Here is a 72,089-nt window from a genome sequence, read left to right on the forward strand (position 1 = left end):
CTGCAGAAACATAGATAACAACAGCATTGTTACCAAAACGTGCACGGTACTAATAAATGCAAGATGTATTTAGTGGTAACTGCGACTCAATATAGACCATCTGTGTATCTGTTAACACCTGAATCTAAACACCTGTGTGTGTAAGTTTGAGCACGCTTATGTATATAAGGTTTCCCCATAAAAATATGCAATAGCGAGTGTGAGGAGCCACAGACCTGCCCCCCTGGACCCAAGACAGACACAGAGGAGAACTGAGCCACAGACATCCAAAGGCCCCCCAATGCACGGGAACCCTGGGAGGACCACTGCCGGGACTGTAATTTAAACACAGGCGTCTTGTTTCATACCCACTTTGAAAAATATATTCATAGTTTTTCTTATGAAAATGTGGTTACGTGAATCCAAAAACAAACAAAAAAATAGCACTTCTAGTTATTTTGGTTTGATTACGGCTCATTATCTCTCATATTTCAAGAGTAGACTGACTCATTCAGGCATCAAAACCACAATCAGTTAAAACAGAGTGTAATATAAAAAACAATAAAGAAATAAATTACACTTTATATGAAACTGGAGCTTTTTTGTCATTTTTTACAACCTTTTTTTGTTAAAAATACTTAACCAACAAAAAAACAAACTGATACGCTATGGTTAATTGCATAAGTATAAAACAGCTTTTTATGGGACCAATATAGAATATGGTTTTATCCACTTATCAAACAAATCTGTCAGAGGGGAAAATGTGAAAAATAAAAAAGCTTTAATAACCTGGATGCGTAATTGTGCAGTCATTTCAACTCATACATTGTAGAAACACCTTTTGATTTAGTTTCAGTCTTCACTGGAGTCAATCGGCATGCTACACCTTGACTTAGCAATGTTTGTCCACTCTACCTTGCAAAATATCTCAAGATATCAAACACATTGTTAGAACTTATCATGCCCAATGCCTTCCTTAGGTGACCCCACATATTTTGTGTCAGATTTTGTCTTGAATCGGTGTCATGGGAATCGAAAACCTTTACTTTCATCTCAGGAAAACACTCTTTGGTGATCTGGATGTAAACTTGGTCTCAGTCTAATGAAGAGAGATAAAATCCCTTTTGACCTTCATCCTTCTACCCTTACTTTCATCAATTTTTACAAAAGCTTAGTTCCATTTGAAGAAAGGCAACCTCAGACCATGATAATGCCACCACCGTATTTCACTGTTTATAACGTCGGTGATATCCAGTCTTGTTTTTAATCCACACTCGGCTTGTGGAAATGTGGCCAAAAGTTTCAGTGTTGTTCCTTAAGACCATACAATGTTTTCCCTCAAGATTTAGGGAGATTTTAGCTGAGCCTGGGCTCAGACCTCTGTCTTGCATCCTAGATTCTTAGTCCACATGTAATGTCTTGTCACATAGAAAATAACCAGTGCTAGCTTTTTCAGAGTCACTTAGTTTTTGTTACTGTGGCCTCATGTATAATGTTATTGTAAACTAACTGCAAACTATGGCTTTAGTTAAAGGATGCAAATGAGCAAAAGTCAGAAAAAGGCCTACCAATGCAGTAGAACTTATTTCAGGTCCATCAGATTCGTTTCATTGAATTCATGGCAGTTTTTTTAAGGCTCAAAAATATGGAACTTTAATATTTGTGAGTAAACAATGGAGATCCACTGTATTTACAAAATAATGATACACTATATTCCCAAAAGTATTTGTCTGTCTACTTTTACATGTACATGAACTTTGATGGCATCCTATACTTAATCTATAAGGTCCAATTTGCCAGCAATAGCTATTTTAACGATTCCATAAACATCTTCCTCAAGGTTTAGGAGCGTGTTCATAGTTAGATGAGCAAACCAGAATTTCAGCCTCTGCTCTAATTCATCCCAGAGTTGTTCAAGAAGGTTGAGGTCAGGACTCTGTGCAGGCCATTAAAAAATCTCCACACCAAACACCATAATTAATTGGTTTGGTGGTGTGACCCAATATTTTTGGCAATATATTGTATGAACCAGCAAAGATCTCAGAAAAATACAAATTCCTCATTGTTCACGCATTTGTGTTTTATTTTAGTTTTGTTTTTTACTGTTTCAGATTACACGAACCTTGCACTGTAAAAATAGAGACAGAAATAAGGACCTCACAAATTCAGGTAACTGTGTTGAAAGGCTTCTTGAGCTCTTTGTGAAAAGATCTTACACATCTGATGGATAAAAATCATCTTCAATAGACAGATAAGTATTTTATTCGAGTTTTATTAATTAGTTTTTTTCTGATCTTAATCTCAGTGTGCTAGAAAGAAGGGAGAATGAACATCCTAAATTGTTGTTTTTAGGCTCTTGATGTGTTATAACAATTCTTCAAGTATGAAGACACAAAACAGATGGTGAGCACAGTTTGTGTGAAAACTCTGACATATATTCCTCACCAACTTTAAACCAAACAGTAGGGGGTAGATGTACTCCATGTGCTTCTCTTATAATTCATCTAATCTCATCAGCTCATCAGCCTCCAGTGGAAACAAAAAGCCCGACAGCAGCAGTAGCGGTCAGACGTAGCTGTAGGTGAGCTCTGGCAGCTGATTATAATTGGTCCGCCTCTGCCATGTCCAAGCTTTCACATCCAATAAAAAAAGGAGAGACCAAGGAGGCAGTCAATGCTAGACGGCTGCTGATTCAGTGTAAGAGCCGCCGTGCTGTTGTACATGTTACTTATTTGCAGGGAGAAATATGTATGTAAAAATAAAATACAGAAGTTGCCCAGGTTGTAGCAGCAGCTTTTTGATTGAAACACATATGCCTCTCATTTATTGTTAGCTGGTCATGTCTTCCTTCTTGTCAAGAAATTGCTTTGAGTAGAATGAGAATTTGTGAGGAAAAGATTTATCATCAAAGTACATAAGGTTCCATTGAGAAAAAAGTCAGAAACGTAAGAAAAACATTTAACAAGGCCTTGAAAAAAATCTCTTTTGGTAACTATAACACATTTTCCTTCCAAGTTTCTCTGGATTGCTGAGTTTGTTTGTTCAGCAAAAGACACAATGTGCCACTTCTCTGCATTGGATCTGTAAGCTACAGCAACCCTCTACTGAAATATTAATGTATTCTTTAGGTTATAACCAGTTTAATACTGCTGAGACCTAATCAGATCAATTTATGATCCCAAATATTTCACATTGAGCAGCTGGTGAAAGAATTTGGTTTTCATATGTTTTCTTTACAGACATGTTTTGATGCTGATGTTGTTAACCTGTTTACCTCAAAACGTTTTTTAGGATTTTACATGTCAGACCAACACAAAGTAGTGAACATCTGGGAGGTTGAAGGAATAGGATACATTGTAATGTTTGTTTTTACCCCTGAAAATCTGTAATATTGTGTACATTTGTATTTAGCCCCCTTCACTGTGATGCCCTTAAATAAAATCCACTCATCCTATGTGTAGATGAATCTCCGTATTAATCCAGTTGTTCTGTGAAGGCCTCAGAGGTTTGTAAGAGAACACTGGTGAACGAACAGCTTCATGAAGACCAAGGAACACAGTAGACAGGTCAGGGATAAAGATGTGGAGATGTTTAATGCGGGGTTAAGTTATCTGAAAATCTAAAGGGTATATAATAACTGCAAACCTACCAAGATATGGCCATCTACGTAAACAGATTTGGCAAGAAGATCTTTATCAAAAGAAGCAGCCAGTAGGCCTATGGTAACTCTGGAGGAGCTGCAGAGATCCACCTGTCAGCCGAAAGAATTTGTTCAGCGCTACTAGTCATGCACTCCATAAAATTTGGCCTTGATGGAGAAACAGCAACAAGGAAGTTTAAAGTTTGCAACAAGCCATGTACGGTAAACAGCAAACAAAAAAGACACAGTGGGTTAACATTCTGCATTCCATGCAAGGAATTACATTTAGAGGGAAGCATATCAGCATTCCAGTTGAACACTCTTTTTAAAGAGTTTAAACCACTTCAAGAAGGCATGAACTTGCTTTAGTAAGACAAAGCATTGTTTTATTCATAAAATATGTTTTATTTATGTCCTTGTGCATCCATGGGTTTTCAAGTGTTCTTCAGGTGTTTGCTGAAGACCAAAAACATGCACGTTAGGTTAATTAGAGAGCATACATTCTTCTACGTATGTGTACAATTATTTGTTTAGTCTAGGAGGGTTTCCCTCTCAGGCACCCACCTACTGAAAGGCTTAGTATGGAAAATGAATGAATAATTGATTTTGGTTCAAATCCTGATAAACTAAAAATCTGTTACTAACGCTAACTGAAGAAAAATGCCTCATGAAACTGAATGTGAACATTTGATTGAATTTGTCAACCTACCTTCACCATGAAGACATTGCCTCTTTACAGCCATGGCAGTACTGTAATATCTGCAAACATGCACTTCTGTCTCATTAACTGACTCCTGGTACAATAAAACAGTGTCTGACGCTGCTGAAAAGGCTGAGCTTGACAAGACTCTGTAAGGAGGATTTAATATCCTAACTTGATTAAAATGCTGCAGGGTAGCTGAAAGCACCCTCTGCATGCACAAGTTTTGCCACTGATGGTGGTCAGTTTATTCTATAAACACCAGATGATTTTTGTCTAGTCGTACCAAGAGATGATTTTGAAAGCAAATAGTATTAGACATACTATCACATTTATTTTTTAATTATATAAAGGCAAGTTACAGCTAAGTGGTCTAAACAATAACAATTATGAAGCAGTTTTTTTTCTGTATTTTCACATTTTAAACAGTTGTTCAGTTTTGCATTAAAGATGTGCGTCCACATCATGCCGCCGATGTTTGCAGTCTTAGAACATTCACATATTCTCACCACACAACAAACTGTTCTGGCACAACAACGTTTTTATCTCTGTGGGTGAATTGAAAGTGTTTGAGGTTATTTCTCATTTCATTTCAGCCTACGTGAACTGCAAATCAATAACTGCCCCAGAGAAGCTCCCTCAGAAATCTCTCTCAGAAGCATAAATTAATACTTGCAACACAAAACAATAATTAGTAATTGTTTGCGATCCAAAGGCTTTACCTCAATTACTGTTAGAAAATTGCTGTAATATGGCCTCCTCTACAATTACAGCCATATAAGTGCCATTTAGAAATATTTTTAAACTGCTATTAGTCTTATAGGTTAGTAGTCAAGTAGGGTTAAAACAAATCATTTTCTTGTTGTCCGATTGACATATTTGTTTTACTTTTTATTGTTTTACTCCGTTAAAATCAAATGTTTTTGCCCACATCTGAACTCTGAGAGGCAGACCAGAAAGCAGGAGTTCTATGTATTGCTCCAGGCATTTTTAGTCCATTACTAATCTAAATGCACATGCAAACAAATGCACCCTCTCCAGCTGTTGGCTGTCGAAATCTTCATAAACTGCAGCACCATTTTTTCTACTGTGGTGATGAAAAAAGCATTATACATTTTGATAGTTTGAGCTGTTATTATTCTTACAGTTTATACCATGATAAAAGTTAGGCAAAACCCAACAATAAAAATTCAAGCATAGCCCACAATAATGCATTCATATTCACAATGGTATCATTTACCTCCATGAAGGGCATATTAAGCGAACTGACAGGTTTTGCTCAAGAATAACCCTGTATTTTGCACCATCCATCTCTCGCTCAACTCAAGGGAGATTTCCCAGTCCATGCTGCTGAAAAACATCCCCACAGCATGAAAGTGCCACCACCATGTTTCACTGTGGAGATGGTGTTATTGGGCTGATGTGATGTGTTGGGTGTGTGCCAGACATAGTGCTTTCCATGGTGGCTGAAGGGTTCAATTTTTATCTCAGACCAGAGCACCTTCCTCCAAACATTTGGAGAGTCGACCACCTGCCTTTTACAATCTACAAAACGTGCCTTCCTATGTTTAGCACTAAATACTGGCTATTTTCTGGTCACTCCTCCATAAAGCCCAGCTCTATGGAGTGTATGGCGTATTGTGGACAGAAACCCCAATGTCTGCTGTGGAACTCTACAACTCCTTCAGGGTTGTCTTTGGTTTCTGTGCTGCTTCTCTGATTAATGCCCTCCTTGCTCAGACTGTGAGTTTTGGTGGGCAGCCAACTCTTGACGGGTTTGTTGTGGCACCATGTGGTTTCCACTTGATGATGGATTTGATGGTGCTAACTTGTTCTACTCAACAACGTTGTCCCTGACCTGTTTGTAGAGCTCCTTGGTCTTTTGGACTTTTTAGGGGCTTCATAGCAAAGGGGGTGGATAAATCAGATTTTTTTAATATACATTTTTTTCATTCAACTTTACCAGCTTAGACTATTTAGTGCAGATCATCACATAAAATAGCATAAAAAACATTTAAATTACAGGTTGGAATGTAACAAAATAGGTAAAAACCAAAGGGGAGTGAATACTTGTATAAGGCACTGTAGTTTATACCTGCAATTTTCCCTACGTTTAATATTTGTTGTAGCCTGCTTGCCTGCTCAGATAGTGATCTCTCTTTGTATTCAGAAATCAGTTGTTAGTTTTCAATAAAACAAGAACAACAAATACATCTGCTGAAGTCGATATTATGACAAGGAAAGTCAAAGTTGCAGAGCAACCCTGATTATAATATAGTAAGATAAAGTATGTATTAAAGGCTGCCGGTATAAACACTATAAACTGTATAAACACTTTTAACAGTTTTCATCTCTTTTAACCAGTGGCACACAGTGCTGTAAAATATCTATTTTTAAACATTTTGTGTTTTAATACAGAAAATGGAGGAAAATATATGATTGGCTTATATTGCTAATAGCAATCATTACGTGATGTTATTCCCAGCTTAGACGTTTGAGACAAATATAACCTAGAAAGGAATCTCCAACTTTCCAAGTTGGAATTAAGACTTCAGGGGGTGTTCTTGTTGTATTTCTGAATGGAAACTCAAGTAATCCAAAAGAACACTGCATTAATGTGCATTAAATTAATAATTTGTTGAAGACGCAGATGAAAGTCCCACAACACAAAACCCTGCAAGTTGGAAAAATAAGACTGGAGGAAATTTAGATTTATATATTTAGGCTTTTATGGCCATTTAAAGAGTATTTAGTGCATGTACAACATCTACAAAGTTAATATACAGCAAATTGTGAATAAAAAATATTTTTCTCTTGATCTTAGGGGATACAATCTGCATGACCCATCACAATCTTCTCTGTTTTGTCCTGCCTTTCTTTCCGGATTTGTTTTAGTCATGTAACATTTCAATAATGGCTGTATTGTGGGTTTAGCTGGCAAGCTGCAAACAATTAAGCAGCTCCACAGGCGTGCAAATAAATCCTTTTTTAAAACAAAGCTCCAGATATAATTAAGTTAAATTTCTCAAAGCAACAAATCATTTGGGTTATAGATAAAACAAAACATTGATCATGGTCTTTTAATTGTGCTTCCAAAAGCTTTTAGAAATTTGGTAAATAAAACTTCAGCCCACAGATCTGATTCACACTATTGAAGAACACATTTTCAGAAACATAAAGCTTTAAGTCGTTTGTATTGTGAGAAGTAAGCGTCTTTAAAATGATAATTTTAGCAAAGAACAAACGGATTACTACACCACTTTTGGAAAATATTTAAAAAAAACTTGGAGATACTTCATGTCACAGCCCTGGATGTATGAGGCATCTGAAAATGTTGTTTTTCCCGGTAACTTCTCTCATCCCATTAATTAACAAAAGAAACAATAAGAATGGCTTTAAGATGAGATAGTGACTCAGGGTTTACTTAAACTTTGGGAACAGTTAACACAGACTTTGATCAGTTTAACAGACAATGCTCCACAACATTTCCTCCACACTGGGTGAACTCACCCAATAAGGCAGACACAAATCCATGACAGTCTGAGCAAGCTGAGACATGAAATTAATTCTCACCTGGATAAATGTATCTATAAATAGAAGGAATGTCTTCTTCCTGCTTTCGGACACTCCATGATAAATTTGTAAAGCTTTTATAAAACTACATTCTGTGAGTGGAGAGCACTTTGTAGCAAAAATAAACAGCTGATTCAGTCATTTTTATTTTGTTAAAGTTGAAATGTGAACTGATGATGGGGCTTTAAGGCATTTAAATTATAAACTTTTAAAAACATGGACCAAAAATCTGTCCATGTACAAATTAGGAGCTGAAATTATACTTAGCACTGTTTTGAAAAAGTATTTATAACCCTTGAACATTTTCATATTTTGTCACTTTACAACCACGGACTTAAATGTGTTTGTTTGTTATTGTATGATAGACCAACACAAAGTAGTGCACAATTGTTAAAAATGGAGAGTGAACGCACATAGTTTTCACATTTTAATCTGAAAAAGTCTGTGGTTCATTTGGATTCAGCCCCTTAAATATACACTTTGTAGACCCACAGTTTTCTATGTCTCTACCAGCTTTATGCATCCACTGTTTGTTTTTTTACCCAATCTTTCTTGCAAAATAGCTCATGCTCAGTCAGATTGGATAGAAAGCATTTTTGAACATCCATGTCTTGCCACAGAATTTTAATTAACTTTACTTTGACTGGCTCCCAAAATCTTTATAGACTCATACTGACCAAAGCATACTGGTTATGTTTTGATTTAAATCGTTCCATTGTAGCTATGGTGGTATGTTTATGGTTGTTGTCCTGCTGGAAGGTGAACCTCTACACCAGTCTCACATCTTTTGCAGGTTTTCTTCCAGGATTGTCCTGCATTTAGCTCCTTCCAGCTTCTTATTAACTATGACCAAATTCCCGTTCCCTGCCTAATCTAAGCAGCCCCACAGCATGATGCTGCCTTGTTCAAAGGGACTTGAGCACCCCTTACCCTTTGCACGAAGGACAAAAACTCTGGAGTTCTGTTTAGAGTTTTCAGAGTTAAGGGGGCTAAATGCATTTGTATGTCACACTTTTCTCATTTTTTTTTTTGTTTTAAAAAGGAAAACTGTGTATGATTTTCCTTCCACTTCCTAATTATGCGCTCCTTTGTGTTTGATCAATCACACATAAATACATAGAGATTTTTGGCTGCAATGTGAAGAAATTCCAAAGTTTTAGGGGCGTGAATATTTTTGCTAAGCCTTGTGAAATCAATGAGGATTGCTACAAATTTAAGAGAACGGTGTAACAGACATCTTGAGGAGAATACATCAATCCGCTCCCATCTCACTTTCCCTCTCCTCCATGCCTCTGAAATGCGCGGCCAGCTCCCGCAGCACGGCTGTCCTGCCCAGGTGATCATTCCTCCTCTTCTCCATGATCACATCCTCCAGACTCTGAAACTCCAACACGTGGGAGTGTTTGTCCGACACGAACACCTTTAGCCTGTAGGGCTGTTTGCCGATCCGGATCTCCCCGCCCATCTTGAACTCCCTCTTGCCGAATCTGCACCAGGCTGCGAAGCTCTCCGAGTTTCTCCAGCTCAGCTCCCGGTCCTTCAGCCCCACCTGCTCCATCGCGTTCTGCACCACCACTTCCGTGCACAGGGGCTTGAATTTGTACCAGTCGTTTACGATCCGACACCTTCTCCCTTGGCTGGCGTCGGTCAGAAAGCTGTTTTTCACCTCGGCTCTGTGCAGGTGCACCACCTGGAAGTCCCCGACATACACGGCCCAGTGCGGGTACTGATTCGTGGCCACGAACTCCACCAGGTCCCCCGCTTTGCACTTGTTGAGCAGGTTCTCCGGAGAGTAAACCTCCAGGTTTGCGCACTTTGCGCTCTTCTCATAGATGCACTCCTCTCTGTGATAGACGGCGCATTCCACCTCGTCGCGCTGGTCGTAGTTTTTCTCTTCCTCGTTTGCGTGTTTTTCTCCACCTTCCACCGCGCATCCGTCCTCCAGCTCGTCGTCGTCGCTTGAGAAGATGTAAGAGACTCCGATCCGCGGACCGTCGTCCGTGTCCACGCCGTTCGGGTCCACCGTGGGAACTTCTGCATAACTTAAATGTGACAGCCTGTCCATCTGGTTCCCCATTCTGCTGCTCTACCTGGCAGCAGCCTGCCTGTGTAATCCGATGCCGAGGGCTGTTACCGATCGCCTCCCATTGTAACCATCTGTCAGGAAACCGCGCAGCTCGAAACTTCCACCGTCGGACAGAGTTAGATCCAAATTACGCATAAGAATTGTGAGAGAGCCCCTCGGTGCCCCATCAACAAGTGGGGATGAGGGGAGAAGAGTCAGCAGAACAGGCACACAGGTGTACCCTCACCTGATGGTTCTCCTGCGTAACGTTCCGACAAAATATTAAAGAGAAACCCAGAAACCTAAGAACAGATTGCGTGTTTTCTTCCAGCGGTGCGCACAGAGCGGCAGATCCAGCCGCTCAGCGTCGGGCTGAAGGCGGATCTGATCTGATGACGGCTTGGTTTTAGCAGCTTCGCTTTTAAAGCGGAAGTGCGCGTAGATTTCCATACACAGCAGCTGCTGTCTGAACAGGCTGCTAGATGTAGTTTAAATACACGGTCAAGAATAAAAGAAACATTCAAATGCATGTATTTTAAGAAGGTATATTTCATTCGTTTTGTTTTATTGCTTTTTTATTTAAATAACAAAAAAACAACACTTTTTTCGTGTATTTAAAAAAAACAATTCAGAGCCGACCCAAGGTTGTATGAGGCCCTGAATAGATTTGGGGGGCCCATCCCTGGGGGGTAAGGTTTGTTGTGGAATTTTCTTATCAAAGTGGGTAGAAGTTGACTCATAACAAGAGAAAATCCGGACTTTGTCTTTATAAGTTTTATTCAAAGGCATTCAACATTTGAATGACTCTGTCACTGAGGTTAGTCAGTGAAACAGAGCCCCGATCAACATTTACACACAGTATTTATACCAGAACATGACAGTGTTATCTCAACTTCAAAGAGTCTGTGTTTTACGACCCTAGACCCTTCTCGGGTTCAGAGGTGAGAAGGTTACCTAGGAACAACCATCTACTCTCCCCGAGGCATCACCGTAACAAATGTCCTTAACCATTAAACTTCTGATAATGGCTTTTACAGCTTCCTCCTCTAACACAGATGTTCACTGGAGTGACGTAAACCATAGGTCATACACTGTGGAATGCCTACTGCAAGAATTTCCATCATAGGTTTATTATACACCATCACTGTCAAACACTTTGGAGGCTTAGCCATTTAATATGAAATATTTGTTTTTTAAGTATTAAACATTTTTATTAATGTAACATAAAACCCGATTCTGTGGATCCAACTTACAGCTTAGTCTTCAAAAAAATAGAAACATTTGTTGTTTTTTTGTTGTTTTTTTACTTTACTTTGGCTAAGTTGAAGCACTCTTTGCAAATTTAACCATATGGACCATCTGAAAAATTGTTTTTTTGGGACGATCTCTAAAGATGACTGGAAGAACACACCGCTCTCCTTTCAGCAACTATGTAAAAGGTCTTTGTTACAGTTAACCTTGTGTTAGGACAAATACAACACACAGACAACAATTTTTACTTTTTTATTTGAAACAACTAAGCCATACTGGCTATTTTTCCACACAAATAAGATTAGGCATGATTGGATTTCCCATTTTTCTCATTTTTATTTGTTAACATATTTTTTTGTTTGTTTTGTTTTTGTTTAGTTGTCATCAACACAAAAAATGTGGTTTGGTCAACAACATTAACAGTGTCATGGAGTTGGAGTGCTGATTTGGAATGTCCATCCTCAAATCCAATTTGGCTGCTATGCATATAAAAAGCATGGATACCTACAAAAAAGCTGTACAGGTCCTTCTCAAAATATTAGCATATTGTGATAAAGTTCATTATTTTCCATAATGTCATGATGAAAATTTAACATTCATATATTTTAGATTCATTGCACACTAACTGAAATATTTCAGGTCTTCTATTGTCTTAATACGGATGATTTTGGCATACAGCTCATGAAAACCCAAAATTCCTATCTCACAAAATTAGCATATCATTAAAAGGGTCTCTAAACGAGCTATGAACCTAATCATCTGAATCAACGAGTTAATTCTAAACACCTGCAAAAGATTCCTGCGGCCTTTAAAACTCCCAGCCTGGTTCATCACTCAAAACCCCAATCATGGGTAAGACTGCCGACCTGACTGCTGTCCAGAAGGCCACTATTGACACCCTCAAGCAAGAGGGTTAGACACAGAAATAAATTTCTGAACGAATAGGCTGTTCCCAGAGTGCTGTATCAAGGCACCTCTGTGGGAAGGAGAAAGTGTGGCAGAAAGCGCTTCACAACGAGAAGAGGATTGTGGAGAAGGGCCGATTCCAGACCTTGGGGGACCTGCGGAAGCAGTGGACTGAGTCTGGAGTAGAAATATCCAGAGCCACCGTGCACAGGCGTGTGCAGGAAATGGGCTACAGGTGCCGCATTCCCCAGGTCAAGCCACTTTTGAACCAGAAACAGCGGCAGAAGCGCCAGACCTGGGCTACAGAGAAGCAGCACTGGACTGTTGCTCAGTGGTCCAAAGTACTTTTTTCGGATGAAAGCAGATTCTGCATGTCATTCGGAAATCAAGGTGCCAGAGTCTGGAGGAAGACTGGGGAGAAGGAAATGCCAAAATACCAGAAGTCCAGTGTCAAGTACCCACAGTCAGTGATGGTCTGGGGTGCCGTGTCAGCTGCTGGTGTTGGTCCACTGTGTTTTATCAAAGGCAGGGTCAATGCAGCTAGCTATCAGGAGATTTTGGAGCACTTCATGCTTCCATCTGCTGAAAAGCTTTATGGAGATGAAGATTTCATTTTTCAGCACGACCTGGCACCTGCTCACAGTGCCAAAACCACTGGTAAATGGTTTACTGACCATGGTATCACTGTGCTCAATTGGCCTGCCAACTCTCCTGACCTGAACCCCATAGAGAATCTGTGGGATATTGTGAAGAGAACGTTGAGAGACTCAAGATCCAACACTCTGGATGAGCTAAAGGCCGCTATCGAAGCATCCTGGGCCTCCATAAGACCTCAGCCGTGCCACAGGCTGATTGCCTCCATGCCACGCCGCATTGAAGCAGTCATTTCTGCAAAAGGATTCCCGACCAAGTATTGAGTGCATAACTGTACATGATTATTTGAAGGTTGACGTTTTTTGTATTAAAAACACTTTTCTTTTATTGGTCGGATGAAATATGCTAATTCTGTGAGATAGGAATTTTGGGTTTTCATGAGCTGTATGCCAAAATTATCCGTATTAAGACAATAAAAGACCTGAAATATTTCAGTTAATGTGCAATGAATCTAAAATATATGAATGTTAAATTTTCATCATGACATTATGGAAAATAATTAACTTTATCACAATATGCTAATATTTTGAGAAGGACTTGTATATGTGCACTTCATCAAACTAGCAGAACACATAATACACAAAGTATTTTTGGATTTTTGTTTCTATAGCATTTGAATGTATAAATATGTAGCTACTGGCTTACAATGCTAATGATAATTAGCCTGGTAACTGAGGAAGTGCATCTATCTGATGTTTATAATACCTGCAGGATTATGGGTGAACTGGTGTTCATCTCTAGGGGCCCCTGCTGGCCTTGGGACTCTAAGCAGGGTCATAGTTCAGTAATGCCAGGGTCCAGCTGAGTTTATATGCATCAATTTTGTGTTGGTTTAATTTATTTTTCATTTTAGACAATTTTATTGTTTTTATTAAGCAATTCTATGATGAAAATGTCACCATAAAAAATATATATTCTTGCGATGAAGACTGCCTGTGTAGCAACCGAAGCTGCACAGCCATTTCCTCCCTTAAAATCTCCCACTGGGACCATAATGTCTCCATTAGGTTTGTAGTTCCTCATGGCCTGCCTGTTCTCCTCAGTTATGAGCTCTCATATCATATCCCACAGGTGAAGAGAAATGTCTTCTCGGTATGCTGCACAATGATACAACTGCACTTTCCAGGAAACTATGACAACATCTGTGCAGGAAAATGGTGTGAGCGAAATGTTAAGCTGCTGATGAAGGTTGACAGGCAAAGCAAGAAAAGGAACCTTCATGTATGTGAAGGAGGGTCACAGGGAGGGTTTATGAGCCAAAGTTTGACCCCTGAGCTAGGAGACCATAGAAAGGATTATTTACAACTCAAGGATACCTGGTGAAGTTGTTTGTTCAGCCCAAACAGGCAGAGAGGCCTCCACTAGTACTCAGACTCAGCAGATTAGTAAGTTGGCCTTTAAGCAACAACCTTCCTAAAATGATCAGATAAGCTCTCTCATATATAGCACCTTGCAAAGGTGGTTATACTGTTTGAACTGTATCACATTTTGTCATGTTAAAACCACTAAATTTAGTGCAATTTATTGGGATTCTATGTGACAGACTAACAGAGTAGATCAGAATTTTAAAGTAGAACTTTCAGGATACATGGTTTTTATACTTTTTTCCGAGTAAAAATCTTAAATGTGTGGCGTGCATTTATATTTTTCCCCCTTGAGGCGCTTGTTGAAGCAACTTTTGCTGAAATCACAGCTGCACATCCTTTTGGATTTAGTCTCCAGCTGCTTTACACTCATGGAGACCGACCCTAATGAAGGCCACAAGCTGAAAATGTTGTTATGCTAATAATAATGTTTCCTAGTACTTCATGTTTTGCTGGAGTCTATATCTCACCAGATTGTTGTCCCTCTCCATGGACCTTGGAAGTTAATGAAGTTGTGCATGACTTGTAGAGGCTGGCATTTTTGCCCATTCCTCAATGGGAATTCGCTCAAACCCAGTTAGATTGGATGGAGAGTATCAGCGAATATCAGTTTTCAAGTCTTGGCACAGCCTGTCAGTTGATTAAGTTCTGGACTTTGACTGGACCATTGTAATATTGTACATAAATATACTTAAACTAAGCCATTCCATTGTAGCTCTGGTTTTATGTTTAGGTAAATTGCTCTGGTGGAAGATGACGTCTGTTGTTTCTGTGCCTTTGTCTCATCCTCCTTGTCAGTTTTATTTGGTGCAGTACAACTCCTTGCTTGCCCCAGGGCACGACCTCTGACCAAACTGAATTAATTTTGGAAGTTGTACTATGCTTAGAAAAGCCTGAAGTTTTACATTCTTTGAATACTTTAGGTGACAGAGAGTAACTTTCTATAGTGTGGGTTAATGCCATAAGGTATTTAAATTGATTGTCCCATATATGTATAAAGTTGACATAAGGCAGCTGAAACTAGGGCAACTTGTTAGTCCTTTGATGCTGAATGTGACTTAAATAATCATCATTACAATCAAGCAATCATGCTTAACTAAAGTACAGATACCTGAAAAAGCTATTTAGGTACAGTAAAAGTATTTGTACTGTCTTACTTCCCACCTCTGTTCAGCAGCGATAATGAACAGAGTTAAATTCAGGTCAATCCTGGGCAAAAACCTGTTAGAAGCTGCAAAAGACCTGAGACAAGAGCAAATATTTAGATCTAAGCATATTAATGTGTTAGAATGGCCTAGTCAAAGTATTAAAATCCAATTAAGAATCTGTTGCAAAGTTATTGTTTTCAGACGTTCTGCGTCTGATCTCAGTATGAGCTATTTTGAAGCAAGGGGAAGAAATTTCAGTCTCGAATTGTGCAAAGTTGGTAGAGAAATACCCCAAAATCTTCAGGGGGGCTAAACAGAGTTGTAAAAAAAATTGTAAAAACATTAAAAGCCATTTATTATTTTCCTTCCACTTAACACTTGCTCTATCACATAAAATACAATTTGAAAAGGTTTAAGACATACTTGTGCAAGGAAGTATTTATTCCATGAGTGTTGTGATCCTCATGCGGCATCAGATTTCATAACCTTCTTCAAATGAAGCATACCGGAAACATTAGCATTGCTCCAACAGATTGTTTTACCCATGACAATAAACAATCAGCTTAAGTTTTCCTAGTTTCAAAGTTAAAAACAACAGTGGGCCTAAAAGTCAGCATCAAGAAAGATCATATGCAGCATCACGAGCTGACCTGATCCTGATGCAACATCATACAAAAGGAGATCATCCACTTCTGCTTTTACTTGCAATGATGTAAGAATGACAAAGCAGATATATTCACTGCGCAAGAAACAGCATAATTTCAGCATTCGATCGGTGTACGAGCTCTGGCTTCATTTTTTTTTTTTTTTCTACACACTTGTGATTTTGTTCTGTTTTCTTTCTTTTCCTCGCCGCCTTCCCCTCTGCTTCACCACCAAGCCCTGCAGCATACCCCAGTCTGACAATGGGAGTCAAAATAACAAACCTGCTGAATAAATAAAAGAGCTGATGAGGGTTCACATCAGTGCAGGCTGATGACCACTTCTCGGAGCATCATCCTCAGGTGGCGTGACCCAGTTTACTCTTCCGGATTGCCTCCCGTGGTATCACTCTCTAATTTGTGGAGCTGGGAAATTAGTGAAGCGGGAAAGGCCTGGGAGATGCAGCCAATTACACTGGGCTGCACCTGTCCAGTGGGGGCACACTAACTCACAGATACACACCTTATCTTCTTCACAAAATAGTGGGATTTTGTCATTTTTCAGGGTTTCTTGCAGACTTTCATTACACTCTATTTATAGAGTTGTTTCACACACAGCCATGGAAATACTACAACAACCCAATGAAAGAAAAGAGTTAAACATGAGAAGCAACAGGATGTGTAAAAAAATGACAAAGGGATGAAGTTGATTGATTTGAGGGCATGAGTGAATGTGTTTTTGTTGATCTGGAGATATAAAAATCCTAAGAAGCATAATTTTTAAAATCCTGATAGGCTAATATCTAAAATAATAAAATGAAGCATAAACCTAAAAAATATAAAGATATAAATACATAAATTAATAAGTATATATATAAATTAAAATAAATCATAATGGAACCAAAATCTTCATTTAAGTCAAACAACTGGTATAAACGTTAATGAATCACAGTATTTAAAAAATATTTATAGTAAATAATTGAAAAACAAAATATCACATCAAACTAAACTTAAATTACTAAAGGTTAAAATCTGAATAGATATTTTAATGACTAAAAGTCAGACCAAAAAGTTAAAGTCTGAGATTTCCTTTAAAAACACTGCTCTCAGGTCAGCAGGAAAGCTGCTGCATGGTCGAGGGTTTGTAAAAACAAAACACTCTTCCAGAAGATCTGAACCGCTTTAACGATAAAAGACTTTATAAGCAATAAACTTTTTAGGAAGACCAGAAAGAAGAGCACTGCAGTAATCTATGCTGCAAGAAAAAAAAAGCTTGTATTAAGGTACCAGCATTGTATCAAATGAAAAGCAGTTAAATCTGGCAATGATCTCCAGGTGATAAAATGTGTTCCTGGTGACATCTTTAATGTAAGAAACTTAAACTACAATCAAATATATGGCCAATACTTTTATTTTGATTTGTAGATTTCTTTTTTCATGAAGGCCATTACCAATTATTAACTCCAGTTTTGTCCTGATTGACCTTTAATTTAATATATAATTAAAAAGTGAGGTACAAATATAGCAATGCAAGGATGTCTTTAGCATATCTTTGAAAATTAATGCTGGGTCTTCCGTTTTTCTGTCCCAGTATGTATAAATTAAATTGTGTAGGACCTGAAAGAGAACCTTGTGGAACCCCGCATGTCATCATCGTCTAACTGAACAGTTTTGATGACCTGAACTGAGTCAATTTAACTTGTATATAACGTCAAGTACTTATGTCCCTTTACCTTTTTTACATTTTCTCACATTACAGCAACTAATTGTGGAACGGTTATAATCTCCTTTTTGTTTAGATCCAGGGTTACATCCGAAGTCATTAACAAATTTAAGTAACACTTTCTCTGTGCTACGATTGGATCTGAACCCACACTCAATTTTTATTTTTTTATTTTTTAAGCTCTACTATTGTTCAGAAATGTAACTAATTAAAAACAAGCTTCTCTAAAACCTTCCTTTAAAAAAATGGCAGATTAGAAATTAGTCTGTAGTTTTTTAAAGCATGGAGGCATCAAGGTCACTTCTCGTCTGACAGGCAGTCTTTAAAATGCTGGTAAAACCAGCATCTGAAGATAATTATTACCAGTGTTCAGCCAGTTTTTCCCCTAAAACCCAGAGAAGGATAATGTATGTTTAAGGCAGATGGAAGGAGCACCCAGACCGCTGCGGTTTGTGGACCATCTGTTCCACCGAGATGGGAACACAGCCTAGAATAACTCAGTGTGACTGGCTATCGGGGGAAAAAAAACACAACACATTTTAAGGAGGAAAAACTCGCTCTTATTACATATTTATTTATATTCTCATATACTTTTTACATATTTATTTGTGATCATATGTATCTGGAGAAGAGGATGTAGGCAGAACGCAGTGAAGGAATGTCATTTTCTCTCTTTTTTTTTTTAAACCCATTTATTCCTACAGGTTTTTTCTTTTTAAGTCAATAATATTCACACTCTCAATAAACAAGCTACAACAAAGATTTGTTTCCTAAAATTTCCGCCGACATATAAAACTATCATTTTAAACACCTAAGGTAGATGAATAACTGGGGGTGAAAATGAGCAACTGCAACAAACAGCCATGACATGTAGATAAGTGGGAGCCGGGAGGTTGTTACTGGTATAGATTTGAGGTGATGTGTATATTACACACGCATACACAACTTACACACAACAGTTTCTACACGGTTATCATGCTTCAGCAAGACCACGTTTCAGTCCATTTTTTTTTCTATTTCCAACTTCCACAAGTGGGTCAAAAACTGCAGAGGGGAGATTCCTTCAAAAAAAATTAACTCGGCACAACGAGTTCTCCACATTTTCTTATGCAAGGAGGAAAAAGAAAATGCACTAAGAATTCATGAAGAGGAAATTCAGACACACACTGAGCCAATTGACGCCTCAGAGATGCCACGGCAACGCATTAGCATTTCCATTTTCGGCCCCCAGGCTCTGTCTTGTACTGGGAAAAAAAAAAGTTGCCTTCTCTCTAGATTACAAGCCCCATTTTTTCCCTCACCAGCTGAAGATGTTGTAAACAAAATCCCTCGGAGAGTGCGATGGGCTGGCTAAAGGAGCAGAGAACCACACACAAGCTGGAGTTCATTCAGAGAGAGAGGGAGGTGCAGTAGGGAGAAAAATAAAAAACAAATCAGCTGATTTATAGCTGCATTTCATTAAATAATTATGATTATAGCTAACAGCTAATGAAAACCAAAAATGTTGTTTCTGAAAAAATTTGAATACATATAATTAGGTAAGCACAATGCCCAATAAGACCATATTAATGGGAAGTTTAGTGGAAGGAAAAATGGTCTTGGAAAAAGGTCCACTGGTTTTTTTAAATTTTTATCAAGTTTCAAGTCAGCTTAGCTCTCAAGTAGGAACCTCTAAGCATTTCATGCTTCCTTTTGCTGACAAGCTTAAAATAAGTCCTGATCTAATTGTCCAGACACACCATACCAAACAATGCAGAGAGGTTGAAAGCTGATATTAAAGTAACCTGAGCTGATCACCTCCAAGTCATGCTGCATTACTGTCGTAATTCATGGAAAAGAAGCCCGGAACAAGTTTTGGTCACACTTTTACATACTGTACTGTTAGTTCATCTGCATTGTTGGGTCTGGTGTCTCATTCTCATCTTGACAATAGGCAATGGGTTTCAGGTCAGGCTAGTTTGCTGGCCAATCAAGTACTGTGATACCGTGGTCATTAAACCAGGTATTGGCACTTTTGACAGTGTGGGGAGGTGCCAAGCCCTGATGGAAAATGAAAGCATCATCTCCAAATGGCTTTCAAACAAAAGGTAATGTCTTTGCTTCAAAATCCTCTCAAGCCTGCAGTTATTCCTCTTGCTGTGTCCCCTTTTTCTAACTAGACTTTTTCCACTCAACTTTCCATTCATATGCTTGCACTCTGAACAACCAGCTTTTTTTTTTTAGACCTTTAGCGGCTTACCCTCCTTATGGAGAGTGTTACTGATCTCCATGATTGTGTAGGCTAACATAACATTTTTGTATTAAAAATTTTTTTCTTATTAATTTTATGCAATACTCTAATTTCCAGGGAAATTGAGTTTTTGGGTTTTTTCTTATCAGTAGTTCTGAAAATTAATAAAAAACAAACAATTTAAATATGGTCTGCGTGCAATGAATGATTGAGCTTCTCTTTTTAAACTGAATTACTAAAATTAACGAACCTTTAGATGACTTGCAAAGAAAAAAAAAGAAAACAAAAAAGGTTCAAAAGTAAAGGAAATGAGCGGTTTTGATCCCAGGCCTGAGCTTCTTTGATTGGCTGATTATAATAAAGGCAGCAAATGATGAAAAAAAAAATCATTATAAGAAAAAAAATTCTTTGGTGCTCTTAATTATATAAAAAAAACAGAAGAAATAACCAGAAATTCCTCAAATGCCCTGTCACTTCTTAAGATGCTTGTGTTTTCACAAGTAAACACTTCCTTCTCGTAAACAAGAGCTCTAAAAACGTTAATGCGCACTACAACTGATCCTACATTTAAAGATAAAAGAAAGGACATGACATTTGTTCATCCACAGGTTTGAACAAATCCTGGACAGTGCAATTAACATATTGTCCCACCTTATTGATTACAAATAAAGAGAGAAGGAATTTATTTTTCTTTTGTTGTTGTGCAACAGCATCATGCATTAAATCACTGAACATGAGACAAAACAGAGAGGTTTGGATTCAAACTCAGCTGGTAAGACTTCCTACAATAATGCATATTGTTAAAATGGTTGCTGAAGAAGTCTGAGTTTCATGGGGGTCACTTTTCACTCAACATTTAAGAAACAAAACTGGCACTAACTGGAGGATGAGAGTGAGGGCGTCAGCGGTAAACAAAGTAACTGGTTTTTCCAGGTTTTAAGCCGTTTACCTGCATCACTGTTATATGTTGGGATTATAGCACCACTCCAACGGATAACACTGCCTTCGTAAGGACGCAAGGAATCACACAGGGAAACAACAGATAGGAGGAGGATGTTGCTGAAGGATGCTTCTTCTTACAGTAGATAAACAATAAAGAGCTGACAGGGTTAATTTTCCCATCACTGGATACTGATGCACAAGAATGTCGAGGGCATCTCCTTGTGAGTGGGTATGAAGATGCAGGGTTGGACCACTATTAAAAGATGCCCTCAGCGAGATGTGATGTTGCAAAGACAAAAAAAAGAGGGGGTTGTCCGTTTTCACTGAGAAGTAATGTCCTCGTGGACAAACAGCGCCTGGTTTATGAGGGCTGGTCCTTCTGCAGAGACGAGATGTCCAGAGGGGGAGGGGGCCGGCCGCTCCACTCCTTCAGCTGTCCATCCTTGAAGAGGAGGTTGAGGGACGGTAGAGGAACGCCGGACTCAGCCGGAGGCTGGCTGAGGGGGTTCGACACGCCGCTGTCCGGGTCGGACGGCTGGCCGCCGTCCTGTCAACACATGACAAGGCTCACAGATCAGAAAATCAGTAAAAGACAGGGATATGTGCCTCCAGGAGACACGATTACTTTGTAGAGTTTTCTGAAAAAAACAGTTTTAAATCAACGCCTTTAATTAAACTAATCTCTCTAATATGGATTGGCGACATAGCAACAATATCATAATAGGATTTTAATGGAAAAATCATTATTTAATATGAATTAACACAAACTCCCAATGACACTTAAGGAAAAACAGACAATTTCAGTCCACTAAGTTTTTTTAAAAGATTTTCACCTGCAATTTTACTAACTTGTATTAAGTTCAATCGTACATCAAACATTCGGCTGCATGATATAAGAATTTCAGTTATATCACCCTTTATCAACATTTTTCTGACTGCTTCCTAACTTCGCCACAACACAATGTCTCCCACCACTCTCCATGAGCTTTAGTATTTCAGCCCCTAAAAATATACATTTGGTGCATCCAACTGGCCAACTACATTACCAATGGCAATAAAATTACCAAATACTACATCCAAGCTTTCCTACGCAATTATGCAACTGCATATATTTTGAAGCTCTAATCAAACACATTTAATATTTGAGATTTAAAAAAGTCCCTGTGTCAAAAACTGTATTTCAATTAAAAAGATAACCACCTCTGCCATTCAGGTAAAGGGAAGTCTTGCTACATAAAATCTAAGTTATGAGGCTGAAGGAAAAAGGGGGAAAGTAAAACTGATAAATATGATCAACAGCACAGAACAGCAACAGGCAGAATTTATCATTTAGATTACATTAATTTCACAATTCGATATTGTCATATTGTCCATTTTAGCAACTGATAACTAGATTGGATGCAAACCTCTACAGAGTATGTGCAATTATGCACATAGATGTATACATTTAAACTGTTTAAACTTCTGTTGCTGCTTAAAATTTTTATTACAACTTAAATGCAGCCATTATCTGCCTTTTCCCCCCTTTCAGTTTTTACTAGGGTTGCATTATGTTGGAAATGTTTAAAGGTTAGAAAATATCCATGGGAATAAACAAGAATGTATTCAAAATTACCTGGAATTTGTGGGAATAAACAGAATGAAACCTGATTTAGTTTGGCCCTAAAATCAGGCTCTTATATTTCTGCAGGACAATTTGTTTTTCATTTCAGCTCAAACTAAAGAAACAGCGACTCAGAGCTCTTACCTGGAACAAATGAACAAAGCTCAGCACTTTGAGTGATAGCTTTCGGCTTGAGTGAAGTAGTTCCTGAAGGCTGAAAGAGCAACAACAAAACTGAAGTCTAGCAACACATCTCTTCTCAACATTTTATACAACAGTAACAAAGGTCTTACCTCTCATTGCTGCAGAGTTTGTGTGAGGCAATTTTTCGACACACTCTGCGGTTGAGCTCTGAGCTGAAGAGGGGCATGCCAAAGCACAGTTCGAGAGGGACCCACTCATCCTCAGATGAAAGAGCTGAGAGAAAGAGATTGGCAAAGAAGAAACAACACAAGACACTGAAAAGAAAGTCCTGGTTTTGAATTCAGACTGAACCACTTGTCACACTTCACCTTGTCCTCGGACTCACAGAAAAACCCAAACGAATACTTGCAAAAATTTTTTAAGGAAAAATAAAATGCACCTACCGTCTGTCTTTCCTTTGCCCTCGCTGTTCTCTTCTGTCACAAGCTCAAATGACTCGGTGCTGCCGTTGGTGTCCAGGCCTCCGCCGAGATGGGTTTCTCCTTGAACACAAACAACAAATAAAGATCGGGTAGCACTGTTGCCTTGCAGCAAGAAGGTCCTGGGTTCGATTCCCGGCCTGGGGTCTTTCTGCATGGAGTTTGCATGTTCTCCCCGTGCATGCGTGGGTTCTCACCAGGTACTCCGGCTTCCTCCCACAGTCCAAAGACATGCCTGTTAGGTTAATTGGTCACTCTAAATTGCCCTTAGGTGTATGAATGAGTGTGTGCATGGTTTTATGTGTGTTGCCCTGCGATAGACTGGCGACCTGTCCAGGGTGTACCCTGCCTCTCGCCCATAGACTGCTGGAGATAGGCACCAGCTCCCCCGTGACCCGCTATGGAATAAGCGGTAGAAAATGACTGACTGACTGACCAGGTTCTACATCATTTACTGTATTTTTGTGAGCTTACGTTGGAGGTTTATATGTAATTTGTTATATAAATCAAGAGTAAGATTCAATCCCAGAGTAAAGGCCAAGAATGTTTCTTCCACATCCATTAGCAACCTTATCTTGAAAAAGCACACAATGAAGCAGACAAAGTGTGTAATTAAACTGGACCATGAGCAATATTTATCTAATTTGCACCATTAGTGACATTGGTTGTAACAAGCGAGAACATTTCAGCTAATTTAACAATAAGTCTTCTGTGTTAAACGATCAGCAGTACACATTTGTTGGACCATGTATGTGCGCTTGCTCCTCGTACCTCTGCACTCAACGCTGTCACTGGTCCTGCGACGATGCCTGTTGTTGGAGTTCAGCATGGTGATGTAGCCACACTGGTGCTCTAGATCCACGTGTTCCTTCAGCTTCAGAAGAGCCTTGTGCACACACATGTTGGAGTAGGAGAACTCTGCATAGGAAGCAGACATCGGTACAAGTAGGAGTAAAATGTTAGACCTCCAGACAGGTTGTAGCACCAGGTGGCAAAAACATGAAATTATCACAGAAAACAAAATAACACAGTAGAGCTTAATGTTATAAGCATGTGTGGACATTCTGACAGTGAAATTATACAAAAGTGAAACCTCTTGCTAGAAAACTAATCAATCTATCACATAGGGTTAGAATGACCACATTGTGTCCAGAAACATTGTGAGCTTTCTGCACCTCCGACTTTAATTTCAGCTTTGCAGTGGATGACATTACACTATGAATCCTTTTACCAATTTATCAGCAAATTGAGAAGATGAATTTAAACTTCACCCTTCCAACTTCCATTGGTCTTCCAGTAACCTTATGCGCAACTTGGAGGTGTGTCTGTTTCTCAACAGGTAGGAGCCCTATTCCATGGGTTGCAGCAAATACAGATTTCTTGTGGAAGGGACCAGGCATTGCACTTATTTTGAGCACATGGATAATTCATTTTAGCTGCTCGGTCGGATACATTTTGATGCAGGCAGAGAAATGACAGGATCCTATTACATGTAACAGCGAAAAGGTACAATAAATCAGGCTATTAGGGGAACTACCAGCCAGGTATGGGTGTGATGAGGTAGCAGCCTTGGCTTGAGGCTGGTTTGGCAAGTCCTTCTTCAAACTGTCTGATGACCAAGCCCTTCAGGTGCACTTGGGATACACCTTGTAGATAAACTACCAATGTTGCTGCCGGGTTCCTTTAATTTTGTGGTGCGGTCTTAGTCTGTTGTGAAGGTGGCCTTAGAGATCTGGAGGAAGGAAAGTGGTCCTCTCTGCCAGGAAAGAACAGCTAAAGACGTTTTTTTTACTCCTACTATGTCTAAGTGAATACTGTCAAGTCTCGGTTTTTAATGTCTGGTTCAATTGTTGTCTGCTCTTTAGCTGTAAAACACAAAAATATTAAACCAGAAACTGTACTGAAACTGGGGTTTCCAGTGCATTTGATCAAGATTACTATTGTTGCCTCTAAATAGACGCTTTCTGACAGCAGAAGGACCATGGGTTAGAACCAGAATATGCTCATATAACTCCACTGGCCTGATAACACATGGAGGAGATGGCTATCACAGTAGAGCCAGGTGTTGAACCTGCAGCTGCTACAACCCAAACCCAGATATTAACCAGTAGAACCAGCAGATTGGGAATAAATGCATCATGTTATGAACCATCTATAAATGTATGGTTTACCTTCATGTTTATATAGAACCTTTAATGCGCAAATGAAGGTACCTGTTTGATAATGTCTGTGATTTTAGAGGCTATTTTGAGTTTTTCCTTTCTTTAAGAGCAGACAAACAGGGTAATTTAAAATAATGTAAATAAGATGTAATTTCTTCAGCCATATGTTGTGTGTAAAGCACTTCTTCAAAGCCAGTTTCTATTAAAATATGTGTCTAAAAGACTTCACAGCTTCATGCAGAAAGTCTTACCTCCCTTCAGATCCTCCTCGTCAAAAGGAAATGGGATATGAACCGTTTCTCCATGACCATGCATACCATGACCCTGAAGGAAAAACACCGTACGTCCATTACTGGCTGTGACTTGGTTACCAAAGCACTTCACAGTTGGAATTAAATTATTGAGAACCTTCACAAGACAAGGAAACGTTGTCGGCTTCTTAAAAAAAACATAGTCTTGCAATAAAGCAAATTGCAGCAAGGAAATTAAATGCTGTAAATGTCCAGGTAATGAATATTTGTGAACCATGTAGTTATAAACAGTATTCTATTTGTAATGTTCACTTTATGGTCACTTTGACCATGTAAAAGACTGATCTACAGCATTGTTGAAATCTCTTTTCTTCTTGTTAACCAAACACCCAGACTTTCTCAGAAACGTGGTCTTGATCAATATTTCTTTAGGCTTTCTAAATTATTATCTGGCTTGGGAACCAAATATAAGGAAATCTGCTCAGAACCGTGAGGTTTCTTTTCTCATCACTGTAACCCTGTCCAAGCAGAGCATCTAAGTTTACCTGGATCAGAACAGCAGAGTGCGTGAGAGCGTCATTCAGCATTGTCAGGACATTGGATGTAGGGACGACGCCGGGGTCATGACCCCAAGAGGTGATCAGCAGCCTGTCGAAAGCCTAAAGAGGGAAAAATGAATAAACAACACATTATCCCACAACTGCCAATGACAATTTGGAGTGGCAACTCTTTTTCTTATAGAAATTCAAAGATATGCATTCATGTAGAAACTAAAGTACACCCTCTGTCCATTCTAGGGTTTTAAGAAATAAACAACCGACATTACCAGGTTCTAAAATTAGTTCACAGTTTCATCATTTATCCAGCAAACATGAAGTCAAAATAAAATCCTTCTAATATAAAAGGGGAATAATTAGATAATTATGATTATCATGAGCTGCCATATTGTGTCAGCCTCTTACTCTGTCACTACTAACCAGATACAAATCACAATGTCATAGTCAGATATTTTACATGAAATTAATGAATTATTCTTTATTATATATTATAGCTTTCAAAGTAGTGTGATTGTAAATGTTTGAGATGGCCTGATAAAAGCATTTGTAAAGAATGGGTAATAAAGTCCCGACAGATATGGTTGGTTTACTGTCTGCAACTTTATGTCAGCAGCAACTATTCTGTAAGTAAGCAAGCTTCATAGCCATGTTTTCCAGGAACAAAAAAATAATAATAATTATGGCTTTGTCCCGTGTATGACCTGCAAACATGTCAGTCTAGCCCAGGGCAGCTGTGGCTATGATGTAGTCTACCACTGTCAATGTGTGTATGAATGGGTGAATGACTGATTGTAGTGTAAAGCGCTTTAGGGTCCTCGGACTTAATAAAGCGCTATACAAGTGCAGGCCATTTACCATTTTTACAATTTATATACTATGTACATTGTTTTACTGACCTAATTAATCTGGATTCTCCCAAGCATCCTTTCCAATGCCATTCACCACGAAAGAGAGACTGAATTGGCTGCTACAGCTTCTAGTCTGCGTCATCCGACTTGTTCTCAGCACAGAGAGCAACTGAAACTTTATCGGCCCATTTTTTGACATTCAAAGCAAATCTTTTCAAAGCAATGTTTTCTGCAGGTTTTGTCTGCACATCCTTAGCTGGAAACCCAATAATACATTTAGCAATGAAATACAAATTAGCAATGCGTCATATCAAAACAGAGAAAACATATGCTAGCATTAGCGTAGCAGTTCAGATAACTACTCTGAAGGAAAACTATGTCAGCAGAAGAATGCAGCTTTATGCGTCATGTCAAATACATTTTTAGGACCAAATTGCATCAAAACAAGCAGCTCAGAGTTGGATCGGCATATTAAAGCAGTCTTACAGAAACTCCAGTTAGGAGGATAGGAGAGACTGCAGCATCTTGAACCTCATTGGTAAGTGAGTCAAGGACACATTCCCAATACTAATATAGACCATGTAATACTGATCAAATGTCAGGTGTTATTTTACTGCACATTACAGTTACTGAGTTTTCCAGGATATTCATGGATCTTATTAACTTTAATGAAGTGTCATACTGTGACTGTGTCAGCAAATGCATTTTATTGAATGACTAACATCAAGGAACAAACAAATCTTCTGATGGTAACATCCCTAGTAAATAGTCTAGTTGTTTCCACAGGAGGGAGTTGGTTCTGCTTTCCCATCAAGCACCTTATTTGCATATTGCAGGTATTCTGCAGAGAATGTATTGTACTATTTTTCCTTTTGTTCTGTTCTCACATATTCCCAAGATCAGATTTCAAGCCTAAAAGGAGGAAAAATATTAGCTCACCATGACGTATAATCACAAAGTACTTGGTGCTATATTAAGGAATGAAGGTCAGCAGGGACATAGGAGACAGCGAATCATCTAATTACCCGCCTGTGACTGAAAGCAAGGTCAAAATTTTAAACGATGGCTCCTGAGAGCTGCTACTGTTTAGCTTCATGTGAGACTTCTCCTATCTGCCCTTTTTACCTTCTTGCAACCATTTTGAACTCCCTTATCTGAATAATCATTAACCTGCTCTCACCTGGAAAATGTCCGGCAGTTTTCTGAGCCTGGAGCCCTTGGAGAGCAGCAGAGATGGCGGGCCTTGGCCCGTCACGTGGTACAGATACAGCTTGAACCAGATGGAGCTCACCTCAGGGATGGCTGGGCCAATGTGCTGCAGGGTGAAACAAATAAACATGTAGATAAACAGATAAGGAGCAGGAAACTAAGCCAACACACCAAAACACAGACATGCCCAGTTATTATTAGCCGCATAATTATTTTCATTAAATAAAAACAAGATTTGAGTTAAAACAAGAAGAATTAATCAAATTCCACTTCAGTGAGCCGCAGCAGTGTGAGAATAAGCAACAGCGTGAATGGCACAACAAGAGTTTAACTTGTCTCCGTCTGTCTCACTGGGCTCAGCTAGAGAGCTGGAGGAGAGCCAAGCAGAGGAATTACTCATGAGCCTTGCCTCCCTCCTCCCTCCTCTCTTTGTGCAGCCTCGATGCTGGGCAACTGCAGGCTGAGAAATCACAGAGTGTATACACACACACACATTTACAGATCACTCTGGAACCTCAATTGTGTACACCAGACAAGATGGCAAACACAACAAGAGCCCACAACACATTCATTATCTGTCTCCTAACCTGCAAACAAAAAGACCCCCCTTCCTGTCTTGACGTACACAGAAACAGCACAATGTCCCTGTTGTTCCCTCTTCCTCCAGGATTCATACCTGAGGTGTGCAGCTGCTGATGGGTCTGATCTCGTTGCTGAGCGGCGCCATTGAGACCAGTAGCTTGTAGTTTTTGTTCAGGACGCGGCTGCAGGTGGCCTGGTCCAGACCCAGCAGGCTCTCGCAGCGCAGCATGTCCAAAGGAAAACCTGGAGACAAGAGGAAACAAATATTAGCACTCCTTTGACAAATGGGACAGGAATCAAGTACAAACAGAGTGGATGGATGCAACTTAAATGTTTTTATGCTAGGCGTTTTGTTTTCCATTAAAGCAACACTATTTATTCAGTAAAAAGATGTGTTTGTGCTTGATGCAGTATTAATGAAAAGGAAGAAGACCACCAGGGCCTTCTAATAAGGTCTCAGATGTCTCGATTTGTTTCAAACATTTGTTTGAAAATGATGGAAGATATAGTTTTCAAGGCTTTATTATTCTGACTGAATTCCTCAGAAAAACGAAAGAATGTCAAAAACTGAAATCTGTTTACAAATCAAAAGGCTAAAAGTGAAAATGTTGCAAGAAACTGATGACTTATTTAGGAAATACCAGTTTCCAGAAAAAACTCCAGCAGTACGGCATAAGCTGCGGACAACTAGTGGCAAAACTGCAATAAAAGCAAATCAAAGTAGCATAAAGCTGCAGAAATTTTAACCAGATGTTCTGAAATGTTCTTAGACATTTTCTACCTTTAACATTCACAGTGTAAAACATCAAAAACATTTGCTTTTAAACTACACCCTGAAAAGCTCAACTTCCTTCGGTCTCCCAGCTATCCGCCTATATGCGCAATTTGCAGTTACTCATGCTTCTCTCCAACTGGGACCTGTATTTCACCGAGAGTCCAGCGTATTAATCCTAGTTTCCTCTGGGCCTGATTAAGCCCCTGTATTCATCGACATGGAGATCAGAGATTGTTCACTGCAGCTGCTTTGTGAGGTGCTTTAGGCTGCAGGCAGAGCAGTGGCTGGATGGGGGTCAATAACTAACTTAAACCGCCACAATCTCACCTTGATGGTTTTGTTCATGCTCTAAACAGCTGAGGGGTTTGCACGTTTAAATCGGGGGCAAGCTGGTTTCCTGGTCTAACCCAAAAGATCCCACCAAGAGCCTGGAAAGACCATCCATGCTGCGGCTGGTTTCACAATGTAAATTGTAGCTGTGAAAATAATTAAAGCTATTTATTTACTAATACATTTTTGGAAATGTAGGTGCTTATTTAATCCTGGCAAATACCATAAGCAGATTTGTTAGTTTCCCCTACTTTTTAATCCTGTTTTAAAACCTGTGAAATGGCTACTAATATTAATAATAAATTAAATTAGATTAAATTAGATAGATTAAAATGTTCCCTGATTGATGATATTGCAACCAAACATTTACTAAAAAAAGATCACATTGAAAAACGTATTTTCAAGCATACTTCTAGAAAAAGACACTTATATTGTAATCATATCGAGCACTAAGAAGGTGGTATTAATACCGTTCTTTCTATGTCATCATAGGCAGTTGCAGAAAGCACATCAAGTTCCCGCTTCTTAATCACTTAGACTAATTGCATTCATTCCTTAAATGAACAGTTAACATAAGGCACAGTGTGGCTTCAGTCAGAAGGATTTGCCTGCTTAAGGAAGACAGCGAGGTGAGACAATCAGAGCCGAGGCATGAAGCCAAGTCGAACAAAATACATCTGCCGCCACAACGGTGTCTACGCAGAACCCAGAGGTTTGCTTTATTGCTGTGGGCCGACAAATTCTGCGCTGCTCCACCTTGAGACAAGAGACAAACAATGCAACTCGTATTCAGCCGTTAACAGGCGCATATTCAACTACAGAAAGAGAATCATTAAAGGCAGCTTTGGGTGAATCAGAGATGTGTTCTGCCAATAGCTGAACAGAAACAGGATCCACTTCCTCTTTGTGGCTTCCAGATGAGCTCCAGGATCTTAATTACTTATCGATTTTAAGACTGCAGGACACCAGGGAACAAAAAACTCATTTACCAATAGCTGTTAACAACTGTTGTAATGACAGTACATTAAAAAAAACTATTAATTTAAACTCTAAAACCGCTGCTGGTTGAGGTTTATACAACAATGCAACACATTACATTGTTTTTCCTGTATAAATATAACTTGCAAAATTGACTGAATACACAGTAACAATCCCACATAACGAAAGGTCAAGCAAAAATAACCAAAAAGAGAGCCAGATTATCTCAAAAACAATCTTTAAATGATTTAAAACAAAAAAATAAATAAGGATCAACAAATAAACAGGAACAACTTAAAGCATCTGGAAAACTTCTGCAAAACACAGAAGGACTAGGGTCCTTTAATTTGTACAAAAAAATTTTTTTAATCATGATGTTATTTTACCTAATGACATTTAAACCTCCATGGTTCTTCCTGAACACATTAAAACAATGAAATTCTTTAATCAGCTAAATTAAATAAATGAGGAAAATTTTTATTTCAAATTTACAGTCTGCAAAGGAAAACATATTTGTTATGTTACTGCAACATAAAAAGTATTATAGTATACAGCGGATATATTTAATCAATTTCCAGGGTATATAAATTCTGCAAGATTCAACAGGTTTTAAGTTTGCATCAAAGCTCTTTTATAAGCATATATTCCCTCTGGATTACAAGTCTCTTGGCTGAACATTTCTGCTTCAGTTTCGCTGTTTCCATGCAGAGGTTTGAGCGTTTTCTTTTTTTTTATTAATCATTGCAAAATGTTGCCTGGAATTTATGACAAATGATACCCTCTGGCAGAAAAATACCTACTAGAACACTGTAGCGACACGCAGGAAACTAGGAGAAAACATTAGCTTGTATTTACAACGTTTGCCGTTCAGATCAGGCACAATTTCTAATCTGGGGTGGCGCTGCAGCAGCTCATTACAAAAAAAAAAAAAAAAAGACCATCCAAATTTAGACATTATAAGTTTAATATTTGATAAATGGATGGATATGTTCAGGTACCGTACAGAATTTTAAAAAAGTATTTATACTCTAAACATTTTTACATTTTGTTACAACCAAAACCTGCAATATTTTTTATATTTTATATGACAGACTAACAAAAAGTACTGCATTGTTAGAAAATGTAAGGAAATTTCTAAATGTTACATTTCTGAAAAGTGGGGTGTGCATGTAAATTCAGCACTTTTTACTATATTACTCCTAAATAAAATCAATTACAACCAATGGCTAACAAAATAGTATTTAGGGTACTTGTGTGTAATTTATTTCAGTATAAACCCAACTGCTCTGAAGGCCTCAGAGGCTTGTTAGAGAACATTAGTGAACAAATAGAGAATAAAGCAAGTTTAGGTTGAAACACAAAATCCCAAGCTTTGAACATCTAACTGAGCAGTATTCAATCCATCATGAGCAAAGGGACAACATATAACACCGCTGCACCACCTACTAAGATATGGTCATCCACCTGAACTGACAGACCAGGCAAGAAAAGCATTCATCGGAGATTCTCCAAATCTCAGATTAATGAGTTCCCAGAGCCAATGGTAACTGTGAAGGAACTAGACGAGATCCACAACTCAGGAGTGGGAATCTGTCAACACAACAGCTATTATTTGAGCATTCCCCAAATCAGAACTTGATTGAAGAGAGGCAAGAAGAAGGGCCATGTTGAAATAGTCATAAAACATTCTGAATGCATTTTACCACAAGCTATGTAGGGGACACAGCAAACATGCAAGAAAGTGATTTGGTCAGATGGAATGACAAGTAAACGTTTTTTCCTTCATGTAATGCGTGGTAATATAGAACACTGCATTTTATCTTGAATACACACTAGCCAATGTGAAACATGGTTGTAGCAGAATCATGCTCTGGGAATGCTTTTCTCCAGCAAAGACATGGAAGCTGATGTGAAGATGGATGGAGCCGAGTTCATGACTATCATGGAACAAATAATGTTAGAAGTTGCAAAAGACTCGGGACTTCCAACGCGACGACAACACAAAGAAATACTGTCAGAGGAACAAAGGAATGGTTTAGATCAAACCATGCTCATAAATGGCCCAGTCAAAGTTTAGACATTTTTGGTTGTGAGATCAAAACTTTAAGGGATAAGAATAATTTTGCAAGGAGTCATGATCTTTAAGATAAAAAAGAGATCAAATTTAAAAAACAAAAACATATACAGCATAAATACCTATATTTGGAATATCAGGTCCTTGATCCTGAGTGAGTTCTTTGTTGTAGCGTAGGAAGAGGATGGTGTTTTTAAGGGTGAGAGCATGGTCAAAGTAACGCTGAGCCTCACCCTCTGCTGTACTCTCCACCTGAGTAAAAAAACAGGTATTTTTAAAATAATTTATCAGTTTTGGTACCTATTGGTTTTTAAAAGGAAATGACAATATTTGGCAAACTTTTACTGCAAATTTATGTCTAGGGAAATAAAAAATAAAAAATTTGAATTGACCTTCTCCAACTCAGCCAGGAAGCTATCAAGAGTCTCATCAGACAGCTTCCCCACCTCAAACATGGTCACCGCGTGGCTCTTCAGGTTCTGATGGGACAGTGCAACAAAAATGTAGATCTAAGTTGAAACATGTTTTCTTTTCAGGTAAAAATAATGTAGCACGTTCAATGGCTGCACAGACCGGGGACAGGTTGCCCATCATCAGGAAGGCTGTGAGCGTGGAGTCGAACAGGAAGGCGATCCTCTTAGTGGGAGCTGCTGGGATGCTTAGGCTGCTAACGCTGCCCGTGTCTCCTGCTGAGAAAGAAACATTATTCATACAACAGGAGAAATTGTAATACACTCGTTACAACAAAGACAATTAGCTGTCAATTACTCCCCCTAATTGCAGATATTAGCATATGGTTTTTGTAAAAATTCATGTATTCTGAACACCCCTCCCTCTCACATAGATTAATTTAAACTTATTTGCATGTAAATGTTGCTGATCAACAGACCCTTTGATAATATCCAATTTGCAAGCAACTCTGCCAGCTTAACGTGAACAACGAAATTGAAATTAGGCCAAAATGAGACCACTTTAGACAAACACCTATTAGCGTGAAAATTACTTATAGCAGCACTGCTGAGCTTTCTTAGGGGTTAATTAGCGGTGCAGATTTGGAAGTTCAGAAGCAGCAATCATAAAGTGCTCCATGTGCACATGTCAGCAAGTGTAATTATTTCCACACGATGCAGAATATGCCTGGGATTGTGCATGGGTGTGAGACCTTGGTCTTCCAGGCTTGTGGTGTCTGTATCTGTGGCCGAGGAGCCTCCTTCCATGACGGGACTGCCCTGTTCCCAGGACAGCAGCATCTTCTGGGGGTCCATGGTGCTCCTACAACAGAACAGCAGATTTAATTGCTAATTATGATTTATGGTGGTGATCAGAGTAGAGAAAGCCCATACTTGAGTCTGTTAACAGATGGGGCGTTCTTCCAGCTGGGGTGAAGCTGCTCCGAGCTGAACACCGGGCCTTTCTTCACTGCAAAGCCGAGGCGACAGTACATGGAAACCGCATTCTAATCAAACAAGAGGAACACACAGCCTACATGAAACTTTGTATTCATGGACCATTTTTCCAAGCAGTTATATCTGATGAGGATACACTAGGAAAATGCTTTGACAAAGTGCTGATAACATGTCTGCATAGACTGATTAAAAATGAGAAGGAGTGCACTGATCTAACGACACGATTTTAGACTGAAGTGATTTCTTGCTTGCTAATTCATGAGAAATGCTAAGAGCTTTTGAATCTGGAAAGAAAACATTGTATTTTATTTCAAATCTTTTGGAAATCCAGTTCAGCATAGCTTGTTTATTCTCTTGAGTGCCTTGTTGTGTTGTCTAACATTGTTTTATGTCTGTTTATTCCTTATTTTTACTTATTCTCTTAAGGTACATTCAACCATGATGCTATCCAATGTGTAAGTGCACCAGGCCCTCCTACGATGAAGCACCCCCACAACATGATGCTGCCACACCTTACTTCATAGTAAGGATGGTGTTCTCATGCTTGCAAGCTTCCCTCTTATCCCCTCAAATGTAGAATACTGATTCATTTGTCCCCTTAATGGGAAAATTCAGTGCATCACCAGCAATAATGGTCATTATGGCCAAACACTTCAGTCGGGTTTCATCAGGATGTCTCTAACATTAAGGTCTTTGCCCCTGGGTGCATTCACAAACAGAAATCCGGCTTGTTGTGTTGCTTTTGGAGTAAAGGGTTTTTCCTCTCTGAACGGCCCTTTAGCAAATCTCTGTAAGGAATGGTTTTACAGCTTCAGTCAGCATCTTCACACGATCTTTTGCTTTTGTTCTGGGGTTAATTCGCACAATCGCAGCAAACAACTATTATCATTTATCCTCATTCCTGAACAGTTTGACAACTGGGCATTTCCATTGTGTTTATGGGTAGATATAAATGACCACAATCACAAGGCGCCTTTCGGCAATTTAAAGTTTTACTAAAGGATGAGCGAGACTTGTAGAAGTCCATAATTATTTTCCTGATCACTTGGCTGATGTCTTTTGATTTTTTATTTATTACTTTTAATTATAATTGCATGGATAAATCTCAGTTGCACACTATTTAATTTCATAATGTCCAGAAAAAATAAACAGCATAAGATGCTAATCTGCTGGTGTAAAACATTTAAGTACTTCAGGGCCACTTTTATTTAATGTCTATATGTGCTCACTAGCTTAAATTATGGAGTTCTACAACATCTCTCGCCATATGTATGCTGAGGACACACATTGTTATGTTTCTGTGTTACATCAGTCCTGTGTAGCCATAATATGTATAGGAAAGAATTTCATCCAGCTTAATGCAAAAAATACAAGTAATTGCTTTTGGCACTGAACCTGCAAGCTGCAACCCAAGAGGTCATCACACACCTAGATTTAATGAAGCTAAAGACCACAGAGGATGCAAGAATCCTAGGTGTCGTTATGAATTAAGAACAAAATTTCAATCTCTCCATAAAGTCAATCGCTAAATTACGACTAACATCTTATGACATTATGACAAAAGATACAGGAAAACTATTTCATGTTTTTATTTCTAGTAGGTTAGATTATTGTAATAGTGATTTTACCACTCTCTATCAAGCAGCTGCAGTTCATCCAAAATACTGCTGCTGGAGTCCTGACCAACACCTGAAAGACTAATCATATCACATCAGTCATTAAATTACTGCACAGGCTTCCTGTTTTTAGAATGAAAGGTTTTAAAATCTTGCAATAACCAATATGGAACTGACTGATTTTAGACCTAAAAAGCATTTTAAAGTTTCTTGTAAGAATGAACCATGAAGACCCCTCAGATCATCAGAGAGCGGTTCACTCAGCGTTTCCAGGACAAGAAGCAAACGAGGGAAACGTAATTTTACATATTTTGGTTCATTTTCTCTCTTTGGTTTGGTGCATAGTCTGGTTGAATTTTCATTGTAAGCAAATCAGAGTTTAGTTGAAAGTGAACTGAAACCCACGTTTTCAGGCTGAATGGATTTCCCTTGTTTGGTCCGCACCAGAGTTTGGACAAGACTTTTCACACTAGCCTGAAACAAAGAGGACTATCCAAGTAGAGGGAATCTGCTCCGTTTAATGCAGACCAAACAGTTGGAATGTTTGGTCTGCATTAAACATACAGGTTTCATTTTATGGGGTGCTTAAAATTAGCCATTATTCTTTTTATACATTTATTGTTTTAATGTAGTTTTCTTTACTTTTGTTCTTTGATTTTCCTGTAAAGCACTTTAAATTACTTTGTGTATGAACAGTGTAATGGACACATTTATGAAAAGCTGAGATGTAATGGGATATTAATGGCGTTTTTGCAGCTGTGAGCATACTTTATTTAAATTGCTTTAGCAGCATACATCTATCATTTCTTAACCCTTTAAGCCACAACCAACAGATGCAGCACCCTGAATCAAACTATATGAATAAACTGGAGTAAAAAGGTACAAAAACACATTTTTCTGCATGTTTTTCCAACATCATTTGGAAGGATATTAAGTTGGATTTTAAAAAGTTTACACAGTGCTCTGCTTCTCAGATGAAAGCCGGGTACTGAGGACCCATTAATCATCCGCTGTGTTGAACTTAGGCACCTTCAAGCTAAATATTGAGGAAGAAAAGGCAGTTTGGAGAATTCCGCTTGTTGTTACAATAAGAGCAACTCTGCATTAGCTCCTACATCGTGATATTCGATCTCTGCTCAGAGGCCTAAGTCCTTAACGCAGGCTGTCGCCAGGTTGAATCCAGGCCTGACAATGTCTACTGCATACCCTTCCCCTGGTCTCGCCACCCTATTTCCTGTCGACTTACTTTTTTTTTTTACTTGTAAAATAAAGGCCACTAGTGCCTAAAAAAAGTGCCTGTAAAGCTTTCCTTTTCAAAGGTATGTGTGTGGGTGGGTGTTTGTAAAGAGTTGTGCACACAAGCGTTACGAGAGTGAGAAAGCACAGGAAAAGATGATGGAGGCTCAGTAAGAGAAACAGATTTCTCTTTGGAGTTGCACTCATGTTTTAAATGAGATCTTTACTTTTTCAGTTCGGTCCTCAACCTTTTTGACATTTTAATTATTCGCTTTTCTGCTAATAAATAAATATTAAAAGGTTTTATTTAATATTAGGGACTTTTTAATTTTCTTTTTTGATTTTAAGAAGTAGCTGAGAAATTAATCGCAAAATAGAAATCACTAGTGGCAGCCTGGTTAAAAGTTATGAAGTCTAACTGTACAAACAGAAGGCCATGTATCATGTATATATAAACAGCTATTACCAACAAACAGTGGCAAATAGCCTGAAATTCTGCAGGAGATAAACCTTCTTTAAGGATGAAAATCTCTCCTTCAAGAATCTTCTAAGAGCAAGCTGGACATACTTGCACTGTACAAACACATATCTACAGGGGTTGGACAATGAAACTGAAACACCTGGTTTTAGACCACAATAATTTATTAGTATGGTGTAGGGCCTCCTTTTGCGGCCAATACAGCGTCAATTCGTCTTGGGAATGACATATACAAGTCTTGCACAGCGGTCAGAGGGATTTTAAGCCATTCTTCTTGCAGGATAGTGGCCAGGTCACTACGTGATACTGGTGGAGGAAAACGTTTCCTGACTCGCTCCTCCAAAACACCCCAAAGTGGCTCAATAATATTTAGATCTGGTGACTGTGCAGGACATGGGAGATGCTCAACTTCACTTTCATGTTCATCAAACCAATCTTTCACCAGTCTTGCTGTGTGTATTGGTGCAATGTCATCCTGATACACGGCACCACCTTCAGGATACATTGTTTGAACCATTGGATGCACATGGTCCTCAAGAATGGTTCGGTAGTCCTTGGCAGTGACGCGCCCATCTAGAACAAGTATTGGGCCAAGGGAATGCCATGATATGGCAGCCCAAACCATCACTGATCCACCCCCATGCTTCCCTCTGGGCATGCAACAGTCTGGGTGGTACGCTTCTTTGGGGCTTCTCCACACCGTAACTCTCCCGGATGTGGGGAAAACAGTAAAGGTGGACTCATCAGAGAACAATACATGTTTCTCATTGTCCACAGCCCAAGATTTGTGCTCCTTCCACCATTGAAACCGACGTTTGGCATTGGCATGAGTGACCAAAGGTTTGGCTGTAGCAGCCCGGCCGTGTATATTGACCCTGTGGAGATCCCGACGGACAGTTCTGGTGGAAACAGGAGAGTTGAGGTGCACAATTAATTCTGCAGTGATTTGGGCAGCCGTGGTTTTATGTTTTTTGGATACAATCCGGGTTAGCACCCGAACATCCCTTTCAGACAGCTTCCTCTTGCATCCACAGTTAATCCTGTTGGATGTGGTTCGTCCTTCTTGGTGGTATGCTGACATTACCCTGGATACCGTGGCTCTTGATACATCACAAAGACTTGCTGTCTTGGTCACAGATGGGCCAGCAAGACGTGCACCAACAATTTGTTCTCTTTTGAACTCTGGTATGTCACCCATAATGTTGTGTGCATTTCAATATTTTGAGCAAAACTGTGCTCTTACCCTGCTAATTGAACCTTCACACTCTGCTCTTACTGGTGCAATGTGCAATCAATGAAGACTGGCTACCAGGCTGGTCCAATTTAGCCATGAAACCTCCCACACTAAAATGACAGGTGTTTCAGTTTCATTGTCCAACCCCTGTAGCATATCTGGGTTTAATAAATGGTCAGATTGTTGCATTATGTTTTATTTCTTCTGCATTAGCTGATTGTAGAAGAGACAAACAGTTTAAAAATAGAGCGGGGGAAAAAACAGTAGCTTGTTTCATCCAATAATGAAGCCTACTTCAGATAAGAAAATACATTTCTTTCGGTGCCACATTTTAAAGCAGGACTGAATCTTCACAGATTTACACTCATATTAAAAGCAGAACCATATCATTTCACTATATCATCCTGACGTTGTGCGGTACAACCCACCTTCACTAAATCCAAGTCGATCTCCAGCACATTGGCTAGCTGAGAGCCACAGAGGGAGGATGGTTCAGGAGGAAAAAAAAACTGATCAGTAACTAAATAAAGAGACAAAGAGTCATCTGAGAAAAATAAAAGACACGTCTAAGGCCTACCTCAGCCACGTTTGTCTGCTCATCAATGGACACAAAGATTTTGTAGAGAAGTGTTTCAAAGTAATCACCCTGAACACGGTTCATGACGAAACCTTCCAGAGGGGGCACTGAAAGAAGAATTGACACCTGAAAAAATAACTTTTTACACTGAGGTGATTCCACAGACTTATTACTTACTAATCTATTTCCACACAGGTACAAAAACGCAACTTTTCTTTTGAACTCGTCCAAAAGCACACATGAGGTTGACCTGCTCAAAGTTTGATTAAACCAGAAGTGTTTAAAACACACAGGGTGGTGTACCTGAGATGCAGCTGTCATCCGATATGGGAACGTCCAGGTAAATAAAGCCCCGGTTATATAAACCTGCAAAACAAATAATGACACCGAAAGCACATGTAAACCTGAGCCATGTCCTGAAAAACTAATCTTAGAACATGTTCACGTCGTCTGAGAATAACAAAGGTGAGGTGGAAAAATCTACATTAAAAAAGTGACAAAAACAGAGGCTCTGCTGCAAACTCAAAAAATAAATCTAAACCCCTCAGCATCAGTATTACAATCTGGCATTTGTGCTTTATGTTCTCTAACATTATTTCACTTTCCATTCATGGTAGGGGGTGTTTTTGTATTCCTGCCGAGGGACGGTCTTAACTTAATGAGGAAAAAAATATTAATGCTCATCCGAAGTATTCCAAACATATTTTTTTTATGTATTCATATTCCTTCTCTTTATGATTTTGTATTATCATTTGTTTTGTGGAAAAGCAAATTACATATGACAGAAGCCTCAACAAGCTCACAACAGTGATGACAGGGCCAATCCTTCTCCTAACAAGACGGGAAAATCCCGTTAATGACAATCAGATGAGGAGCGAGGTTGTGAGAAATAATTTGAACTGCAAAATAAATCAAATTGCAGCCGTAAGGATGCCAATCAAATATTTATATAAACTGATTTTTCTTATAAAAGAACAAAGCTGTCCTCTTTTAATTTATTCTGTAACATAAAATCTGACCCTTCCTGTGTCCTAAAAATAATAATAATACATTCAGAATCAGAGCATATTTATCAGTAGGCACACCATATTCATGTAAAATCTTTCAGAGCCACAAGGGGGAAACCATGATTTCTCACAGCAAGTTCATGCACATGCAAATAGGACAATATCAATCACTCACTTAGGACCACATTGTACTCTGTTGTTCCTGCCAGTTGAGGACCAGAATCTATCATCTTGTCAATGGCTTTCTTCTCTGCAGAGGAACAGATCTGCATTTATCAAAGGCAAATATCAGATGTTAGAGTTGGTGCAAACTATATGAGGAAATGCAACACAATGCCCTGAAATGAACAATTCTTGTGATGTTTCTGTAACAGTGGATATACACAAACTTTTCAGACTTTATTGAATGCTTTTTTTATTTCTTTTTCTGAGTGAAACACATGAGAATGTTTGAAGCAGACTGATCTGTAAAATAACTCCAGAGAGTGATTGACTCTGTATGAATTCCAACAAAAGCTTCAAACGCTTCCGATCATGACTGAGGCAAAACAATAGGCAGATATTTCCAAATAACAAAAAATTCAGTTACATGCTGCATTAAAAAAAAAAAAATCACTAAAATCTCTTTCTTTCCTTTTAAATCTTTATTTGATGTTCCTCACACACATGCAGCCAAGATAGAATCATGTGAGGAAAAACACAAACTAAACTGGGCCTTACTCTTATGTCATCCTCGGTGATGTAGCCCGTCTGAGCCACCCACCACGGCTCCACGGAGATCTCCACTGGTTTGGATGGCAGCAGATCCCGCGCCGATTTCCGGCGAAAGAATTTCTGAGGACAGAAATGCAGTTTAAAAAACTCAAAGAGTGCACCAAGTTAATAGAAGTAAAATCTGTGGAGCCCACGGTGCCCCAGAGTGGGCTAAACACAAGCTGTGGTTGTAGAAATCTATTCAGAGTCAGTTTAGAAAATCTGAACACACCAACCTTTAAATCATACCCTTTTAAGGTTTTTATTTTACCTTTATTTTACCATAAGAATCCCACTGAGATTTACAAAAAGCTTTTGAAAGGGTGTCTTGGCCAAGACTGAATGCAATTCACAGATGTATGGCAACAATAAAATATCTATAGGACCAAAGAGCAAAGGAGCGCTGCCCCACGAACTAATGCTGCACACTCCTCATCAGCTGGCCTAAAGAAGGCTCTTACACTTTCCCCTCTTAAAAGAACAATAAATTAAGTGTTCATATTTCTGGTTGCATTCATTTTATTTATCTTAATCTATAAAGACACTGTAATATTATGCATTGCAAGCACTTAAAAACTACTGCTAAACTTATCTGCTTTTAATCAAACTTAAAGTCTATGTATCAAAGTACCAGGTAATAATAACAGATAGATGGTATTGGTAACATCATTATAGCTGTAAAACTGTTGTTTTCCTGTTTAAAGATAAAAGCAGTTAAATCACATAAGTTTGTGTGTGAAATATTTGTTAAATACTTTAGGACTGTAGTATTTTCATATCAACATTACCTCGGGGGTCTGATGCATGAAATTATAAGTTTTCCTATGCAAAAAATGGCAGCAATTTGCGTTTTATTCACAATGTTAATATGACTTGCTTCACAGCTGAGACACTTCGCACCTAAACCTGGTGAGTAGATTTCACTGTTGGCATCAAATCGGCATAATGAGATATTTATATTGATTTATAACTATAAGAATTGGGTCTGTTTGTCTTGCAAAGCACCTTGGGGGGACAGTTGTTTTCAGAATAGAATAGAATAGAATATCTGGCCATTTTTAAACCTATTCAGTGAGTAAAATATCATCATGGCTCCACAGTTCCTGAGCAAGTTTAGCTACTAAGAGAAAGTCTTTAAATTGAAAAGCCAAGTCATTAAAATGAATGGAAAACAATTCTGTGCACAAAACATCTCATTGTTTCCCAGTAAATTAGGAAACTCATCAAGTTGTCAGATCACAAACCCAAACACAGGCATTAAGTGTTTGTTTTAAAACATATTAGTTTAATAAAGCTTCAAATTAGACTTGTCTGTAAACAAGTTAAATGCAGCAAGTGTAGTTGATTTTATCCATCACTTTTCACCTATACTATTAAAAAAAAACTTTTATGCATTTGCTCCTATTAAAACTCATAAGCGTCTTAATATTTTTAAAATGTCTGTCAAAACAAAACTACAGTATTGATTTCTCATTGGTGCAATAAAACCCCTAAAACCTGGTGTGTAATTCTGTGGACCTTCTGAAGTAAAATGTGTATAAACATATCCTACTTTGGAGGATCTGCACTGGTTCATAAGGTCAATGTACTGGTTTCTCCCAATGCCAAGAAGCCTCAGACCTGTGTGATGACAGAAAAATTAAAAGTTAGTCAGTTTATTGTGTGGATTGTTAGAAGTAGAGAAGGGACAACAGACACAAGGACGTTTATTCAGAGATGAATAGAAAAACAACCCTGGTTAAAAAATAAAACGTATCTGTGCATCATGATAGGGTGGTAGATGTTACACTGCTTTAAATAGGAGATCTTTGCACTTTTGCCAACATAACAGTATTTTCTGTAATTAAATGAAATGTAACCAGACTAAGACCGCGTTTATTGATAACATGCTCTTGACTTACAAATACTTATTTCTCTCTGCTGCTGTGAAGCAAGAAAGCAAATTTATAGGAGGTGCAAAGCTGGACAAGCAGTTTCCTCATCTGAATATTAGACCACATCTAATTTAATAAGTGTCAACAGCTCTAATTTCAGCTCAGTCTGTCTATATTTCATTACTATCTTTGCAATCAGTTTGCTCCAACTATACAGACACAAGATGGAGTTTAAGACAAGCTAGACATGGAGGAGGATCATTAATCCGTAACAGCTCAGGTCACATTGAAGGTGCTTTGATACTTGGAGTTTGCAGATACACATCAGTGTTTTCTACATAAAAAGGTCTTTACATTAATTCTTCCTTGTTTAATTTATTGCATAAGAAGTAACTCTTGATTATGATTATAAAAATTATAATTATTATAAGAATAACTGAAGCGATGAAAAGTGAATGTGTGGATCTTCTAGGCAACAGTGCTGGTTAGAAGTTTACACATATTGAGAAAATAGAGTAACATAAAATAAACGGCAAACATTTTTAAATAAACCCTAATACTTTAATAAATAAAATTCGAATTTGAAAAGTTATTTTTGTATTTACCTATGTTGTCTGTGTTGGAAATTACAATTTGCTGGGTGGATCTGAAGCACACGAGTGTGACAAAAAGGCAAAAAACAGACAGAATCTGTAAGCAGGACAAATACTTCTTCACAGCACTGCATAATTTTGACTCTGCATGGATTAGAGAAAATCCATAAATTAAACTTTTGTAAACCAAATGTGCATCATGTTTTACCACTGAACCCTGGAAAAATCACTGGAGTGATTCATTTAAAGCCCCCAAATAATTAGTCTTTCATGTCAGTGAGCAGAACGATGCATTTAAATGCATTTGGTGAACCTGAGAAAATTCTGGCATAAATAACAAAAGTTTAATATTACCCACAGATGCCTGAAGTCCAACCTTGTCACCGTTTATTTTATCTACTGCAATAGTCTGCTGCATGTGAGCCTGATACCAATTAGAACATGTAACTCTTCTCCAAATCAGACTCCAAACACAGCACACACCCACCCTGCTGTTTCACCAGGACACAAACATCCACCCACGTCAAACTCTGTCAGGCACGCTAGTTCTGCATCTCCATCCGCCCACTTCTGCGCAACGCAGTCCAAAGCTCATCCTGAGGGGGTTTATCGGAGGGAGGTACCCACAGAACACGGCCTTCTGTCTCCACAGCCGGAAGGTTCTGCGCTGAAGGACTCAGCCACTCACAAATCTGTGCCAAAGCCTGTTTCACTTGGCAACAGAGAGCACTATAACTGCACGTGAGCTCCACAAAATGAAAGCAACCGCAAAATTGGGTTCCTCATGGGAGGCTTAAAAAATATTACAGCTGACATCATGTAATGCAGATATTCAAACATGCCTATTTGTCAAAGAACAAGTGAGATCATGTATGCATCATAGTCTGAACTGTTGGGTCTGCTTTTAGTTTGATTATTTATAACCCATAAAACTATATTCTCAAGAAAGTAAGTTTACAAATAAAAGAAGCACTCTAAAGAGAAAAGGCAGGTAAAATCTAACGATAAGTAGGATCTATTCCCCTTAGATAATTCTATTTTCATAAACTTGTTTCAGGTAAGGTTTAATAAACAGGAAGGAAACTAAGGAAATTAAACTATATCAGTAAAATGTTATTTTATTTCAGCAGTTAAACTGAAAAAGTGAAACTGGTGATTATGGCTTACAGCTAATAAAAACGGGCATATCCGTTTCTTAGAAAATAAGATTATTACATAAAACCAATTTTTAAAAAAACAACCTATTTCTACAAATAAAATATTATATTAGGACCAAAGCAGGAAAGACTAATGACTTGACAAGTTCAGTAGATAGTTATAGAAAACCTCCATAAGAAGGTTAGGCAACAAAAGGTCGTTACTAAAGAAGCTGACTGTTTACAGAATGCTGTATTCAAAGAAACAAATGGAAAATTTTGTGGATGGAAAAAGTAAGGTTAAAAAGAGTTCATATACAACAGGAATAACTACAGCCTTGAGAGGATTATGAATCAAAACCCATTCAAGTTCGATGGAGATTCACAGGCTGTGGACTGCTGGTGGAGTCAGTGCTTCAAGAGCCACTAGACACAGGCATACGGGCCAAGACCTAGTGTGTCGTAACTATCACCTTACTTTTGTCAAACCTCTCCAGGATAAGAGATGTCAGAAGTGTCTTACCTGGGCTAAGGAGGAACAAGACTGTTGCTGATCTGACCTAAATGCCATAGAGAATCTATGGAGTATTGTCAAAAGAAAGATGTAAGACACCAGATGACCTAAGGGCCACTATTAAACCAATATGGGCATTTTTAACACCTCAGCAGAACTGTAGGTTGATCTCCTCCATGCAATGCCATAATTATGCAATACCTCATTCAAAATGTGCTCCGAGCAACAACTGGGTGCATATTCTGTACAGTGGAAAGACAAAACTTTCATTAGGACAACACTTCTGTCCAAGAAATTATTATTTATTGGAAGAAATTGAATTTTGGTTTTTATTAGCTGTAAGCCATAACCATCAAAATTAACAGAAATAAACACCGGAAGTATAATAATAAAAATACCTTTTATTTGCATAGCGATTTTCAAAATACTCAAAGTTCTTTACAGGAGTCAAACAAAATTCATATTAATATATTAATAATAATAGTACATTCCTCTTTATTAAAACTACATAGTATACAATTTTCACTTTTTGGTTTAAATTGCTAAAATAAACAACATTTGCCATGTTATTCTAATTTAAATAATATCCACCTAAAGATAACAATGATGAATCAAACAAACCTTCTAGGACAACTTTCTAGTGACCTTCTGACCTTTTCACAATCACAGCCATTAGATTCCTAAATCTTATTATTTAACGGCCGTGAAACGAGTCAGAGATGAACGATGTGGAGGAGACAGAGGACAAACGATGAGTAGATGTGGGAGCTTAACGGAAGCTTTTTAAAATAATTTCAACATTGTAGGCGCAAAGAGGAAAAAACTGGCAATAAAATTGGAGAAAAAAAAACTCACAGTCAGCAGCAGTGAAGTTGGGCAAGGAGTCGTAACTCTTCTCACTGTTCATGATATCCTGAAGGAGCAAAAAACAAGAAGAAAGGTGGGAAACAAAAGGAAGGAATTAAAGTGTGCCACCAACTGCTGATTAATAAAAGGATTGTCGGATTTTGGTAGCCGAGCTAATTTCTGCTCCCTGTTCCATTAAGTTCTGAGGATGGATTAACAATGTGACATCGCTTTCGGCAATTCAGTAGCCGGAGTTAAAGCTCCATGGAGATTAGTTAAGCAGGCAAGGGAAAGATGGTGATGCCTTTGTAAATGAGCTGAGAGCTAAAATTGTTGGTCTTCTTTCCAATTTATAAGGTAGCAAAAACAACACAGAGCATGCTTGTCACATATCTCCAAATAAAATAGAAAGAATGCTAAATGTGGAACAATCTAATGTTTGACCTGGCATTTGCACAGAATAATGCAAGCAAAGAGTGTGTGGGAATGCAGGGGATCTGGTCTATTCATCCACATAGCCTGAAAAGTGTCTAAATGCCTGCAATGTTTTACAGGAATGTCAATTTCAGCAGCCAGTGTTCACAGATTACTTTCTCTTTCATTTGTGTTAACGCAGGCTTTGCGTTAATGCAAACTAAATTAAGCAGTAAGAAAAGTTATGGAGAACCTATCAGATACATTGGTAGTGAGACCCCCTTATGGCAGCATATGTCTCTTGCAGCTTTTTCATAGAAAAGGACAGAAATTTAAAATAACAGCTAAAACCAAATTTCCACTTGTTCCTCCTGTTTATGTACAAGCTAGCGTTAGCACTGCAGCACAGCTACCTGCTGCAGGAGGTTTGAAAAGTTACTATAATAATTCCTTCATTCATTTTCTACCGCTTATTCCATAGTGGGTTGCAGGGGAGCTGGTGCCTATCTCCAGCAGTCTATGGGCGAGAGGCAGGGTACACCCTGGACAGGTCGCCAGTCCATCGCAGGGCAACACACAAACAACCATGCACACACTCATTCATACACCCAAGGGCAATTTAGAGTTACCAATTAACCTAACAGGCATGTCTTTGGACTGTGGGAGGAAGCCAGAGTACCTGGTGAGAACCCACACATGCACGGGGAGAACATGCGAACTCCATGCAGAAAGACTCCAGGCCGGGAATCGAACCCAGGACCTTCTTGCTGCAAGGCAACAGTGCTACCAACTGCACCACCGTGCAGCCCTTTAAAAAAAAAAAAGAGAGAGAGAGAATATAATAATTCCCTCTTTTTTAAATCGCCTGGATCGTCTGGAAACAATTTAGGCAAATCTTTATTATAGTCAGAGTGTTTGATAATTGTTTTTAAATATTGTCGTCTGTGTTATAGCATTCATAGCCAGCGTGATAAAAGTTCCCTGAGCCGCATCTCCTGTTCTACCAGTGCTCTTGTCAAAAGAAAACAACATATTAGTGCATAGCTACAGACATTTGTGAAAGCCTTGAACTAATCCTTCATGTAAATCCACCTTCTCCCCCATGAAAACTGTCCTTCCACAGGTTTAAAAGCTCATCTTTCCAAACCTCAGACAACATTCGGCACTTTATTAGCAAGTCTAAGCCATCCAGCAAACAAAGCCCACACTGAATGCAGAGACAGAATCATTGATTTTTCCTAGGAGTTTTAATCCTGGGATCCGGTATCTGTGTATTCCTGAGCTGCTACAGTGCCTCACAAAGGTATTCATATCCCTTGATCATTTTGATCTTGGATGGTTTTGAGCAGACTGAGACATGTTGGTGGAAGCATTGTACTGTGGCAATTATCTTCTTCAGTAGCTACAGACAAGATGATCTTAGATCTAACTAAGGGAAAATCCTGACAAAAAAAAAAAAACCCTGTTAAAGGCTGCAAAAGACTTGGGAATGAAGTAGAACCCAAAACAAACAGCCAGAGCTATAATGGAGTGGTTTAGGATACTACTTATTCACATCTCAGAATGTCTCTGGAACAATACAAAGTAGTGCAGTGTGGTCACTGTGTACTGTCCTTTACTGACCACAGACTGACACCTAGTGTCAGATTGATACAAAATGTTCTTCCAATTATAATCCAAACCAGAAATTATTCTGCAAACCAGGTAGGGTTTTTGCTCTCTGGTTATTTTTGCTGCCAAATAGACCAGGTCCGCATTGTAATGTCAAGCTAGTTATGAGTTGCAACTACCGATGCAAATATGTTCAGATGTTTGCAGTAAACAAATTACACAGGAACAGGTTAAATAGTACAATGTTGAAAACAAGTGTTTATTTTTACATGTTATCCTTTAGGTTGTATTATTGATCATACTCTGCCAAAACAAATCCCAGACAAAAATCTAAACAAAATAAAACTAATACTGCAGTACAAACTTAAAGTGCAAACCAATGCTGTAACCTAAAAGGGCCCCATCAGGGGCTTCTTTAGCTGCCTCAGGTATGCTCGAAATAGAGAACCATAAATAGCTGGACTGTAAGCTGGATAAGCCAAAATAATTGTTTAAAAAGTTCCAATAAGACATCAGTTTATGAGTTTAAATTTAAGGAAAGAGTGGCTACGCTACTTGGTGGCAGGAAGAGGAATCTAGCAATAGCTGTCACTTGAGCCCCAAAGGGAAGGTGTTCAAAACCCAGTACCCCAGGAGAACAAAAGAAAGCTCTTCTCCAGTTTGCTCAAAACTAGCTAAATAAGCAAAAATGTTTTGACATTCTGTTATGTGGAATGATGAATCAAATACAAGAACTTTTTGGGCCTATGGATCAACCGTATGTCTGAGGGAAGAAGAATGAAGGATAACCTGAAAGGAAAACTATGCCTACAGTAAAGCATGGCAGTTGCTCGGTGAGGCTCTGGGACTGTTTTACTTCTCTGGCACTGGAAATCATCAGCATGTGGAGGGAAAGATGGATTCATTCAAGTTTCAGGAAATCCTGGGAGGATGGGAGAAAAATCTCAGGTTGTCTGTGAGGAAGCTGAAGCTTGGGCCTCAGACAGTCCAAACAGTAGAATGATCCATGTCTCAAGGTCCACTGGAGGTTGATGCCCCCTGAAGACTGGGCTAAGATTTCACAAGAATCCATGTTTGCCAACAAAGCTAGTTTTGTAGTGGGGCATTAAATAATTCTAGGTCCAACTGTAAGATACAGGTTCGTGAACAGTTACTTTATACAAATGTATCCTCAACATGTGCCTACTTCAATGATTTATGATCCATTTAGGTTTGCCAAATTATATAGTCATACTCATGTTTTCTGTAAAGTAGGAAAAACTCTTTAAACATAATAGCACAAAGCTGTCAACAGCTCAATTTCTTATAAATGTTTATTTTTTTGGCTAAAACACACAACCCTGCTGCGCTGCTAATATTAAAGACGTACACTTAAGATGAACAGAGGCTGGATGTTTCAAAAGCAATAAGAAGATCTTCACGGCTATAACAGAAGATTTGTCCGCTTTGTTCCTCTGAGTGAATCCAGCCCGTCGTTCTAAAAGCAGCGGCTGAACTATAGTTGTTCTGGTGTTTTAGAACCCACTTAGAGAGACGATTCTACGTGTCCCTCACAAAAGAAAACCTCCGCCTTTCAAGTTCCAGTCTGCACTGCGGCAGAAGCTCCTTACCTCCATGATTCCTATGTAGTATGAGAACGGAGTGACTCTCAGCCCTTTGACCATGATATCAGACAGGTGGTAGGGGTACAGTATCAGGTGGTCCCGGCTGTACTTCAGCAGCTCCTCGTAGTACCTGCGCTCATCCTTCCTGACGTGGCGGACTGCTCGATAAAAAACACACACCCACAGACAGCAGTCAGGTCACAAACAACAAGTGCTTGCAAGGAAAGGTTTACAGTCGATCAATCAATCAATTCGGGCTAAAATGAGACTCACTACTCTAAGAACACCAAGTCACAAAGGCAGAAACACTGCTCTCATGTTGATTACATGCAGTGTAAATTAAAGAGCCATTCTGAAATGTTTTCGGTAACTATTGATTGGTTCTGTACTGTAATCACTTTCTTGATGCATGCAAGTGTGATAATAAAGGATCAGTTGTTTCCCTACTGACAGTTTTGAAAGCAGAACATCTTTAATCTCACACTCCATCACAATCTGCTGTGACCCAGACCAGTTTGGCGAACAGATGTGCTCACCTAGGTTATTGCGGAATCGCAGCTGGTTGCGGATGCTGTACAGCAGCACGTGCTTCTCATACTCGCGCTGTGAGTTCCCCAAACTCTGCAAAAGAGAACAAAGGCACACCTGTAAGGATCAAGGCAGGAATATCTTTACTGAGTAGGCAGCGGAAATTAACAGTAACTCTCTTTCAAAATTGTTCTTCTCCTCTTGGCTGTGCAATGTGAAGAGTTTTTGTGTTATGGTGACTTACAAGGGTTGGACAATGAAATTGAAACACCTGTCATTTTAGTGTGGGAGGTTTAATGGCTAAATTGGACCAGCCTGGTAGCCAGTCTTCATTGATTGCACATTGCACCAGTAAGAGCAGAGTGTGAAGGTTCAATTAGCAGGGTAAGAGCACAGTCTTGCTCAAAATATTGAAATGCACACAACATTATGGGTGACATACCAGAGTTCAAAAGAGGACAAATTGTTGGTGCACGTCTTGCTGGCGCATCTGTGACCAAGACAGCAAGTCTTTGTGATGTATCAAGAGCCACGGTATCCAGGGTAATGTCAGCATACCATCAAGAAGGACGAACCACATCCAACAGGATTAACTGTGGACGCAAGAAGAAGCTGTCTGAAAGGGATGTTCGGGTGCTAACCCGGATTGTATCCAAAAAACATAAAAACACGGCTGCCCAAATCACGTCAGAATTAAATGTGCACCTCAACTCTCCTGTTTCCACCAGAACTGTCCGTCAGGAGCTCCACAGGGTCAATATACACGGCCGGGCTGCTATAGTCAAACCTTTGGTCAATCATGCCAATGCTAAACGTCGGTTTCAATGGTGCAAGGAGCCCAAATCTTGGGCTGTGGACAATGTGAAACATGTATTGTTCTCTGATGAGTCCACCTTTACTGTTTTCCCCACATCCAGGAGAGTTATGGTGTGGAGAAGCCCCAAAGAAGTGTACCACCCAGACTGTTGCATGCCCAGAGTGAAGCATGGGGGTGGATCAGTGATGGTTTGGGCTGCCATATCATGGCATTCCCTTGACCCAATACTTGTGCTAGATGGGCACGTCACTGCCAAGGACTACCGAACCATTCTTGAGGACCATGTGCATCCAATGGTTCAAACATTGTATCCTGAAGGTGGTGCCGTGTATCAGGATGACAATGCACCAATACACACAGCAAGACTGGTGAAAGATTGGTTTGATGAACATGAAAGTGAAGTTGAACATCTCCCATGGCCTGCACAGTCACTAGATCTAAATATTATTGAGCCACTTTGGGGTGTTTCGGAGGAGCGAATCAGGAAACGTTTTCCTCCACCAGTATCACGTAGTGACCTGGTCACTATCCTGCAAGAACAATGGCTTAAAATCCCTCTGACCACTGTACAGGACTTGTATATGTCATTCCCAAGACGAATTGATGCTGTATTGGCCGCAAAAGGAGGCCCTACACCATACTAATAAATTATTGTGGTCTAAAACCAGGTGTTTCAGTTTCATTGTCCAACCCCAGTATATCATGGACTAAGACTCACTGTGATGTCATCTCATTCTAAGGCATTTAGAAATATCCCTCCTGGGTCATTTTTTTTGTCTATTATGGGTTTCATTTTTGCATAACTTTAGCAGTTTCCATCTTTTTTATCATTCCCTATTGCTATCTTTTGATGCGCTCTGCTAAATGATATTATCTCCTGTATTCCTGTTAATCTACGGATTTTAATATTTGTGATGGAAAAGAAAAGAAAAACTGAAAATAACAAAAAAAACTCTTTTTACTGACTTTGCATGAAAACAATAATTATTCAAAACAATATGGCTACTATTTTCTGACACTCTCAGATTCAGATAAAACCACTGCAAAAGGAAATGCAATTTCCATATATAGAATAGGGAAAAGTGACTTAATTGCTACTACTTGCATTTAAGAGGTTACACCTGCAAAATGTACATGTATATTTTTAATATATGGAGATAATTCATGGAAAGAAAATACAATTAAACTGTTTTTTAAACAGACTTAGCCTTAAAACTGCCATTTAAGCAGCATAAATAAATAAAAATCTGAAATTGTATACGGTTATGTATGGCAAAGATGGAAATTAATCATGGCTTTTAAAAAAAACACGAGAAGAATATGTGGGTATCTTATTATTATGGCAAAGGTTAAAAGGGCATTATTGGATGAAAGACAGCCTTGCCTGCTGATGGTGGTCAGAGGGCCCAGGAGTGCCTATTGTATGGCAGCCCCACTTCTGTCAGTCTGCCCCAGGGCAGCTATGGCTACAATGTATCCTAGTACTGTATTTATTTCTGTAAAGTGAGAAATACTTTCAGGTTCTAATGGTTTATTTTTGCTCATTTACAGCAACCAAAGTGAGTTAACTGGACAAAATACAGGGTTCCTACAAAACAACTATTTCATATTTTTCCACACCAACTTTTTTTTTTAAATATTTCCTGTAGTTTGTTTTAGATAATTCTATACATCTGAGAACAAAACATTTATCTAGTTGGGTTTTAATACCTGTAATTTCCCAGAAATCCTGAGGCTTTAGTTGGCTTAAGCAGTGTGGTAAAGCACTATTTCACTGCCTCTTTGGCTAACTTAGATTGAAAATCTACAGGATGTTAAATTGTCGAATATGTCCTACACTAAATGCAGACGCAGGTCCTACTTTTGGCTTACATGTGGAAAACTACCAAAACTAATTCTATATATCACCATAAACACACCATGGTCAAACATGTCTTCAACAGAAACAGGAGAGCTAATCAGAGTTGATGGGAAGATTGATGGAACTAAATACAGGGCAGTTCTGAAAGGAAACCTTTTAGACCATGGAAAAAACTTGAGGCTGGGGTGGAGAATCACCATCCAGCAGGACAATGACCCAATGACATCCAGTCTGATAGAGTTTGAGTTATTTTGCAAAGAGGAACCAGCCAAAATTTCAGCCTCTATGTGCAAAGCTGGTGGAAACAACCCCAGTTGGTTCTACAATGCATTGGTTCAGGGGGGCTGAATACAAATGCACGTCACAGTTTTTAGGATTTTACTGGCATTATTTTTTGACTATGTATCTTCTTCCTCCCACTTCACAATTATACAATACATCATGTTGATCAATCAAACAAAATCCTCAAAAATGCACTGAAGCTCGAGGTTGCAGCTCTTGCTCAAGCATCAGTCCAGGAGCAGGGTTGCGAGTCCAAGCTTTAGGAGGATCCCCTAGAATGAGGGCAGCAGCACAAAGCTTTTGTATGCAACCCGTCCCGACTCACCTCTTTCCGGGGTTCTGCTTAAATGAAGGCATATCATTGATGCATTATGAAGGATTTAAGGGGATCGCGTATGAAAAACACCTTATTCTTGATGATGCACGGATAAAACAGATTATGCAAGGAGGTGTGTGCGCGGAATCTGCAGGTGGGCCCCCACGCGCGAAGATCATGTGAGCCTCGTATCAACCAATCTGTCATGTGACGTTAGAGTAGCAGAACAGAGCTTGAGTGGCTGCAGTCGATGGATGGTGGTCGGTTATGGCTCCGTAGCAACGGAGACTGACAGCTGCCTGAATGACACACGGAGCTCCGCCGTGACATTGACAGCCCCTGCTCCGTAGCCCCCTCTCCCCCCCAATGCAGGAAACATTTAAAAGCATGGTACCTGTTTAACATTAGCTGGCAGCTTGTTCCACGGATAATTCTGCCTGATGTGAAATTCCACGTCCGTGTTCATCGCTAGCTACCGAGCTGGCTAAGAGCAGAATCCTTCGCGGCGACCTGAAATGGGCTCCCGGGCGAGTCCACGGTGACTTCAGTCTCCCTGGCACCCGACCGTGAAGCAAAAACACTCCAAATGTGAGGAGACGTTTAATCCACTGGTTATTTTCCCTCACAATAAACGGCCACTTCCTTGTTGTATTTTTTCAGAGAGGCGTTCGTCACTTCCGGTTGAGGCGTGACGCTGGAGCTGAATGGACCTCGAGGGCGAGACTGGGGGATAAATCTCTCCTCACTTTGCATTTGATGTTTGTCCTGGAAATACGTTCATTACTTTGACATTAGAGTAGATTATAAATTGTATAAGGAGGATGCTGGTTGGTCTTGTTAAATATTATCGTATTTTAAATCCATTGGGCCAGTTGCAAGTTAGCCCCACTCATCCCAAGAGAGAACAAACTTAGGGCAAGAGCCACAGAGCCTTTAGTTAATATAAATTGTGTTTTCATGTTATTATGCCAGACCAAAAGAGCAAAACAATATACATTTTCCAGTTTATATACTTAACCCTTTAATCATTTGAAGCACTAACAGCATTTACAAAACTGCCACTCAAATGTTGCAGCACTTTACCTAATCTTAGGCAACACCATGCAAATGCTCTGTCTGCACCACTGAACTAAAATTGAAACTGACAGCAGGTCCTAGTTTCTGATTAATTCGACAAATAATTTTTTGAACACTCTAAGGGACTCAGAGCATTAAAAAAATTCCCAGACTATTTGCTGATCCTATATAAAAACATGAGAGGGACATCAATGCAAAAGTATCATAGCCAATCCAGATGAAGTTGAACACTATTAATTCCACATCTTTGACCTAATACACAAACTGGCAGTGCATAAAAAGCAGCACACACTGTTCAAGATGTGACAGGGGTTGCTGTTCCTTATGTTTAGATCTGCATAACACTTACATGGCAAGAAAACAAAGTGTGGCAGCATCTTTAAAGCCGTCAGACTGTTCATATTGCTATTAGATATATAGATAACCCCTGTTCTCTTTTTCCTTATGCAAAGATATGTAAAAAGCCTTGAAATAAATCTTTTGCTGCAGTAGCCTGTTTTTCACTAACACCATTAGGATGGCACGTAATTTTGTTCCAATTGTTACAGAAAAAAATATTATATTATTTTGTTTTGTGTTCTATTTTATCTATTCTATCATAATCTAAACAGATCTGTTTATCATAGCTCACTTCACAACTAACCTTAAATGGTATCCACATGCCAACTGGTTAATGGGAGCAGGATGTCATAAAAAGCCTGCGCTGTCCAACCATTGCAAATGTAATTGTGGAGTTGGTTAAATGCTAGTGCGACTTTAACTGGAACTGTGTGCTTTACTCAGATAAGACTATGATTAAGCATTTTAGCAACAAACACTCCAGGTGAGTTTAGAGTAAAACAAAGGATGAATTTGTGAAAATCATTTCATGACCAATTTTAAATCCTCCAAGGGCCTATGAAACCTTGTACAGTGCAATCAGAATCAGAATCAGAAAAGCTTTATTGCCAAGTACGTTTTTGACATACAAGGAATTTGTTTTGGCGTAGTCGGTGCAATACAATACAAATTAAACAGTATAAACATATCTACAACATAATATAAATATATGTGCACAGTTTTAAGTGAGTGAGAGTAAATGTAGAGCAGTATTGGGTGCGAGAGCAATACAACAGTGCAGGTGATCAGTGTGCAAGTATGGCAGTGCAAGTAAAGCAGGAGTCCATGCTGAACGTTAATGTAACGCATAGAGTTGCAGGTTACAAGTGTCCTGTCAGCAAAAAAGGGGGATGTGGGGGAAAGGGAGAGTGTCAGGGTGGCTTCCGGGCTTTGTTAACCAGGCTGGTGGCAGATGGGAAAAAACTGTTCTTGTGGCGTGAGGTTTTGGTCCGGATGGACCGCAGCCTCCTGCCAGAGGGGAGAGTCTCAAAGAGTCTGTGACCGGGGTGGGAGAGATCAGCCAGAATCTTCCCTGCCCGCTTCAGGGTCCTGGAGGTGTACAGTTCCTGGAGCGACAGTAGACTGCAGCCAATCACCTTCTCAGCAGACCGAATGACACGCTGCAGCCTGCCCTTATCCTTGGCTGTAGCAGCGGCGTACCAGATGGTGATGGAGGAGGTGAGGATGGACTCAATGATGGCTGTGTAGAAGTGCACCATCATAGTCTTTGGCAGGTTGAATTTCTTCAGCTGCCGCAGGAAGAACATCCTCTGCTGGGCTTTCTTGATGAGGGAGCTGATGTTTGGCTCCCACTTGAGATCCTGGGAGATGATGGTTCCCAGGAAGCGGAAAGATTCCAGTGTCAATTCTGGAGTCACAGAGGGTGATGGGGGCAGGTGGGGCTGGGTTCTGCCTGAAGTCCACAACCATCTCCACTGTCTTTAAAGCGTTGAGCTCAAGGTTGTTCTGGCTGCACCAGTCCAACAGATGGTCCGCCTCCCATCTGTACGCGGACTCGTCACCATCAGAGATGAGTCCGATCAGGGTGGTGTCGTCCGCAAACTTCAGAAGCTTGACAGACTGGTGACTGGAGGTGCAGCTGTTGGTGTACAGGGAGAAGAGCAGAGGAGAGAGAACACAGCCTTGGGGGGAACCGGTGCTGATGGTCAGGGAGTCAGAGACGTGCTTCCCCAGCCTCACGCGCTGCTTCCTGTCAGACAGGAAGTCAGTGATCCACCTGCAGGTGGAGTCGGGCACACTGAGCTGGGAGAGCTTCTCCTGTAGCAGAACTGGGACGATGGTGTTGAAGGCAGAGCTGAAATCCACAAACAGGATCCTGGCATATGTTCCTGTGGAGTCCAGGTGCCGGAGGATTAAGTGAAGGGCTAAGTTGACTGCATCATCTACAGACCTGTTGGCTCTGTAGGCAAATTGCAGGGGGTCCAGGAGGGGGTCGGTGATGTCTTTTAGGTGTGAGAGCACGAGGCGTTCAAAGGACTTCATCACCACAGAGGTCAGGGCGACGGGTCTGAAGTCATTAAGCCCTGTGGTCCTTGGCTTCTTGGGAACAGGGACAATGGTGGAGGACTTGAAGCAGGCTGGCACATGACATGTCTCCAGTGAGGTGTTGAAAATGTCTGTGAAGACTGGAGACAGCTGATCAGCGCAGTGCTTCAGGCTGGCTGGTGAGACAGAATCCGGTCCAGCAGCTTTCCAGGGGTTCTGTCTCCTGAAGAGTTTGTTGACGTCCCTCTCCTGGATGGAAAGAGCCGTCCTCGGCGTGGGTAGGGGCATGATGGGGGGGGGGATATTTTCCCCTCTTTGGTTGCAACTGATGTAGGAAGAATCGAGTGGCGCAGTCTATTTTGTATTGGATGTATAAATAAAAAACATTAACTTCATTAAAAGGAAGTCTATAATCATGGGTTTTACTAAGAGACAAAATCTTTGCAATCCTCTTAAGCAGATCACTCACAGCTAAGGTGATTGGAAAAGAGAACATCGACAATCTTTTGTTTACTTCTGCTGGCAGAAGTAAACAACAAAAAATCTTATCTTCCTTTTTAGAACATATACTGATTTATGCAGTATTTTTATTTTTGCATATATAAAAAGAAACAAATTAAACTAAAATCCTATATTTCATGGTAATAGATCATAACCAGCAGTCCAACATTATCAAGCAGCAAGAACACAGCAGGAAGAATGTGAGAATTAGTATTTCAAAAAATGTTATATCTCACTGTTATTTTTAACACATGTCTCCAAGTAACACCTTAATCTGCAGGAATGAAGCTGTAACTTAGTAACTGGTGTCAGTGTGAGGTTTCAGAAGGTGACAAAGTCCTCCAAAGCGCCACATGTCGTGATGTCTGACAGCTCACTTTCTTGTAGCTGTTATTTTATCTGCCGACATGAAACCCCAGATCCTTGTCATATGAAGCTAAACAAACATGACAATAACACATCCGGCTGACCTGCAAGCTGTTCAGAGTGCAAGGAGTGACTGGTGTCTAGTATTCATATGAGCCCTGAACTCATTTACATCTACCTGTGTAACTTTTTGAAAGAAAATCACATATATGAGAAATTTAACCATGCCATACTTTTTACTTCAGTTTGTGATCATGCGGTTCTAATAAATAATCATTTTGTTTTAACACTTTTTGCACATTTTTGGCATCAGTGAATGTGGAAAGCACTCTAATAAAAGCTTTGCATGGTCAGTTTTGTATATAACACACTCCGTCCATGCTTTACAAAAACTTACAAAAACGTTACAACAAAAATGTTCACAAAAGAAGCTGCATCAAATGTGATATAACATACATACAGTTCACATGTCTGTGTAAGTGCAGCTTGTTTTTTTTATTTCTCTGTCTTTTATATTTCTTAATTGTTTATGTCACTTCAGGACTATGGAAGGTAGAAATTGCTGAATGATAGAGCTGTAACAGAAGTAGTAAAACCCTAATCTTTATTTCAGATTCAGTCTTTGTTGCCATGTTTATGTACACAAATAAGGAATTTGTATTTGGTTTCAAACCCTCACAGTATTCAAACATTACAATAAAATTGTGCACACATTTGGACCAGCTCACCTCCACACCATGATGAAACATTTTGGTTCTTACAACTCTTTATCCTAATCAGCAGTGATCTATATTTGCTCCCATGGTGGACTACAGGTATCTGTGAGGTAGAAGACGTTAGGGTTAGACACCACTGGAGGATTGACAAAGGTTGGAAACTCAGGAGCTTTTTAATTAAGCACCATTCAGGATGGGCATGCCTCATGGCTGACTCAAGTCCCTGGGATGATTGTCCCACTCCTGGGACATTGTACTCACTCCCTCTGCTGGACCCTGGCGATTCCAAACAACTCTGTGTCACATGAGAGGCCCGTTCTCAGTCATGGTGGGCCACTAGGCTATTCTTAGATGAAGGAATGTACACAGTGGCCTCATGGCACTCTCCTCAGCGCCCAACTGGAAAACTCTGTGTCACTTCTCTGTGTCATAGTTCTTTTCTGACACCTCCCTGGATTATATCTTAACTCTTTTTTCATTTTTCAATTCATATCGGACTGGTAAAATAGTGTGGATATTTTTAACTCTTTAAGGGCATGAGGTAAGGTTCCACGTCTTCAAAAATTTAGCTGGACTGAATACTAGACTTAAAATGTATTTCTATAAAATTTCATGCACTATTTCCTGATTTGTTAAGAAGGCTTCAACTGTTTCCATTATCTTTTATTATTAGTGCTCTTCCTAAATTTTATGGAGCTAACCAGACAGTTTTGAGATATACAGGTTGCTTACCTTTGCCTTGGTGGGTGTAGCAGTTGAAAGACTTTGTTAAACCACATCTACATAAATATTTAGTATCATAATCAATCTCATAATCTGTCAAAACACTGTCTAAGAGAGTAACATTTTTCTCCCTGTCATATGATCTTTATCACAAACATAAGGATACAAGGTTGTTTCTCAGATCAAGATTTATTTATCATCACCCGATTATAATTACTAAGTACAATTATACTTCAATCAAGGATTACACAGGAAAGAAACAAGGGGAACTTTTAATAAATTGTTATTAATTCCACCAAAGTTTGTTTTCTAATAATTTCAATAAATAAAAAGTAACAAAAACTACAACGATAAAACAAAGATGTCGACACTGATTATCCAGAATGATTCTACGGCTGACAAGGGGAGTTTTTAAATAAGAATTTCAACTTATAAAATTATTTTTCAAGTTGATTAAAGTTTTTTTATGAGAAGATAACTGGTCTCAAGAGTTTAAAGAATAGAGTATTAAAGGTGAAAAATGGGGAGTTTTTATACCTAAAATTTGTGGGGGAGAGTTTGTAGAAGGAATTCAAAGAACCGAACCACCTTTTGGTCCGACACATTCTTCCACTAGAATACTAGAGGTATAGAGGAAAAGAGAGTGCCTACTAGAATCTGGTCTGGAATCCAGCTGTTGACTCACTCACAAACCTAACCAAATCACTCCACTTGTGCGGCTCCAACCATTTCTTCTCTCAGCTTGGATTATGGGGAAATCTTAGAGCAACAGCTGATGTTCAGGTCCAAAGGTCATTTAGGCTGGAAGACTGCTGGTTTTTGGTTAGTTTGTTGTATGTGTTGGCGGCTTCTGATTTTGGATTCAGAGCCAGGTGACGCTGGATGTGCATTTGAGATGCAGGAAAAATAAAACAAAACTCTTTGCAAGAACCTTACACAAACATTTGTGAGCATTACAAAGCAAAGCAAGCGATGCAAACAAAAACATTTATTGCAACCAAATCTCAAAAGAGTGATGAGTGGTTTATTATCAGCAGAGCAAAAATTCTTGCTAGTTCTCTTTGTGTGAATATCACACCTCAGCTCTCTTGGGAGCGGTGGGCCTCTGGGGTAGGATTCATCACGAGGGTCTGCTCAGCCAATCAGAAAGTGGACTTAGCTATGTAGGGGCTAGACAACCAAGTAAAAAAATTAATTTCATTTTTCTACCGCAATTTTTAAACTCGAGAAGAGACCAAGTATGTGAGCCAGCTATTATTCAGAGTCATAAAAACTTTTATATCACCTTCAAATTTGATGCGGCATGAGATAAGATAGTGTTGTGACTAAATTTAAGAGTCCATCAAGGATATTTTGAAAGTATTTGGAAACATGCAGTCCTTGTGGATGAAAGGTCACAAATGGTGTGTTCAGTTTAATTCAGATCCTTTCTATTATTTTCTTTTTTATTCAGTTTATTTGTATTGCACTAATTTACAACAAATGTTATCTGAAGGCATTTTACAAGACAAATAAATCCAATTTATGGACAGGAATATATAATTAAATCAATCCAAAAATATAGACTGATTTAAATTCAATTACCTACATTCTGGTTCAATCTTAGCTATAATAGAACTTAACCAAATTTAGCTTACAATGCCAATTTCTAAAAAATTAACCATGTAAGGTTGTTCAGTTGATTACATGTGGTATTCATTAATCTAATTTATTAGATGTTATGCTTTGGCACAATAGTGGGTTTTTTCCAGTACAAAAGCATAAAAACGTGAAATGCATTTGTTTCAGGAAAATCCTTAAAAGTAGAGCTGAAAAAAATACATTTAGGAAGTAACCAAAATATGTCATTTATTTCACTACTGCTTCTGTAAATCCTGATTCATTTGATGGCTAATTTCTGGCTCCACCAGTGGTCCGAATTGAAAATGCTTGCTGTGAGAGGTCACTGTCATTTAATAATACACAATAATGATTAGGCATCTAAATGTGTCAGGCAGGTCAGGCCCTGTCAATTCTTTTTTTTTTTTACAATTTTTATAGAGAAATTGTTGCTAATTGTTCAGTGAATTCTATCCTGGGTTACCACAGATACCACCTTTGGAGAGGGTCAGATTCTGGCACTGGAGAGGAGAAATATTGTAGAAAAAACTTAATATGTTGAAAATAGCAGCAGAGTTTACAGAGGGTGAAATGGGTCCTGAGGGAGAGATTCTGAGTGACGGAGAAGCAAACACAGATGGTCTGTTGACACGGTCCTTTTAATGTTAGCAGTGATAGGCAGCCTGATGACAGATGTGGCCTAATGGTGGACGGATGTATAAGCATGAGATTTAAAATAGAAAACTAGAAAGTCAGTGATTCATATTAAGGACAGCTGCTCTGTATGAGTCATGAATGACTGGCTTTTCATTGAACCAGATCACCAGGCATACTGTCTACATACTTAAGCCCTTATGAAATATATATATATGATGAGGGTAAATAGCCAAGAACAGAGACGTTTTAAGCCTAGAAAAAGTTAAAATTGAATGGCAAAAATAAAAGCACTTCATAAAAAATAGTAAAAGACAAGGTATTCAAGTGTTCATTTTGAACAACAGGTATTAAAAGTTGTAAAAGGCGACATATTTAATATTTTTACACAAGTGGGGTGCTTAGTTCAGTTTGTATTGTTAAAATGTGAAAAAAAAAAACGTGAAAATTCAATATTTGATCATTTAAACACATAATGTTTGGGTTGGTGCTTTGGAGATTTGAAACAAAAAAAAATTATTGCTCAATATCTATTTTCAATTTTTAACTGCAATGTTTTGTGGTTACGGTCCGCTGAGGTTCTTACTAAATGGTGCCCTGGACTAGCCGCTCCTTCTGCCGCCCCTTCCCAAAAACCATGAAATCATCTTACTTCTGGGGCAGGATAAAATGCCGTGCAGTCCCACAGACAGACAAAAAATACTGTCCCTTTTCTCAGCAGCAAGCAGGGGGCATCAATTCCCTATTGACTGCACACGCATTAAAGAAATAAAAAACCTGTTCAGGGTGCAAATGACAGATGACATACAGGTCCTTCTCAAAATATTAGCATATTGTGATAAAGTTCATTATTTTCCATAATGTCATGATGAAAATTTAACATTCATATATTTTAGATTCATTGCACACTAACTGAAATATTTCAGGTCTTTTATTGTCTTAATACGGATGATTTTGGCATACAGCTCATGAAAACCCAAAATTCCTATCTCACAAAATTAGCATATCATTAAAAGGGTCTCTAAACGAGCTATGAACCTAATCATCTGAATCAACGAGTTAACTCTAAACACCTGCAAAAGATTCCTGAGGCCTTTAAAACTCCCAGCCTGGTTCATCACTCAAAACCCCAATCATGGGTAAGACTGCCGACCTGACTGCTGTCCAGGAGGCCACTATTGACACCCTCAAGCAAGAGGGTAAGACACAGAAAGAAATTTCTGAACGAATAGGCTGTTCCCAGAGTGCTGTATCAAGGCACCTCAGTGGGAAGTCTGTGGGAAGGAAAAAGTGTGGCAGAAAACGCTGCACAACGAGAAGAGGTGACCGGACCCTGAGGAAGATTGTGGAGAAGGGCCGATTCCAGACCTTGGGGGAACTGCGGAAGCAGTTGACTGAGTCTGGAGTAGAAACATCCAGATCTGCTGAAAAGCTTTATGGAGATGAAGATTTCATTTTTCAGCACGACCTGGCACCTGCTCACAGTGCCAAAACCACTGGTAAATGGTTTACTGACCATGGTATCACTGTGCTCAATTGGCCTGCCAACTCTCCTGACCTGAACCCCATAGAGAATCTGTGGGATATTGTGAAGAGAACGTTGAGAGACTCAAGACTCAACACTCTGGATGAGCTAAAGGTCGCTATCGAAGCATCCTGGGCCTCCATAAGACCTCAGCAGTACCACAGGCTGATTGCCTCCATGCCACGCCGCATTGAAGCAGTCATTTCTGCAAAAGGATTCCCGACCAAGTATTGAGTGCATAACTGTACATGATTATTTGAAGGTTGACGTTTTTTGTATTAAAAACACTTTTCTTTTATTGGTCGGATGAAATATGCTAATTTTGTGAGATAGGAATTTTGGGTTTTCATGAGCTGTATGCCACAATCATCTGTATTAAGACAATAAAAGACCTGAAATATTTCAGTTAGTGTGCAATGAATCTAAAATATATGAATGTTAAATTTTCATCATGACATTATGGAAAATAATGAACTTTATCACAATATGCTAATATTTTGAGAAGGACCTGTATATTTTTTATCTGCTGCTTGTGTGCTCTCTCCCCTTTCTAATGCAGTCCTAGGCTACTGCCAGGATGGCCCATACTTAAAACCGCCACTGGTCACAGTTGGATTACACTGTTTATGAACAACATTTTCTAATTATCTAAGAACTGTGGAAACTAATTGCTAGATCTTTTTAGTATTATATTTAATTCAGTCAGTAAGCAGACTGGATAACGGCAACAAACTAAGTTCTCTGACAGTCCTTTCCAAAGTGTCTCGGACCCAATTTTCTCCTATTTCCTTTTTATAGCACCCGGCTATTAATAGCCCCTGTGGCAAAGGTGTGTAAAATGCCTTAAAATAAATTAATCTTTCTAATCTTCGCAGCAGCCAAATCCCAGAAAATTTTGGAAATATCCATCATTCATTTTGAGAACATTTACTCAGTGGGTACATTTTTTTTCTTGACAAAAACACAGAGGGCCCTCTCTCTTATTCACTCTTTAAAAAGGGAAAGATGAAGGAACATGCCAACAAAGACATGCTAAATAAAAGGCAACTCTGCATTGACCTTCATAAGTCAACAACTGTTTACAAAGAAACAGCTGTCAATTTTTATGCAGACCTGCCTGAAAATTACGTTCAGTACAGAGTCCTGTCCTATTGGCTCAGAGATCTCTCCTAAAACATGTTTCCTAATATTACATAATAACACAACACATAGAGCACCATTTAAAATAAGGGTTACCCTTGGTAAAGATGTGCAAAAAGCGCTTAACTAAATTTATTATGGAGTAGTATAATCTCAAACTGAACAATGAAAAAAAAAATACTCCAGCCTTTAACTTGACAGATTTAATCACTGGACAAGAAAATCCCACATTAAATAATCTATCATTTTTCAAAATCACCAGAGGCACAAGTATCGGCAACCTTGGTTTTAATATATTATAGTACTCCCTTTTAACTAAAAGCAAAAAATTTATTTGAGACAAAGTTGGCTGATTCAAGGATCTTTGACCCTTTCTGTTGGCACAATCTTTCTAGGTCATCCAGAGCCCCGGGTCCTCTCCTATACTCTCTTCTTGCTAGTTCAGCCCACATGTTTTCTATAGGATTTAGGTCCGGGTGTTAAGATGGTAGAAATGGTAGAAAGTTGATTTTCTGTCTAATGAACCATTTCTGAGTGGATTAAGCCATTTGATTTGTTTAAGATGTCGAGGTATTTTAGAGTTCACAATGCCATTCAGCCTAATAAGGTTCCTAAATTTGAATAGGAAACAGGCCCACAGCATCCCAGATTACCCACCGTACTGAGAAGATGCTGCAAGTGCGGCTTTAGTTCACGCTAAACCCCACTATAATGTTTGTTGTCAATAAGCTAAATCTTGGTCTTATTTAACAAAGACTCATGATTCCAGTTAAAAATCTAAGTAGCATTGTGAAAATTAAATTTTTTTCAAGTTTTTGATGGTTGGACAGAAAAGACATGCTTGTGTTACTCCTTGCGGTTGGCATGGAGATGGTATCTCATCTAATTTTACTTGGCCGTGTTTTTTTTTTTCTTTATGGTAGTTGACTTTAGTTGTCAAACTTTATTAAATATATTTAAAGAAACTTAAGATAACTATAGTCATACCATTTAGCCAACAAACAAAAAAAGGCAGCTTACTTTTTACATGGTGATGTAAAAATAGTAATACCGTTTTAGAAAATTACACATTAATTGAAAACAGCCTTTACTGCATAAATCAGTTACATTCATTACATTCACTGTATTGCCATGCAATGTAGTCCATGTCTTCTCATTGAACAATCTCGTGCCTCCTCCTTTCCTCTCTTATTAACAGGATGGCTGGCAGACGATCAGACATTTTCTCTTTCAAAGACTCAGAACTTCCCTGCTACTTGCTCATCCAGCTCAACATCCTACGGCAGGAGCGCATCCTGACAGACGTGCTGCTCTGCACTGAGCACCAGGAGATCCCCTGCCACAGGAATGTCCTGGTCTCCAGCAGCCCGTACTTCCGTGCCATGTTCTGCAACAACTTTCTGGAGAGCAGCCAGGCCCGTGTAAACCTGAAGGGAATCTCTTCCAGCGTGCTCACTTGCATTGTGGACTATGTTTACACAGGCTGCGTCACTATCACCATGGAGAATGTGCTCCCTCTCATGCAGGCAGCGTCCATGCTTCACTATGGGGGTCTCTTTGAAGCTTGCTCCATGTTCCTGCAGGAGCAGCTAAGTCCTGAGAACTGTCTGAGTATGATCCGGTTGTCAGAGATCCTCCACTGTGAGAGTCTAAAGGAAAAGGCAAAGGAGATGGCTGTGAGGTGTTTCTCTGATGTTGCTGCCACTGAGGACTTCTGTGAGCTGTCTCTTCCAGAACTCATGTGCTACCTGGAGGATGACCGTCTTTGTGCTGAGGAGGAACAGGTGTTTGAGACTCTCCTGGCATGGATCCATCATGACCCATTTTCGCGGCGTGGTGCAATCCACGATCTCTTCAAGAAGGTTCGTCTGCGCTACATCCATCCAACATACCTCTTCCAGTTCATCGCCAACGACCCACTGGTGCAGTCGTCCACGCTCTGCACTGAGATTATCGACTCTGTTCGCCGTCTTATGCTCACAGCCAGCACCAAGTGCAGCCGCGAGCTGAAACCTCTCTGGACCACACCAAGACGTTACACTTGCAGAGAAACACTGGTGGTAGTCGGAGGACGCAAAAACAACGAGCAGACTTCTCGAGAGGCGCTTCTGTATGATGAAAGAACTCATCGTTGGCAGTGGATGGCCAAGCTGCCTCTGCGTCTCTACAAAGCTGCATACGTGTGCATTCACAGCATCCTTTATGTGTTGGGGGGTCTCAGTCTCTGCATGGCTTCTGGGGACAGTTCAGTCAGTGCCACTGTTTATACACTGTCCCTGAAAACAAACCAGTGGAGGACTGCAGAACCCATGCTGGAGCCCCGATATGCACACCAAAGCGTGTCTTATCTGCACTTTATCTTTGTGCTGGGAGGTATTGGGTTAGACAAGCGAATCTCTCAGTCAGTAGAGAGGTATAACAGCATGTTTAATCAATGGGAGGCCATGGCATCGATGCCCACTGCCGTGCTTCATCCAGCTATTGCAGCCAGTGATCAGAGGATCTACGTGTTTGGAGGGGAGGACGCCATGCAGAACCCTGTCCGGCTTATTCAGGTAAAGCACAACTCTGGGAAGTCTTGTCTGAAGACTCAGAATTAGATTGGTTGCTAATGTTTTTGTTGTGAGACAGGTATATCACATCTCTCGCAACCTGTGGTCCAGATTGGAGACAAGAACTGTGAAAAACGTTTGTGCTCCAGCTGCTGTCATAGAGGAGAAGATCTACATCATAGGAGGTGAACAATCTCCTTTATGTATTAATCTGATGCATGTAAACACAGTGCTTTGCAAATGTACTGATACCCCTAAAACATTTTACATTTTGTCATATTACATCCACAAACTTCCATCTCTTCCACAATAGTCAGATTTGTAGAGTGTCTGACTAGTAATTATCCTATTGACAGATTCTCCCACCATGTTTAAGTATGATTGCAGTTGCATTTAAAAAATGGATTGAACAGTGCTTTGTGAGATGTTCAAATCTTGGGGTATTGTTTTATAAACTATGAATTCCCTTTTTATACCTGACCTTTTCTTCTTAGTCGTCATGACGCTGTTTGTTCACTAATGTTCTCCAACAAACCTCCGAGGTTTTCACAGAACAACTCGATTTATACTGAGATTAGTGTTCACACAGTCAGACTATATCAGCTAATTAGGTGTGTTTGGAAGGTAGATGGTTACACAGAAATAATTGATTTAAGTGTATCAGAGTAAAGGGTAAATGGTGACAATTTCCTAAACCAAGTCCAAACCAATCAGAGTTATTCTCTCTGAAAGAAAACAACATTGCTGAGCTTCTCTAAATTGTTGTAGTTCAGCATTTACTTCCATTACCTAATGAAAATACTATCATACAATTGCATACCTTTTGCCTTGTGGCTAGTTTGGTATACTCGAATTAAATCCTGCAAACTTACTGTCTGTGCCTGTTGCCATTCATACTAAGAGCTCTTTTAAATCTATTTGATAACCGCTTCACAGGAGAAAGATTTTCTGTTTTTGTCCAACTTTCGCAAAAATTAAATCAAAATCATGATGATCATGAACTTAGTACTGTGCTTTGGTGTATGCAAAAAAGTCAGAGAAAGCACAACATTTAGGAACTATTTAATAGTTGAATTCATACAGTGCTTTAAGGACAATGTCCACCAACAGTCTGTAAAAGCTTGACACAAAAATGTCTAATATATAAGGTATTGATTTCTGTGTTAAAAGTGTATTTTTTTTTACCTCGTTGACAATGTTTTTATTGTTTGGTTTTTTTAAAGGTGGTTTTTCCTAAAATAATGAGAAAATATCTAGTTATCGTAGGAGAAAAAACGTGTTTTCTGCATCCAGTGCTGTGTGTTTTTAACTTTTTTCAATGCATTATAAACTTGACTAAGCTCTTCTATATATTTGGAAGAACTATGCACCTCTACTCAGGGTAGAAAGTCCAGTTTGCAATGTACTGAGGCCATTGCAATGTGAATATTTTCAGAATAAACATCATAAATTCTAATCTAGGGGGAAAATGGTCATATGTAGATCTTGAAAGCAGATCCAATCTATACTGCACAGTAGAAAAAACAACATTGGTTGATGGGTTTTTATTCTTCGATAGAATTTGTTGCTCTCTCAAAAACTGCTGGGTTGAAACTATCCAAGCTAAAAAGAACCAAATTTAAACCTTAAGGTTTTAAATTGACTTTCTGACAAAGTTTGAACATTGAACTTAGCTAGCTCAATGTTGCACTGAGCACTTCGCAGTTAAAAGGCTAATCCTGTCCTGAGTCACCAGCCTTGTTCCCCAGTACAGTGTCTTACTATTTCCTCCTGTGAAAGATGCTGAGTGAAGTCTGATCATGTCATTGTAAAGTTTAAAATGGTGGTCTTTGAAGAATTATGAGGCACCTTTGTAGTTTCTTCTTTAACTTAACAATTTTGACCCAATGTTTGGCTCAAACTACCCAACTTCTTGTCAAACAAGATGAAATAACCCAGCAGTTTCTTGTGTGATGATATAAATAAGGTAAACTATAAATAAAATGTTTTAATTAACTTTGGTTATGCACAATACGTCTTTATAGGGTATACCAAGAGAATGATCGCCTACGACACCAAAGCCAACAAATTTTTTAAGTGTGCAAATCTGAAGGAGCGACGAATGCACCACAGCGCCACAGTGATCAACAACAAGCTCTACGTCACAGGCGGACGTATTCTCAATGGCCATGATGTCATCGAAGACTCGGATTGCTTTGAGTGTTACGACCCAAAAACGGACGTTTGGACCTCCAAAGGTTCTCTACCGTACAAGCTTTTTGACCATGGTTCTCTGCCGCTGGTTTGTGTTTCCAACACACCCAACCCACCATGAGTTAATCCTCTTCTTTGCTATGATATATTTTGGCCTCTACATTATCAGTGGGAAACCATTTCAGACTGACAGCATTGCTTAATGGAGGTCAGTCTCTGCTAGAAGATAGCAGTCCGTTTAGCTCCACTGATGTTGATCTGAAACAAAGTGAAGTCTGCAAGAGGTGGCATTACTGAAACACCTGTGGTGAAACTAAAGAGCCAAGCAGAGGTTGTCAGGCTTTAACACAAAGCCATTTTTTTTACACATTGGACTTGAAAAAATGTCTTTGCATTCACATTTGATGATAAGTATTAATGTTTTATTATCCCAGACATTAATACAAAATAGAATTCCTTTATGTGGCAGCTGTAATTTCCATATTCTGCCTGTTAAACCAGGACATAAATGTGTATGGGTTTGGGTTCATCTTTAAGCTCTGTTAGAGAACTAACAGGTGCACTATTTACACTTTGTGTAGTAAATAATACATTCCTCATTGACCCACTTGTTCTTATTGGATTGCACTTGTTGATGAGAGGTTTTGTCAGAGAACATGAAGAAGCTCCTACAGAGATGATGAAGAACCAGTCTCTCTCAGATCTTGTCAAATGAAATAAACTGGGCCAACATTCAATAATTTATCAGTGGGCTTATATTTTTCTCTGGAAAATCCAACAACGTTTGCACATGCACAGTAATGTGAAGACTTTTGATCCTGTATTAACAGTTTGGAAGTTATGGGGTTTTTCATGTTACTGTGCATGCAAGTGAAAATGTCTTTACAGCCATTAAATGTTGATGTGAGAACATGTGACAAAGCTGACTTAGAAGTGTCCTGGAATGATGCATTGACCTCATTACTGCAGACAAGAGTGGGAGAGGTGTTAGGGAGAAATCCAGTGTTTGCATCATCATTCTAAAACCCTCTTTGCTTTCAAGTATGCTGTTCATTTATAGCTGGACCATTTTTATAACTTCTCTACAGCAAATGTATTTTTGTTACACCTTTTGTTGCACCTTTTTTCTTAACAATGTATCAATTTGGTTACTACTTGGTAGCCCTTTGCACATGCACAGTGGCCATTTACTGTACATCATCTGTTTGTATACATGTTCCATTGGTGTCTGAAAGCATAAAATGGAGAGAAATACATTGTTATTGGCTTTTATTGATAACAGTCATTGGTACCACAACAAATAGAAAATCTGAGCCTTTTACATCACTGTGGAAGAATTTTGGCCCACTCTTCTTTGCAGAATTGTTTTAATTCAGCCACAATGGAGGGTTTTTGAGCATGAACAGGCTTTTTAAGGTCATACATTGCCAACTCTTCTTTTGTTGTTCTCTTGTTGATTCTGTTTATTTACAAGCTAGTGTTAGCACTGTAGCACAGCTTGTTGTTACAGAAATGTAGAAAAGCTTTAAAAATCATGGAAGGGTTTATGATCAGTTTAATGGTTTTAGTTTTATTTGGCAACATTTGGCAGATTATTTTACTAAAGAATGTACCTTTATTGGCTGCCAGTAGCCACTATATTAAAAGTTCCTCCAGGAATTTCTTATATACCTACAGTTTTGTTGGTGAAAATGTAAAAAATTTGCTTGAGGGCTAAGAATCTGCACACCAGTTCTGTGCAAAACCATGTGCCAGATTGGGAAGATAAAATGTTCTCAGCAAACGACCAAACTAGTACCCTTAAAATGTTCTTTTTTTGTATCAGTTACACTAAAATATTGATTATTTTTGACAACCCAAGTGGACGCAAACAAACATTTGGCAAGGAGGAAAACACAAACAAGGTACAAGTTAATGCTAGGTGCTGAAGCACAGATCTCTCCTCCAGGGAGTTGGAAAATGTCTGGGGTGCAGGGGTAAAAGTAGGCAACCTTTGTATGGAAGCCGTAGTCCTCGATGCAGGCTGTCGTGGGTTTGAGTCCTGGCCTGTTGACGTTTACTGCACGACCTCCTCCCTCTCTCCACCCTATTTCCTGTGAACTCACATTCAAAAAAATTTGAAAAATGAAGGTCACTAGTGCCCACAGAAAAAAATGTGTTACATACTATACTTCCAGTCTTTATAGGAAAAAACATTAAAGCAATTTGCTTTTCCCATCTGGAAATCTTCTTATACTCCTGGCTGGCTCTGTCATAATCTCTCTCATATCTGATTTGAACACTATTGATGCAGACATATTAACTTTTCCATGACTATCAAGTGATAGTATGCTCTGCATACCTCATTAAAAACCAGTACAACATCCGCCAGCCAACATGTATTATTACTTTTAACTTCAGATGTTAGGGGAATGCAGTGAATGCACAACTTTATGATATGATGTGACTGACCCGTGGCCTCTTGACCTGATGGCTTGCAATCTTTTCATACTAAGCATTTGGTATGAGGAGCCCCTCATGAAAGCCCCATATCCAGTTACAACCCTGGGAGACTATTTTTTTGTATGATAGACATGTAAGCAGTACTGAAGATGCGTGTAGCAGATATTTGATTTTAGTTGTGCATTTTAATTCATGAACGTTAGTGTTGGACCACTGAAAGTAGCAAAAACATGAAATTTAATTTGCCGTCACAATAAAAAAACACTGATTTTGTGTTTGCTAACTCCCAAAAACGTCCTGTCTGTGTCTCCGTGTGCACAACCAAGGCCACAGTTAAACTTGTTTAGCAAACTCTTCAGAATGACACACACACAATGACCTCAAACATCTAAACGGAAACATGATGGTCCGTTGGATGTCTTGTGCCTGACTCAGTCACCCAGAGCAGCGTTTAGGATCAGCACCACTGAGCTGCTGCTAAATACACAACCTGTTTAGCCTGCTGCCTTTCAATAGATACCAGCGTGTGAGGGTCACCCTTCAGGGTGGCTGTGGCCAGCCAGGTTATTTTCAGCGTCTGTTACTAGCCCCTATAGCCCTGATAGTTTTATAATGTGTGAGCGGGACAAAACAGACATTGAAACTGTTTAGAGGAAGCAAATATGACTTGGATTCCTCCTGCAGTTATTATGCACCCCTGTAAAC

At 39.2% G+C, this 72,089-nt stretch overlaps 3 protein-coding genes across 4 annotated transcripts in view; 1 reads left to right on the forward strand and 2 right to left on the reverse strand.

Moving 5' to 3' along the window:
- Positions 1-3,546: 3,546 nt before the first annotated feature.
- Positions 3,547-10,340, reverse strand: lratd2a (LRAT domain containing 2a). Its single transcript, XM_047384474.1, has one exon. It carries the CDS (start codon positions 9,967-9,969, stop codon positions 9,145-9,147), a length of 825 nt encoding a protein of 274 aa, XP_047240430.1. The 5' UTR covers positions 9,970-10,340; the 3' UTR covers positions 3,547-9,144.
- A 7,841-nt stretch (positions 10,341-18,181) lies between these two features.
- On the reverse strand, positions 18,182-54,199 carry fam91a1 (family with sequence similarity 91 member A1). Of its 2 annotated transcripts, none has more exons than XM_047383930.1 (24): positions 53,906-54,199; positions 50,244-50,328; positions 49,714-49,865; positions 46,088-46,145; positions 42,668-42,735; positions 41,083-41,196; positions 40,538-40,628; positions 39,659-39,721; positions 39,356-39,462; positions 39,207-39,245; positions 34,152-34,264; positions 33,971-34,080; positions 33,382-33,494; positions 33,201-33,287; positions 32,931-33,060; positions 28,746-28,894; positions 28,041-28,175; positions 26,001-26,114; positions 25,456-25,528; positions 23,814-23,960; positions 23,007-23,105; positions 22,713-22,836; positions 22,564-22,633; positions 18,182-21,363 (listed from the first exon to the last, which is right to left on the reverse strand). In XM_047383930.1, the coding sequence occupies exons 1-24, from the start codon at positions 53,975-53,977 to the stop codon at positions 21,178-21,180; spliced, it is 2,499 nt and encodes an 832-aa protein (XP_047239886.1). In that variant the 5' UTR covers positions 53,978-54,199; the 3' UTR covers positions 18,182-21,177. The 2 variants fall into 2 exon arrangements, with proteins under 2 accessions (XP_047239886.1, XP_047239885.1); XM_047383929.1 differs by having other exon boundaries at positions 33,382-33,497.
- Positions 54,200-58,971: 4,772 nt separating this feature from the next.
- klhl38a (kelch-like family member 38a) overlaps positions 58,972-72,089 on the forward strand; it is a 13,323-nt gene continuing 205 nt past the window's right edge. Inside the window, exons 1-4 of the mRNA XM_047384359.1 lie at positions 58,972-59,097; positions 65,396-66,752; positions 66,829-66,934; positions 68,774-72,089. The exon at positions 68,774-72,089 is cut by the window's right edge and continues 205 nt beyond it. Coding sequence (XP_047240315.1) covers positions 59,093-59,097; positions 65,396-66,752; positions 66,829-66,934; positions 68,774-69,063 — 1,758 coding nt within the window. The 5' untranslated portion in view covers positions 58,972-59,092 and the 3' untranslated portion in view covers positions 69,064-72,089. The remainder of the gene's footprint in view (positions 59,098-65,395; positions 66,753-66,828; positions 66,935-68,773) is intronic.

The sequence above is a fragment of the Girardinichthys multiradiatus genome, chromosome 13, assembly GCF_021462225.1.
Source record: "Girardinichthys multiradiatus isolate DD_20200921_A chromosome 13, DD_fGirMul_XY1, whole genome shotgun sequence".
Taxonomy (NCBI): domain Eukaryota; kingdom Metazoa; phylum Chordata; class Actinopteri; order Cyprinodontiformes; family Goodeidae; genus Girardinichthys; species Girardinichthys multiradiatus.

Bases quoted from the DNA above. Each gene is read 5' to 3' on its own strand.
- lratd2a (XM_047384474.1), bottom strand. From the start codon at position 9,969: ATGGGGAACCAGATGGACAGGCTGTCACATTTAAGTTATGCAGAAGTT.
- fam91a1 (XM_047383929.1), bottom strand. From the start codon at position 53,977: ATGAACACGGACGTGGAATTTCACATCAGGCAGAATTATCCGTGGAAC. The intron at 50,329-53,905 runs GTACCATGCTTT...TCTCTTTTGCAG, and splicing joins TGCCAGCTAATGTTAAACAG to AGTTTGGGGAACTCACAGCG. The intron at 39,246-39,355 runs GTAGGCCTTAGA...TGTGGCTCTCAG, and splicing joins AGCAGACAAACGTGGCTGAG to CTAGCCAATGTGCTGGAGAT.